Source organism: Primulina eburnea, chromosome 7 (genome assembly GCF_022965805.1).
Source record: "Primulina eburnea isolate SZY01 chromosome 7, ASM2296580v1, whole genome shotgun sequence".
Taxonomy (NCBI): domain Eukaryota; kingdom Viridiplantae; phylum Streptophyta; class Magnoliopsida; order Lamiales; family Gesneriaceae; genus Primulina; species Primulina eburnea.
In genome coordinates, this window is record NC_133107.1 from 39,536,278 (window position 1) to 39,608,366 (window position 72,089).

The following is a 72,089-nucleotide window of genomic DNA, read 5'->3' on the forward strand; positions in this document are numbered from 1 at the left end:
ATAATATCAAAACGTAGTAAAACTTACGTCCAGTTGTAGCCTACGTCGATAGGAACACGATACCGTACTCGGATTCAAAATCAGACGGACGGATTTCTCGTAAATTGAATTCTAAAATCAAGAAGTAAAACTTCCCCTCAATTCTCGATTTCTGCTGATTAAAGTTTGTATGCATATATATATATATATATATATATTTACATATATATATATATAAATATATATATATATATATATACATAACTCGTGCATATCATAAACGTGGCATGTTTTGGTTCTGCATGACTCGTGCTCGGGCGGTAAGAAAGTACCGCTCGAGCGCGGCACTTTCTGTCCGGATTCCTATCTTATTTTTCATTGGCGCTCGGGCGGTAATATTCTACCGCTCGGGCGCCATACTTTCTGTCCGAGCCCTTCTTTATTGAACATTGGCGCTCGGGCGGTTAAAAACTACCGCTCGAGCGCCAATAGTTCTGTCCCATTCTTGTATAAGTCATCTACTTGGCCCCGTTCGGTCTCGGCACATTGCATCTAAAATCATATCAGGTCATCATCAATAATTCATCCCAGATTACGTTAATCATCTCAGATTACGGTAACCAAATTCTTGGGCATTACATTTCTCCCCCTCTTAGATCTGAGTTCGTCCTCGAACTCGCAAGTAATCAATTCAGATATAGCAGAAGAAATGTATGTAGAGTTTAAATCAAAAACTCAAATATCTGATTCCCGTCTGGAATACGAATTTCCTAAGTATAATATCATAATACTTCTCTAATCCTTCTGACAGATCTTGCCATGTTGGTTATACAACATCCGTATAAACCAATCCCAGTTCATCACATATCCGTACCATCTGCTGTTATCAAAGACATCTACAGTCTTCAGCTTCGAATACCAATCGTCATCATCCGACGTTAGTTTCTTAAATCTGTCCATTCTGAATTAGCTTCATCTTTTCAATCAGATCTCTGATCATTTCAGATCCAATCTCAATAACCTCAGAGATATCATTTAAATAAAGAGAGGATCCATCTATCTTTCCGTACAATGCTTCGAAATGAGTTATTTCAATACTCGTTCGATAGTTGTTGTACGAAGACCCACAAAATGACAATGAATCCTGCCATTTAGTATTAACATCCAGCACTAAAGCTGTACCAAAGTCTTCCAATATCTGGATAACACATTCTGTTTGCCTGTCAATCTGGGAAACAATCTAAGAGAGAGTTCATGACATATTCTATCACGAATACAACTCAAACAAAATCACCATCTGACATAATCTATTGTGGCATTCTGATCTTTCTGACCACATTTCTGACATCGATCTGTGACATTTGGTCATGTGTGTACGTTATCTTGTACAAACTAATAGATATAGATTGAACAATCCGTCAATCTTAATCATATCATATTACAATCTGTAAAAATGATGGTAATTTTATTACGAAGGCCATAGAAATGTATTCCCATTTCTATTCAGAATTATACAATTCTGTAATAAATATTCTGATTTCTATCTTTCTATCTTTTCTGTTAGCGATTTAGACATATCAGTACAATTTCTGCCAACATTTCAATACATTTCTGTTATAACTGATCTCATCTGTCTATATCACAACTATCTGTTCGAATACAATACAGTCTCAATCATCAGACTGAACACTGAATCCACGACTGTAAGCTTCTGACAATATCTGTCATTTCTGATTCGAACTATTTGATATACACAAATCAGTTAATAACATAAATTAAAGAGGAAATACCTACCTGGTATTCGGCTCTGACTATCAATATCAAGCTTTATTGTACCATTCTGACACATCTGGCATCACAGAATAATCAATCTCATACAATACAGTATTACTTGCCTGATATTCTGATCGACACTCTGTTCTGATTATCGATATTGAGTTCGAAACATTCTAATCAGCGTTTTGAACTGCTAACGTTTCAAAATTAGCTCTGGTTCGGGCGGTACAATATAATCTCCATTGTCTACAATCCGTCTCAACCACATATTCAGAATAACATCAATATTCAATCAAATTCAAAACATGCTAAATTCATAAACTGCAACTTTCTGACACTGATGTCAACCTCAGCTGACTAATTACGGTTTAATCGCGATTCTGTTAACATCAACAAATATATCATTTTCAGATACAAAAATCCCTGAACACAATCTGTCTCAATCAGGATTTACCATTTCAACAGTTTCTGATATCAGTCATGACTAAAATCAATCTCTCTGATTGAAATCAAATCTAAAATCTTATCAGAGAAAACATCAAGAACTTTCTTATCATTGGTAAATCAGCCAATGATAGACTCAATTTCAGTAAATCAATTGAATACATAAGGAGTCATTCTGCTCCTTTCTGTAATAATCGAGTCATAGCTAGTACGAATATCAAAGGAATTCTCAGTCTAGAATTCTTATCGTACTATATTCATCCCTTGGTCATCTCAGGTCTGATTCTTATTATCTTCTGGAATCAATCTATGGTAGCTTCGTACTTGATCAACATATCAATATCAGTAATGTAGTTCTAAAATCAGGGAAGACCAGTACAATACCATCTACCACACAATCTAACTCGATCTCATTCTTACCCTACTGTAGTATACAAAATCTAACAGAAATCACTGATACAAGATCTTTTCTCAAAGGAAAAGAAACAAATACTACAGTAAATAGGGACTCGACAATTAATGCATACATCAATGCAAATCTTTCAGAAATAAAAATGTGTGAAGCACCGGCATCACTCAATACATATGCAGGATAATCAAACAAACCAGTTACCTGCAACATCATCCTCTGGTGCTTCCTGAGCCTGCTCCTCGGTCAAAGCAAATACTCTGGCCTGCTGTCTAGGAGGCTGGCCAACTGTCTGGCTTCCTCCTGGCCTCTGCTGTGACTGAGATGGTGCTGGCTGAAATGAAGGAACGGCAGCTGATCGTCTACGCCACTGTGCCTCTGATCCAGATGGTTCAGCTCCCTGGGATCTTTGGGAACCCCTCTGTGGACATATTCTGGCAAAATGTCCCTGTTGCTTGCATAAGTGGCAGCTACCAAGTACTCCTTGGCATTGTTCAGTGGAATGTCTGCCTCCACAATTTCCGCAATAAACGCCAGTATAACTCTGCTGAGAACCACTGGAGCTAGAAGAACTGCCGCCAGACTTCTTAAACTGCTTTCCTCTAGCCTTCAGAAACTCTTTCCTTCCACCACTGCTACTGCCACTCTCGAATCGGGGAGGTGGTTGCTGTGGTCTCGCCACTGGAGGAACAAATTCAGCTCCTCTCTGCCTTATCAGGCCCGCTTCAGCGCCCTTTGCTCTATTCATGGCATCAGCAAAATTATTCGGTCGCCCTGTGTTCACCAATGTAAAAATATCGGGATTCAAGCCATTGATGAACTGATCAGCAACGGCTTCATCATTATCAGCCACATGTGGAGCAAACTTCAACAAGGTAGAGAACTTGGTCACATATTCTTCAATGTTCAGCTGACCCTGTCTCAAATTGGCAAACTCCGCCCCTGATGCGAACGTGGACGTTCCAAGGAAAGCATGGGATCCTTTGCAGTTGCCGGAGGGACCAATCACGAGGGGTCGACTAAAGAGGTTCAAGGAGGCGCTACAAGGAGTCATGAGCAAGCCGGAAGAGGTCGTGATGCATGGGAGTACGATTGGAGGCCAATGGAATGTCATTCACGCATTGTTGGAGAAACCCGAGGCCACACGGACGCATACACGGACCTGCACACGGGGTCCGTGTCCTTTCCAAGCTGGGATGAGCAAATCCAGTGCCTACACGGACCTGGAGACGGACCCAGGCACGGGGTCCGTGCCCTTTGAAGTTGGCGAATACAGTGCCTACACGGACCCGTACACGGAGGTGAGCACGGGGTCCGTGTCCTTTGATCCAGATTGAAGATTTTTACAGTATGTACACGGACCCAGACACGGAGGTCTGCACGGGGTCCGTGCCTAGCGTTTTCTGCGCGGATTTATTTCCTTTTCTAGAGTTTTTTTATTTTGGGAGACTAGATTTTTGATATCTTTTGATATATTGACTATGTTGGACGAATTTTTACACACAATACATATTTTATTTTGAGTTTATCAAAACTTTGAGAATTTTCTCTCAACTTTTCAAAGCCAAGCTTTGTCAAAATCAAATCAAACTTATCAAAGTTTTCAACTTTGTGGCGTTTGTCGATCGTTGCTTGTGCGGATTGTCGTAGGCAAAGTTCTTCGAAGGTTCGTATAGTTTTCGATTGTTTATCCTCGTGTTTATTTGTTGCTAAACTCTTGCTAGTTTAGAGGTGAATATCACACCATACTTGATTCAAAAGATCGGGAAAAACACACGAATCTTAATATCGTAATTGAATAGAGGGTGCGATTTATTTTTAATCGTGTTTGCTATTTATTCGTGTCAAGATTCATATCATTTGGTATCAGAGCGCCAGGTTTATTGAATTCAAGTACATATCTTGTTTTTAAATTGCAGATCTGTATTACTTCTTCACGTATTTTCAGATCTGTTTATGTTCTATCGTTCTTCGTAATTTTTTTCGTGAATCTGTGATACACGAAATTTTGAGTCCTTGTCTTTCTTTTGAATTTTCGGAATTCAAAGAAAAAAAAAAAAAAAAAAAAAAAAAAAAAAAAAAAAAAAAAAAAAAAAAAGAGTACAAAAATTCCGAAAATTCACCATTATTTCTTTTTGATATATTGATCTATTGTCTTCATAGAGTCATATTCAATTGTCTCACACAGTCAAAAAAAAAAAATATATATATATATATATATATATTTATATTCGAATTGCTTGTCTACACGGTCCAATTGAGTCGGTCGCATTTGTTCACAAGTTTGAACTTTGATTGTTTGATACCCACAATACAAAGCTTGAGCACTTCCAAGAGGGCTTTCAAAATTCGAGTGATACACTTGAGTGAGAGTGACTTTTCTTTGGAGTGAACGGTGAGTATTTGTTGTGAGCATACAAATAAAGAGGTAAAAGACGAGTGAATTTCTTTGGAGTGATCGTGAGCATTTGGGTGAGGATTATTTTATTTCTACTAACCTTTTCTTGCAGGTACAACTTAGAAATTAAATGGAGAGGGAGGTAGGAGATAGTCCGAATTCGGGGGTGTCCAAAGCTCATCTAGATGCGTTGTTTGGGGATTTTAGTAGAGCGATGGCGTCCCAAATGGAGTCGTTGCATGAGAGGTTGGGTAAACTTGAGGTTAGTGGGGGTAAACCTAAGCCTAGGGATTTGGGTAGAGATGATGAGGAGTATGATCTAGGAGGAGGCGATGAGAGTCAAAATGAGAATTGGGGTAAGAATGGTAGAGATAGAGGACTTGGTAGAGGAAGAAGGGAAGCTATGAGGGGTAGATATGAGGAGACTAGGGAAGATGGTCACATGGGTAGTATTAAGATGAAAATCCCTTCATTCCATGGGAAATCTGACCCGGAGGCGTACCTAGAATGGGAAAAGAGGGTAGAGTTCGTATTTGCATGTCACCACTATTCCGAACAAAAGAAGGTGAGGTTGGCGGTGGTTGAATTCTTAGACTATGCTCTCATTTGGTGGGATCAATTAGTGACCACTAAAAGAAAATATAATGAGAGACCTGTTGAATCTTGGGATGAGATGAAGAGTGTAATGAGGAAGAGGTTTGTGCCTAACCATTACTATAGGGAGATGTTTAAGAGGTTACAGACTTTGAGGCAAGGGTTGAAGAGTGTTGAGGACTACTATAAGGAGATGGAAGTACTCATGATTAGGGCAAATATTGAGGAGGATAATGAAGCAACTATGGCTCGTTTTCTTTGTGGTTTGAACAGGGAGATCCAAGATCAAGTGGAGCTTCGGCACTACTTGGAACTAGACGAGATGGTGCAAATGGCCATAAAGGTGGAGCAACAACTCAAGAGGCGAGGAGTTGGCCGCACCAATCAAACCGGAGGTGCATCATCTTCTTGGAGATCAAATGTGGGGAAGCGTGAGGAGAATAAAGTGGTGGCCAAGCCCAAATTTGAGACCAAACAAGAGGCGCCTAAGCAAGGAGTCCAAGGTAAATCTGAAACTCCTTCTAATCGCTCTAGAGATGTTAGATGTTTTAGGTGTCAAGGGATGGGTCATATTTCTAGTGATTGTCCTAATAAGAGGGTGATGATCTTGAATGATTATGGTGAGTATGAATCTCAAAGTGAGGGAGATGGCGAGGGTAGTGAGGATGATATGCCTGAGTTGGAGGATCCCGATGAGGGATATGGGGCGGTTGTAGGAGAAGCGCTAGTGACTAGGCGAATCATGAGTGCCCAAGTCAAGAGTGAGGAGGCTAGCCAAAGGGAGAATTTGTTCCACACTAGATGTTTTGTGAATGGTAGGGTTTGCAATGTCATCATAGATGGGGGTAGTTGCACCAATGTGGCTAGTGTTGAGATGGTTGAGAAATTGGGATTGCCTACAATAAAACATCCTCAACCATATAGGCTTCAATGGTTGAACGATTGTGCGGAAGTGAGGGTTAATAGGCAAGTTCTAGTGTCATTCTCAATTGGGAAGTACAAAGATGAGGTTTTGTGTGACATGGTGCCCATGCATGCTTGTCATATCTTGTTGGGTAGGCCATGGCAATTTGATAGGCGAGTGACTCACGATGGGTTCAAAAATAAGTACTCGTTTGTCTTGAAAAAAGAAACTGTTGTCCTACTTCCATTGTCCCCAAAGCAAGTATTGGAGGACCACTTGAAAAAGAAAAAGAGAGATGAGGCCGAAAAAAAGAGTGAACTAAAAAGTGAGATGGCCTTTGAAAACAAAAATGAAGTGGCTGAAAAAAAGAGTGATCAAAAGAGTGAGATAGCCACAAAAACAAAAAAAGAGCGGAAAGAAAATGAGGGAAAAGAAAAAGAGAGGAAAGAGGCCAAAAAGAATTCTTATATGGCCCAAAAAGGTGAGGTAAAACACTTGTTGCACACACATGAGCCACTTGTGTTAATTCTTTACAAGGAGATCCTCCTTAACACAAGTGATATAGCCGGATCCCTTCCGAGCATTGTTGTTTCACTATTGCAGGAATTTGACGATGTATTTCCGGAGGAGCTACCTCAAGGCTTACCACCATTGAGGGGAATTGAGCACCAAATTGATTTGGTGCCCGGGAGTGCCTTGCCAAACCGTCCAGCTTATAGGAGCAATCCGGAGGAGACTAAGGAGCTACAAAGGCAGGTAAGTGAGTTATTAGATAAAGGTTATGTGCGTGAGTCCATGTCACCTTGTGCGGTGCCTGTTTTGCTAGTCCCTAAGAAAGATGGCTCATGGCGTATGTGTGTCGACTGTAGGGCAATCAATAACATAACCATTAAGTATAGGCATCCCATACCTAGACTAGATGATATGTTAGATGAATTGCATGGTTCTTGCATTTTTAGCAAAATTGATTTGAGGAGTGGCTACCATCAAATTAGAATGAGGGAAGGTGATGAGTGGAAAACTGCTTTTAAAACTAAGTATGGGTTGTATGAGTGGATGGTTATGCCTTTTGGTTTAACTAATGCACCTAGCACCTTTATGAGGTTAATGAATCATGTCTTGCGTGCACATATAGGTAAATTTGTTGTGGTTTACTTTGATGATATCCTAGTGTATAGCAAGAATCTTGAAGAGCATGTTAAACACTTGAAACTTGTGCTAATCACATTAAGGGCTGAAAATTTGTATGCTAACTTAAAGAAGTGTGATTTTTGTACAAACAAACTTGTGTTTCTTGGTTTCGTTGTGAGTTCACAAGGGATACAAGTGGATGAAGACAAGGTAAGTGCTATTCGAGATTGGCCATCGCCTACTACTGTTGGTCAAGTCCGAAGCTTTCATGGTCTTGCAAGCTTCTATAGGAGGTTTGTCAAGGATTTTAGCACATTGGCGGCACCCATGACGGCGGTGATCAAGAAGAACGTTCCATTCTATTGGGGCGAGGAGCAAGAGAAGTCCTTTAATATCATTAAGCAAAAGTTGATTAATGCTCCTTTACTTGTCTTACCTGATTTTGCTAATACTTTTGAAATTGAATGTGATGCATCAGGTGTAGGTATTGGTGGAGTGTTGATGCAAGGAGGGCGGCCGGTGGCATACTTTAGTGAGAAGCTCAATGGAGCTGCATTGAACTATCCCACGTATGATAAGGAGTTCTACGCACTTGTGAGGACCCTAGAGACGTGGCAGCACTACTTGAGGCCTAAAGAGTTTGTGATTCACACGGATCATGAGTCTCTTAAGCACCTTAAGGGGCAACAAAAGCTGAACAAGAGGCATGCTAAGTGGGTGGCCTTCATAGAGACATTCCCCTACATGATCAAGTATAAGCAAGGTAAGGAAAATGTAGTGGCCGACGCACTATCCCGGAGGTATGTACTTTTCTCTACTTTGGAATCTAAAATATTGGGGTTTGAACTAGTTAAAGAGTTGTATGTGCTAGATGATGATTTTAAGGAAGTGTTTGAAACTTGTATGCATGGTCCACATGATAAATTCTACTTGCATAAAGGTTTCTTGTTTAGAGAGGATAGGTTGTGCATTCCCAAGTCATCAATTCGTGAATTACTTGTTAGGGAGGCACATGGGGGTGGCCTAATGGGACACTTTGGGGTGGCTAAAACTTTAAGTGCCTTGCATGAACATTTTTATTGGCCACACATGAAACGTGATGTTGAACGTATTTGTGAGAAGTGCATAACTTGTAGACAAGCTAAGTCTAGGACACTACCACACGGATTATATACACCACTTCCCGTCCCTAGTGAACCATGGGTTGATATCTCCATGGACTTTGTTTTGGGGTTACCTAGGACAAAGAAGGGGAGGGACTCTATATTTGTTGTTGTGGATAGGTTTTCAAAAATGGCACACTTTATTGCTTGTCACAAGACGGAAGATGCATCTAACATTGCGGACCTATTCTTTAGAGAAGTCGTTAGGCTGCATGGCATGCCTAGGACAATTGTGTCGGACCGTGATGTTAAATTCCTAAGTTATTTCTGGAAAACACTGTGGGCTAAACTTGGCACTAAATTACTGTTTTCTACGACCTGTCATCCTCAGACTGATGGTCAAACTGAGGTAGTTAATAGGACGTTAGGAACTTTATTACGTGCTATTCTCAAGAAGAACTTAAAGAATTGGGAGAATTGCTTGCCATTTGTTGAGTTTGCTTATAATCGTTGTGTGCATTCTACTACTAACTATTCACCATTTGAAATTGTATACGGTTTTAATCCTTTGACTCCGTTGGATTTGATGTCTTTACCTGTGAGTGAAAGGTTAAACATGGATGGCAAAAAGAAGGCTGAATTTGTTAGGGGGTTGCATGAAAAGGCTAAAGCCAACATTGAGAAGAAGAATGAGCAATATGCCAAGCAAGCTAACAAGGGGAAAAAGAAAGTGGTGTTCGAGAAGGGTGATTGGGTGTGGTTACACTTGAGGAAGGAGAGGTTTCCGGAGAAGCGACGCTCAAAGCTACTACCTAGGGGCGATGGACCGTTCCAAGTTCTTGAAAGGATCAATGACAATGCCTACAAACTCGACTTGCCGGGTGAGTATAATGTTAGCTCTACTTTTAATGTTAGTGACTTGTCGTTGTTTGATGTAGGTGACGAGCAAGATTTGAGGACAAATCCTTCTCAAGAAGGGGAGGATGATGCGAACGTGGACGTTCCAAGGAAAGCATGGGATCCTTTGCAGTTGCCGGAGGGACCAATCACGAGGGGTCGACTAAAGAGGTTCAAGGAGGCGCTACAAGGAGTCATGAGCAAGCCGGAAGAGGTCGTGATGCATGGGAGTACGATTGGAGGCCAATGGAATGTCATTCACGCATTGTTGGAGAAACCCGAGGCCACACGGACGCATACACGGACCTGCACACGGGGTCCGTGTCCTTTCCAAGCTGGGATGAGCAAATCCAGTGCCTACACGGACCTGGAGACGGACCCAGGCACGGGGTCCGTGCCCTTTGAAGTTGGCGAATACAGTGCCTACACGGACCCGTACACGGAGGTGAGCACGGGGTCCGTGTCCTTTGATCCAGATTGAAGATTTTTACAGTATGTACACGGACCCAGACACGGAGGTCTGCACGGGGTCCGTGCCTAGCGTTTTCTGCGCGGATTTATTTCCTTTTCTAGAGTTTTATTATTTTGGGAGACTAGATTTTTGATATCTTTTGATATATTGACTATGTTGGACGAATTTTTACACACAATACATATTTTATTTTGAGTTTATCAAAACTTTGAGAATTTTCTCTCAACTTTTCAAAGCCAAGCTTTGTCAAAATCAAATCAAACTTATCAAAGTTTTCAACTTTGTGGCGTTTGTCGATCGTTGCTTGTGCGGATTGTCGTAGGCAAAGTTCTTCGAAGGTTCGTATAGTTTTCGATTGTTTATCCTCGTGTTTATTTGTTGCTAAACTCTTGCTAGTTTAGAGGTGAATATCACACCATACTTGATTCAAAAGATCGGGAAAAACACACGAATCTTAATATCGTAATTGAATAGAGGGTGCGATTTATTTTTAATCGTGTTTGCTATTTATTCGTGTCAAGATTCATATCAGCCCCCTTGTCTTTTCTGTACGATATTGGGAAAAATCTCTGATAAAACTCAGTTTTAAATACATCCCAAGTAATAATCGTACCTCGTTGCTCCAAGGCCCTCTTCATTGTAACCCACCAGCTTTGTGCAACATCAAGCAACTGGTGCCCAATCAATTTAATCCGGCGCTCATCACTGTACTCCAGTGAATCAAACAGCAACTCAATACGACCTAACCAACTCTCACACTCGACTGATGTCTCAGTACCTTTCAGAGTGGGTGGTTTGAATGACTGAAACCTCTTCAGCAAGGTTTCCATTGGAGTCGGTGTTACATCCATTGGAGGATTCGATGTACTACCCTGTTCTGGTATTCTTCTGGGAGGCATATCTGAAACTCAAAAGGATTAGTAATCCAATCCAACACATCTGTTTCAATTCAGTCTCCCTCCCGATCATCTTACTGCTGATCGAGAATCAGTTCAGATTCGTTCCCAATAATACATATTACAAAATCAAATCAGATAAGTCAAGTAACATGTATTATATAACGCAGCAAGACATGCTAGCATTCAAAAGCAGGAAAGAAAACCTCAATCTACCCCGCTCACTAGCCTCTTCTATCTCAATCTAAAGAACTCTAGGTTCTAGTACCTATGGCTCTGATACCACCTGTTGTGGGGACCCGGACGCTAATCAAGTTCTTAATCATCATTGGGACTAATTAATCAATTATAAAACAGGTCTAAATTTTTTTTCTTTTAATATACAAAGCGGAAACCTAATGTAATTAAATTCAAATTACATATTAAACATAAACATACACATCCTGTATTATCTACAAGGATTCAACTAGGTTCAACTACATATCAGTGCTGAATCCTAAGTTGCTTCGAAGCCCGGATCTCCACGCTATCTAGTCCAGCCTCTTTCTTTTCTTGACCCTGAACCTGCCCCACCTGTTGTCATGCACACATACAAAACAAGACAACAGCCGGATAACTCCGGTGAGATATAAATATCCCAGGATAAACAATGTAAACATGCAATCATATAAAAAACATATATAAAAGCATGTAAGCAATAATCATAACATGTATCAAATCAGAACATGAAGCAATATCAAGAATAACTCTTATTCTAAACATGTACCATCATCCGGAACATAATCAACATCCAATAATATAAATCAATATCAAGCAATGAATCACACTCAGACTCAAACTCAACTCAAACAACGCGTCGTCTCAGACTCGACTCAACTCTAACCTAGGGATCCCGATGTCTGGGCGAAACAGCCACAGAATTGACGACTCAGTCAAGATTTAAGCGAATCAGCCAAGAGCTAGGCGAAACAGCCGATAGCTAGACGACTCAGTCAATAAGTAAGCGAATCAGCCAATAGCTAGGCGAAACAGCCGATAGCTAGACGACTCAGTCAATAATTAAGCGAATCAGCCAATAGCTAGGCGAAACAGCCGATAGCTAGACGAATCAGTCGGTGACTAGGCGACTCAGCCAATGACTCAACAAATCAGTAAACAATACATGCAGTGGCTATGAATCAATAGACTAAAAACATCAATCTCAACAATTACAAATATCAATGTAATAAACTAAGTATGTGATTTAGGGAGACTCGAGTCAAACCACACTCGAGTTGTGCAATCCCAACACAACATTAATTTATACCTTTCTTTCTGATACTCTGACTCTGTCGAAGTCTCGAACCTCAAGCCTGTCAATAACTCAATCTGACAATACGATATCGAGGGTACAATATCAATACACCAACCAAACAATACTGGATATAATCAGAATTCTACCAAATTCTGTTTCAATATGATAACATCATATTTCCAACATATCCAGCACTACATACCAGTCTGATATCAATTCTAACATCTCATAATCAATAACAACTCAATTCTGATATCAATTCAACTCCAAAATTCATAACAAGTCAATAATCAGTCCGTTTCTTAATCTGACTTCGATTCTATGATGTCTAACATGTCAAGAACATCATATATGACGTGTATTCAATTTCAACAACATTATAATTTCAAATCATATCAAAACGTAGTAAAACTTACGTCCAGTTGTAGCCTACGTCGATAGGAACACGATACCGTACTAGGATTCAAAATCAGACGGACGGATTTCTCGTAAATTGAATTCTAAAATCAAGAAGTAAAACTTCCCCTCAATTCTCGATTTCTGCAGATTAACATTTGTATGCATATATATATATATATATATATATATATATATATATATAGATATATATATATAGATATATATATATATAGATATATATATATATATATATATATATATACATAACTCGTGCATATCATAAACGTGGCATGTTTTGGTTCTGCATGACTCGCGCTCGGGCGGTAAGAAAGTACCGGTCGAGCGCGGCACTTTCTGTCCGGATTCCTATCTTATTTTTCATTGGCGCTCGGACGGTAATATTCTACCGCTCGGGCGCCATACTTTCTGTCCGAGCCCTTCTTTATTGAACATTGGCGCTCGGGCGGTTAAAAACTACCGCTCGGGCGCCAATAGTTCTGTCCCATTCTTGTATAAGTCATCTACTTGGCCCCGTTCGGTCTCGGCACATTGCATTTAAAATCATATCAGGTCATCATCAATAATTCATCCCAGATTACATTAATCATCTCAGATTACGGTAACCAAATTCTTGGGCATTACATTTCGGGTCTGAATCTGACAATCTTGTGGAAACAATCTACAGTGGCCCTGTACTTGGTTAACATATTTATGCCAACTATACAATCAAAATCGGCTAACCCAAGTACTATACAATCTAGATCAATCTCATGCCCCTCAAACTGAAGCATAGAGTGTCTAACAGTAGTCACAGATATCAAACCACTTCCCAACGGAGAAGCTATAGACACTACCGTAGACAAAGACTCAACAGGCAATGAATGTCTCAATGCAAAATGTTCAGATATAAATGTATGTGATGCACCTGTGTCTATCAACACATATGCAGGATAACCGCAAAGAAAACAGTTACCTGCTATCACGTCATCGGGCGCATCCTGAGCTTGCTCCTCTGTCAAGGCAAATACCCTAGCCTGCTGTCGGGGAGGTTGACTCACTGTCTGACTACCTCCTGGTCTCTGCTGGGTCTGGGCCGATGGTGGCTGGAAAGAGTGTACAGAGGATGCCTGTCTCTCCATCTGTGGCACTGGTGCTGATGACCCTGTACTCTGGTATCGTTGTGCACCTCTCAGGGGACAAACTCTGGCGAAGTGTCCCTGTTACCTACAGATGTTGCAGCGTCCCATAACTCCTTGACACTGCTCCGTGGCATGTCGCCCTCCGCATGAACTACAATACACGCCACTATAATCTGAACCCTGACCTCTCTGTCGAGATCCACTCGAACTCGATGAACTGCTCCCAGATCGCTTAAACTGCTTGCCCTTAGCTTTCAAAAATTCCTTCTTGTCACTACTACTAGATCCACTATCGAAGCGAGGAGGAGGTGGTGGAAACTGAACGGTGGTAGGCTGTGTCGGTCTCTGCCCCTGAACACCGTAAGAAGCGCCTCGCTGCCTGATCAGGCCAGCCTCTGCTCCCTTAGCTCTGTTCAGTGCCTCTGAAAAAGTATTAGGTCGTCCCGTGTTCACCAAAGTAAAGACATCTGGATTCAACCCATTGATAAACTGATCGGCCACTGCCTCGTCGTTCCCTGCCACATGCGGTACAAATCGTAGCAATGCAGAAAATTTAGCAACATACTCCTCGATGTTCCACTGTCCCTGCCTCAGATTCGCAAATTCAGCCCCTTTATCTTTTCGGTAGGAGACGGGAAAGAAGCGCTGATAGAACTCATCCTTGAAGACTTTCCACGTAATGTCAATGCCTCGGTGCTCCAAGGCTCTCTTCGCAGTCAACCACCAGCTTTTTGCAACCTCTTGCAGCTGATGCCCTATCAATTTCACACGTCGCTCATCAGTATATTCCAAAGACTCAAACATCATCTCGATATCATCAAGCCAGCTCTCGCACTCTACTGCACTCTCTGTGCCCTTCAGCGTAGGAGGATGGAAAGACTGAAACCTCTTCAGTAAAGTCTCCATCGGCGTAGCGGTGACATCCATCTGTGCACCTGATGTACTACCCTGCTCTGGCTATGGTTTACGTCTAGGCGGCATAAATCTGATTATCAAACTGATTAGTACACAATCAATATCATCTGTCTCAGCCCTCCTCTGATCATTACCTCTGATCGAGAATCGGTTCTGATTCAGGCTTGACAAGTATATGCTGTAAATCAACTCAGATAATGCAACAACATATAATAAGAAAAGCAATAAATCATGCTAACATCTCAAAAGCAAGGAAGATATCTCGATCTACCTCGCTCATTCTATTCTATCTCAGTCTACAGAACCTACAGCTCTGATACCACCTGTTGTGGGGACCCGGGCTCTAACTCAATTCTTTTGGGATTTATTGGATCTTTGCTGGAAAATGTGGGTCAAAATTTTGCTTTTAACATTAATTCAAATGTATAATTAAATCATAACATGTCTTTATATTAATTAAACAACATCATGTACATACATGTCTGTTTAGTACAATCATAAGCTAGTGTTTAAATACCAACTACAAACATAAGTAGTCCAAGTCTAATAAGAAAACACTAGAAATCTTCAACGCCCGAGATCTCCACGCTATCATCAATCTCTCATCTAGCTCGAGACCCAGATCCTGCCCCACCTGTTGCCATGCACACATACAGACACGACAACAGCCGGATAACTCCGGTGAGAATAAATCCCAGTATAAAACATGGATGCATGCAATGTAATTAAATCAAGTACAAAAGCATGGCATATATCAATTAACATGAATTATAATCTAAGACATGTAAAAGAATACAAATCTGTATTCAAACTCTGATTCTTGACTCGATTCATTTCTATTCTAGGGATCCCGGTGTGAATAAGACGGTCTGTCACCTACCCAACCACTCGGGGTGACGGTACGTCTTATTCCTAGACTTCGGTCAACTTTGTATCGAGGGTCTACACATAGAGAAACTCTACTACTATGCGTCGATACAACGGAACGTCTAGTTTTGGCCAATCTGCCAATATCTCCTATCTCAAGACTCGAATATAAATCAATAAACAATACATTACGTAATCAAATGTAATAACAATCTAGTATGTGATTTAGTGAAACTCGTATCAAATCTGAATCGAGTTGTGCAATCCCGTGACCACATGAATTATACCTTTCGTCGCACAATGTCTGTCGAGATCTTGAAGTCGGAATGTCGAGTCTGACAATAACAACTCTGAAAGGCAATGTAGACATACAATATCAATTCCCAACTCAATTCAACACATATACAATTCAATAATCAATATCGATACAATTTTGACAGTATAACGGCGTAGCCTCGTGATACCGATAATTCAAACTCAACATAACAATATCATAATCAATCCCAATAACTCATAATCTCATCTAAACATCAACATTCATTTTGAAATCGGCATAATTTTCACATAACATAAGCTGGAAAATCGAAACAGCATCATACGACGTCTGAAAATCGATCCGTTCACGTTTCTACGATGCTTATAATCTCAAGAACACACATTATACATCATATCACAATTTCCTCAACACACCTTTTTCAAACCATGCTGAAAGTTAACAATACTCACATCCTTTTGAAGCTCTTGAGGAGAGGAATACAAATCTATGCTTGAATCACAATTTGGATTGGTAATTCTTGCACTAGGTGATTTCTAAGCTATGAAGAAGCTTGAGGGTATGAACTTGTTCTCGTTTCTTGCTGCCAGAAATTGAAGAAATGAAGACTCAGCTCAATTCATATATATATACACGCCATGTGTCATCATAAGAAAAGGAGGTGGATCTCTCGCATGCAGCACCGCGGGTGCGGTAGTTCAGGAGCGCGGGTGCGCTATGTTCAAGGCGAGTTCATCCAAAAGTGCAGCATCTAGACCGCGGGTGCGGTCCCTGCATGACCGCGGGTGCGGTCTCACCACCGCGGGAGCGGTCTTGCTTGCACCGCGGGTGCGGTCTTGCTTCGGATAAATTCACCAACTTTCTGTCTAAACACCGCGGGTGCGGTGCTTCCTAGCACGGCAGGTGCGGTGTGGCTTCGGCCAGGCTCATTCAAAATTCCATAATCCATGAAATCTTTGATATTTTCCTCTTACGACATGTATTCTCATATCCTCCGAGTATCATGTTAATGAAACTAATAATCTCGAGCCTTACACGCGACACCTCCAGTGAGTTTGGCGCACATGCACGAGTTGAAACGCGCATATGCGCGAGGTGTTGTATTGCCGAGACCCGTAGGTCTCGCGCATATGCGCGAGTGATATCGCGCACATGCGCGAGACGTGTAATACAAAGAATTATATCACTTGTCCTTGCCATGCAATATAAGGGTAGGTGTCTTATTTCCTTGCCATTTTCAGCATCAGATAACCGAGCATAGTCCAGGAAAGGTGCAAGCTTTTTTCATAGATTTGAATTAGACCTATGCAAGATTTAGCCATCCTAATTTAAATCCGAGACAAGATTTGGACTCCTCTTGACAAGGGCTTCGAAAGGATGTAAGTATGATTCATTTTCAGCATGGTTCGAAATATATATGCTGGAGAAATTGTAATATGATTCATATTATGTGTTCTTGATATCAAGAGCATAGTATATTCGCAACCGGATCAAAGAAATATTATCGTATGCATTTGTTATGAATTTTAGAATATCTTGATTGAGAATACGCAAATTTCAAGTATTATCATATGCTTATGATGATGTTGTGAGTTGAGAATTATGGATTGGTGATATGTGTTGGGAGAATGATGAATTGAACTCTCTATTATGTTCTTAAGAGTATAGACATCGTAGTACCGTAAACGGATCGAGAAAATGATACCCTACGTGATTGTTATGAATTTTAGCATGTTTAGAACTAAATTATGTAGATTTTGGGTAGTATCACATGAATATGATGATGATTATGAGTTGAGACTTATGAATTATTGATATATGTTGAGAGTTGGATTAATCGGTATCGAGAATTCACGCCGATATGCCGTTGAATAGTACTGAGATTGATTGTTGAGTACAATGTGTGGATTGCGATTAGAGATTGATAGAATAAGTATAAACATTTCCATTTCAGATTGATATTGGTATGATTCGTCTTCGAGACTCCGACTAAGACACAGATTAGAAAGGTATAATTCATGTTTTGTTTGGGGAAGCACAACTCAAATGAGATTCAATTTGAGTTTTCCAACAAAATCACATACTAGATTTATTGTTTATCTCTTTGATATAATTTGGATTTGTTATCGATTTATATTCAAGTCTCTTTATATAATCATGCTTTGTCTATTATATAGATTGGTTTCAGAGACTATGGAACCCATTATTATTGCTTTTATGCATGATTAATGATTTTATGTTAGCATGTATACATGTTTTATACTGGGATTTGTTCTCACCGGAGTTTCCGGCTGTTGTTATGTCTGTATGTGTGCATAACAACAGGTGGGGCAGGATCTGGTTCACGACAGAGATGAGTTCGAGATAGCGGGGTGACTACGGGTGCAGAAGATGACTAGTGACTCTTATTGGACTTGGACTACTTGTCTTTTGTATTTTGTATTAAACACTAGTTGGATTGATGTATTAGAACAAGACATGTTTGTATGATTGTAAAATAAGTAAAGACCTTATGCTTATTTATATACATTAGAATTAATGTTAAAAAGTGAAAATTTGACCTACATTTTCTCACAGATCCAATTAATCCCAGATCGAATCAATTTAGAGCCCGGGTCCCCACAACAGGTGGTATCAGAGCATTAGGTTCTATAGACTGAGATAGAATAGAATGAGCGGGGTAGATCGAGTCATCTTCCTTGCTTTTGATGTGCTAGCATGATTTATTGCTTTCTCTATTATGTGTTGTACTGTATCTAAGTTGATTTACAGCATATAATTGCCAAGACTGAATCATAACCGATTCTGGATCAGAGGTATATGATCAGAGGAGGGCTGAGACAGCTTGTATAGACTGTGTATTAACCTGTTTGATAAACAGATATGCCGCCTAGAAGGATACCGCAACCAGCTGCAGGACAAGTGCCAGAACAGGGGAGTACGTCAGGTACTCAGATGGACGTAACCGCTACCCCGATGGAGACTCTGTTGAAGCGGTTTCAGTCGTTTCGACCCCCAACTTTGAAAGGCACTGAGAATGCAGCGGATTGCGAAAGCTGGCTGGATGATATAGAAATGTTATTTGAATCACTTGCCTATTCAGATGAACGTAGAGTAAAGCTGATTGGGCATCAATTGCAAGAAGTGGCCAAGAGTTGGTGGCTAACGGCGAAACGAGCCTTAGAACATCGAGGTATTGATATTACTTGGAAAGTTTTTAAAGATGAATTTTATCAACGTTTCTTTCCAGTATCATACCGAAAAGACAAAGGGGCAGAGTTCGCCAACTTGAGATAGGGGCAATGGAACCTAGAGGAGTATGTTGCCAAGTTTTTCTTCCTTGCTTCGAGTTGCACCACATGTAGCAGGGAATGACGAGGCGGTCGCCGATCAATTCATAAATGGTTTGAATCCGGATATCTTCACCTTAGTGAACACGGGGTGACCCAACACTTTTTCTTAGGCGCTAAACCGAGCAAAGGGAGCAGAGGCTGGCTTGATTAGGCAGCGAGGAGCTTCCTATAGTGTTCAGGGTCAGAGACCGACGCCACCGCCCGCCGCACAGTTTCCACCACCTCCTCCTCGATTTGATAGTGGAAGCAGTAGTGGCAAGAAGGATTCGTTGAAAGCTAAGGGTAAGCAGTTTAAGAGAGCAGGGAGCAGTTCGTCGAGCTCTAGTGGGTCAAGATAGAGAGGTCCTGGCCAGAGTTTAGATTATGCAGGTGCGTATTGCAGTTCTTGTGGAGGTAGGCATGCCACGGAGCAGTGTCAGGGAGTCATGGGCCATTGTAACTACTGTAGACAGCCGGGACACTTCGCCAGAGTTTGTCCCCAAAAAGGTGCCCAGAGATTTCAGAGTGCAGGGTCATCAGCTTCAATAGCTCAGCCTGAGAGGCAAGCTTCGTCTGTCCATTCCTTCCAGCCCACACCTACACAGTCCTAGCCTAGAGCCAGAGGTGGCCAGACAGTGAGCCAACCTCCCAGACAACAGGCTCAGGTGTTTGCATTGACAGAGGAGCAGGCACAGGATGCGCCAGACGACGTGATTGCAGGTAACTGTTTTTTTTACGGTTATCCTGCATATGTGTTGATAGATACAGTTGCATCACATACATTTATATCAGAACATTTTGCATTGTTGCATTCCTTGCCTGTCGAGTCAATGTCAACTGTAGTATCTATTTCTTCTCCGTTGGGAAGTGGTCTTATATCTGTGACTTCAGTTGGACACTGTATACTACAGTTTGAGGGACATGAGCTTGATTTAGATTTTGTTGTACTTGGTCTATCTGATTTTGATTGTATTGTCGGGATTGACATGTTGACTAAGTACAGAGCTACCGTAGATTGTTTTCACAAGATTGTCTGATTCAGGCCTGAAATGACAGAAGAATGGAAATTCTACGGTAAGGGTTCCAGATCTTGGATTCCCTTAGTATCTGCTTTGACTATGATTAGATTGTTACAGAAAGGAGCAGAGGGGTTCCTTATTTATTCTGTAGACCTACAGAGATCGAGCCCGGCATTGGCAGATTTGCCAGTGGTACGGGAGTTTGCAGATGTATTTCCTGATGAGATTCCAGGATTACCTCCAGCCCGAGAGGTAGATTTTAGTATTGATCTTATTCCAGGTACCGTTCCTATTTCGAGAGCTCCGTATAGGATGGCTCCGATAGAGCTGAAAGAAATGAAAGCACAGTTAGAAGATCTTCTAGCCAAGGGATATATCAGACCCAGTGTATCTCCTTGGGGCGCTCCAGTGTTATTTGTGCGAAAGAAAGACGGTTCTATGAGATTGTGTATAGATTACAGGCAACTGAACAAGGCAACGATAAAGAACAAATATCCTTTGCCTAGAATCGATGACTTATTTGATCAGTTGCAGGAATCTTCTATCTATTCCAAGATTGATTTGCGATCGAGATATCACCAACTCAGAGTTCGAGATGTTGATATACCAAAGACAGCATTCCAGACCAGGTATGGACACTACGAGTTTGTTGTCATGCCTTTTGGGTTAACGAATGCTCCAGCGGTGTTTATGAGTTTGATGAACCGCATCTTTCAGAGGTACTTGGATGAGTTTGTGATTGTTTTTATTGATGATATTTTGGTGTACTCTAAGAATCTGAATGAGCATGCCAATCATTTGAGAATTGTGTTGCAAACACTGAGAAATGAAAGATTATATGCTAAGCTGTCAAAATGTTAGTTTTGGCTGAGACAGGTTGTCTTCTTGGGTCATATCAAATCTGGAGACGGTATTTCTGTGGATCCGAGTAAAGTTGAAGCTGTTATCAGTTGGCCGAGACCGATTTCTGTGCCAAAGATACGCAGTTTCATGGGTCTAGCAGGGCACTATAGAAGATTCATCAAATTTTTCTCCAGCATTGCGAAACCGATTACCCAGTTGACACAGAAGAATGCGCCAATTCTGTGGTCTGAAGATTGTGAGTCTAGCTTCTTAGAATTGAAGAAGAGGCTGACCAGTGCACCTGTCTTCATGATTCCTTCGGGCACGGGTGATTTCGTTGTATATTGTGATGCATCTCACAGAGGGTTGGGGTATGTTCTTATGCAGTGCGGTTATGTGATTGCTTACGCCTCGAGACAGCTGAAGACTCACGAGACTCGATACCCAATTCATGATCTTGAATTGGCGGCTATCGTATTTGCATTAAAGATTTGGCGTCATTATCTTTATGGCGAGAAATTTGAAATCTACTCGGATCATAAAAGCCTGAAGTACTTATTTTCTCAGTCAGAATTAAACAAGAGACAGCGCAGATGGCTTGATTTGTTAAAAGACTTTGATTGCGAAATCAAATACTATCCAGGGAAGTCAAATGCAGCAGCAGACGCCTTGAGTCGAAAGGTTTGTGCGTTATCCTTGTCAACGATAGGGGTTTCGAATTTAGTTTAAGATTGCTGTTTGTCTGGATTAGCATTTGATACAGGTAGTAGACCATTACTACTTTCTGCAATTCAAGTTGAGCCAAATTTGATTATGAGAATTAAAGAAGCACAAAGAACGGATCAGAATGTTAAGAGATCAATTCAGATAGTCAGATCAGGGCATGTGTTAGAATATCAGGTATGTGATCATGTGCTATACGTGAATAACCGTCTTGTAGTGCCAGATGTTTCAGATTTGAAACAACAGATATTGTCAGAAGCGCACTGTAGTCGGCTTAGCATTCATCCTGGAGGCCGTAAAATGTACAACGATCTGAAGACACAATTCTGGTGGAAACAGATGAAGACAGATATTGCAGAATTTGTGTCTAAGTGCTTAAACTGCCAACAGGTGAAGGCTGAGAGAAAGAAGCCCGGAGGTTTACTACAGAGTTTGTCTATTCCAGAATGGAAATGGGATCACATTTCCATGGACTTCGTGACGAAGTTACCTCGATCATCTCGGGGCTGTGATGCGATTTGGGTCATCATTGATCGACTAACCAAATCAGCGTGTTTTATTCCATACAGAATGACATATCGACACGATCAGATGGCTGAGATCTAGGTCCGAGAGGTTGTCAGATTGCATGGTGTGCCGAAGTCTATCGTATCAGATCGTGATCCACGATTCACTTCGCACTTTTGGCACAGTTTGCAGCAGGCCTTAGGTATGACATTATACCTGAGTACTGCTTATCATCCCCAGACAGACGGACACTCAGAGCGGACTATCCAGACTTTAGAGGACATGATGAGAGCTGTAGTGCTAGATTTTGGCACTAGTTGGCATGATTCACTACCGTTGTGTGAATTCTCGTACAACAACAGCTATCAGACGAGTATCGAGATGGCACCGTTTGAAGCTTTGTATGGCAAGAAGTGCAGATCTCCGTTGTACTGGGATGATATATCTGAGGTACCAGAACTTGGGCCTGATATGATACGTGAAATGACTGAGAAGGTGAAGGTAATTCAGAAGAGAATGAAGATGACACAGGATAGGCAAGCCAAATGCGCCAATATTAGACGTAGGCCGTTGGTATTTGAGCAAGGAGACAGAGTGTTTCTAAAGATTTCTCCTTTCAGAGGCGTTGTCAGATTTGGCAAGCGTGGAAAGTTGTCTCCTAGATACATCGGTTCTTACGAGATTCTTGAGAAGATTGGCGATCGAGCATATCGACTTGCTCTTCCTCCTTCTTTATCTGGGATACATGACTTTTTTCATGTATCGATGTTACGTAGATATATGCCAGATATTTCTCATGTCATTCACCCTGACAAAGCCGAGCTTGATCAGACATTGAGTTATGTTGAACAACCGATACAGATTCTTGATCGAAAGAAAAGAAGCTCAGAACGAAGACTATTCCACCAGTGAAAGTCCAGTGGAGTCATCATGGCATCGAAGAAGCGACTTGGAAGACAGAAGTGGATATGAGACAGAAACATCCCGAGTTATTTACATGATGTAAGTAATTCTTCAGTCTTGATTATATTACTTTTCATGTATGATTTGATAAAGTGCCTGGAATTTCGAGGACGAAATCATTTCTTAGAGGGGGAGAAATGTAAGGATCGAGATTATTAGTCTTCATTGACGTGAGACTCGGAAGATATGAGTATGCATGACATGCAACGGGAGGTATTAAGTGAGATGAGATGAGAAAATATTCAAAATAGGACAGAACAGATGGCGCACATGCGCGAAGATATGCGCGCATATGCACGAGTATTACAGTAGCATCGGCGCACATGTGCGACACGTCCAGAAACATTAGCGCACATGCGCGAGATAAGGCGCGCATCTGCACGACACCTCCAGTGAGTTTGGCGCACATGCGCGAGTTGAAACGCACATATGCGCGAGGTGTTGTATTGCCGAGACCCGTAGGTCTCGCGCATATGCGCGAGTGATGTCGCGCACATGCGCGAGACGTGTAATACAAAGAATTATAACACTTGTCCTTGCCATGCAATATAAGGGTAGGTGTCTTCTTTCCTTACCATTTTCAGAATCAGATAACCGATCATAGTCCAGGAAAGGTGCGAGCTTTTTTCATAGATTTGAATTAGACCTATGCAAGATTTAGCCATCCAAATTTAAATCCAAGACAAGATTTGGACTCCTCTTGACAAGGGCTTCGAAAGGATGTCAGTATGATTCATTTTCAGCATGGTTCGAAATATATATGCTGGAGAAATTGTAATATGATTCATATTATGTGTTCTTGATATGAAGAGCATAGTATATTCGCAACCGGATCAAAGAAATAGTATCGTATGCATTTGTTATGAATTTTAGCATATCTTGATTGAGAATATGCAAATTTCAAGTATTATCATATGCTTATGATGATGTTGTGAGTTGAGAATTATGGATTGGTGATATGTGTTGGGAGAATGATGAATTGAACTCTCTATTATGTTCTTAAGAGTATAGACATCGTAGTACTGTAAACGGATCGAGAAAATGATATCCTACGTGATTGTTATGAATTTTAGCATGTTTAGAACTAAATTATGCAGATTATGGGTAGTATCACATGACTATGATGATGATTATAAGTTGAGACTTATGAATTATTGATATATGTTGAGAGTTGGATTAATCGGTATCTAGAATTCACGTCGATATGCCGTTGAATTTTACTGAGATTGATTGTTGAGTACAATGTGTGGATTTCGATTAGAGATTGATAGAATATGTATCAACATTTCCATTTCAGATTGATATTGGTAAGATTCGTCTTCGAGACTCCGACTACGAAACAGATTGTGCAAGAAAGGTATAATTCATGTTTTGTTTGGGGAAGACACAACTCAAATGAGATTCAATTTGAGTTTCCCAACAAAATCACATACTAGATTTATTGAAATGTAAGGGCCAAGATCTTGATTTGTTAATATGAGATTTTGATTATATTAACTTGAGATTATTGAAATTGAATTAATGTGATAATAGCCTGGCCATTTCGAGATCAGATTGAACTAAGCATATAAATTGCACAACTTTTGGACAGAGAGTCTAGCGCCCGAGCGGTAGTTTTTGACCGACCGAGCTCCAGTGTTCATCCAATATTTGTTTCGGGCAGAAGATGTGGTGCACGGGCGGTAGTTTGTGATCGCCCGAGCGCCAAGGGTGCACTTTGAAAAAGCTTGGGCAGAGAGGGCCGCGCCCGAGCGGTATATTATCACCGCCCGAGCGCCGACTGAAAGTTATGGAAACGAGCCACGTTTCTGGTGCATGCAATTGGATATACATATATACGTTTTCTCCTTCAGAAGTCATGAAACGAAGAGAGAAAATCGAGAATCTTTCAGAAAAAAATCCTTACGCCTTTATATTTCGATCCGTCCGTCCGATTTTGAATCTGACCGCAGTACTGTGTTCCTATCGATGCAGGCTTCAACTGGACGTAAGTTTTGTTACGTTTTGCTAAGATTTGAAATTATGCTATGTCCAGAATCAGATACGATTCATATATAGTGTTCTTGACATGTTAGACAGCGTAGAATCGAAGTCAGATTAAGAAACGGACTGAATATGGAGTTGTTATGAATTTCAGAATGAAATTGACTAGAATCGATATCAGATTTGTACAGTAGTTGATTGTACATTGTTGGAATTAGTAGATACTGGTTTGGTATCACAGGTATCGCAAGATTGTACTGTTGTACCGTCAGAATTTGATAAAACAGAGATATTGTGAATTGATTAAGAATAGTGATACAAAATATTGGTAGTGTCATTGCCAGATTGAACAGTGACAGACTTTGAATCAAGACTTCGATTGTATCAGAGCGACAACAAGAAAGGTATAAATAAATGTTGATTCGGGATTGCACAACTCGAGTTAGGTTTGACTTGAGTTTCCCTAAATCACATACTTTATTTTATTGCATTGATAATTGCAGATTATCAGATTGATATGTTTAGTCTATTGACTTAGTGCAGAGTCAGAGTTTGAGTCTGGGGCAGATCAGCCTAGCTAAGGCAGAACCGCCGAGTCTTTGTCAGAACCGCTGAGACTCTAGACTTACTGTGGGGACCGGGCTCTAACTCATTTCTTTGGGATTAAATGGATCCTTATTATAAAAAGTGGGTCAAATTTTTGCTTTTAACATTACATCAAATGTTAATAAAACAAAACACAACATATACTTCTATTTTATTTCACCGAATGTAAATACAAGTCTTTTTACTATACATTCGTAAAAACTAGTGTTTAAAACAAACTACTATCTACAAGTAGTACAAAGCTAGTAAAAACCACTAGTCCTCTGCTGCGCCCGAAGTCACCACGCTACCACGATCTCATCTCTGTCTCGACCCAGATCCTGCCCCACCTGTTGTTATGTACACATACAGACATAACAACAGCCGGAAACTCCGGTGAGAACAAATCCCAGTATAAACATGTATACATGCATATAATCAATCTAAAACATGAAACATGCTACTATGAATGACATCCATATAAACATGCAATGTGAATCAAACCATGTCTGGACTCGACTCGACTATAACTCTAGGGATCCCGGTGTGAATAAGACGATCTATCACCTACCCTCCCAATCGGGGTGACTGTACGTCTTATTCCTAGACTTCGGCCTGATCTGTATCCACATCTACAATAGGAGACTGATCTTCCCCTAAGCTGTGATATCACCGAACGTCTAGAAGTTTGACTGTTCTGTCAAGACTCCCTATCTTAAATGCAATGAATAACAATCTGTAAACAAAGCATAATCATCTCAAAAGATTTGAATACAAGTCTATAAACAAATCACAATTATATTACAAGATAAAAAATAAATCTAGTATGTGATTTTGGTTGGGAAACTCAAATTGGATCTAATTTGAGTCATGTCTCCCCAAACAAAACATGCATTATACCTTCTTGTCGTTGGAAGAAATCGAAGTCTCAAGTCGGTATCAAATCTGTCAATCCAAATCTGAAATGACGATGTTGATATATCTTCTATCAATTTCTAATTCAGATTATCACATATACAATTCAGTAATCGGTTCTGATATAATTTGACAGCATAACGGCGGATTCTCGATATGCCGATCGATCCAATCTCAACATATATCAATATCTCTTAATCTCTAATTCATAATCAATATGATCTATCCGCCACTATCTCAAAATCTGCATAATTTAGTTCAAACCTTACTGAAATTCATAACAATCACGTATGGCATCATTTTCTCGATCCGTTTACATTACTATGATGTCTATTCTCTCCAGAACATATAATTACAAGTATATCAGCATTTCCCCAACATCAATATCTTAGTTCATGCAGGAATATAAAGAAACTTACATCATTTTTGAAGCTAGTAATGAGAGGAATCCAAATCTTAACTTGGAATTAAAATCGGATGGCTAAATCTTGCACAAAATAGTTTCTAAGCTATGAAGAACTTGAAGCTATTCCAAGGAACTCTCGGTTCTGTCTTTTGCTGGAATGAAGAAATGAAGACTCAGCTCAAAGTCTATATATATATGTGCCATGTGTCAACTCAAAAAGAGATGGTGGGTTTTTCGCATGCAGCACCGCGGGTGCGGTCACTCTTGCACTGTGGGTGCGCTCATGTTTCGGCATGGCTTTTACTTTCAAAAATGACGACCGCGGGTGCGGTCTTGTTCTTACCGCGGGTGCGGTCACACCACCGCGGGTGCATTCTTCTCGCACCGCGGGTGCGGTCTTGCTTCGAATAAAATTTTCCAACTTTCTGTCCATGCACCGCGGGTGTGGTCTGGGTGGCACCGCGGGTGCGGTGTGGCTTCGGCCTTTCTTGTAAAAATTCCTAATTGTATGACCGCGGGTGCACTCCTGTTCTGGGCGCGGGTGCGGTCTTGTAAAACCCTAATTTCTCATGTCTTTTCTCCTCTCCTTGCACGTCATGCATTCTCATATCTTCCGAGTCTCATATTAATGAATACTAATAAATCTCGGACCTTACATTTCTCCCCCTCTAAGAAATGATTTCGCCCTCGAAATCACAGGCAATCTATTAAACATACATGACAAGTAATATAATCAGGACTGAAGATTTACTTACATTATGTAAATAACTCGGGATGTTTCTGTCGCATATCTGCTTCTATTTCCCAAGTCGCTTCTTCTATGCCATGTCGACTCCATTGGACTTTCACTAGAGGAATAATTTTTGTCCTGAGCTTCTTTTTTTTCCGATCAAGAATTTGTATCGGTTGCTCCACATAGCTCAAGGTTTGATCAAGCTCCGCTTCGTCAGGGTGAATGACATGAGAAATATCTGTCATATATCTACGCAACATCGACACATGGAAAACGTCATGTATCCCGGATAAAGAAGGAGGAAGAGCAAGTCTGAAAGCTCGATCGCCAATCTTTTCAAGAATTTCGTATGGACCAATGTATCGAGGAGACAACTTCCCACGCTTACCAAATCTGACAACGCCTCTAAATGGGGAAATCTTTAAAAATACTCTGTCTCCTTGCTCGAACACCAACGGCCTACGTCTAACATTGGCGTATTTGGCTTGCCTATCTTGTGCTGCCTTCATTCTTTTCTGAATAATCTTCACTTTTTCAGTCATGTCACAAATCATATCCGGCCCAAGTTCTGGTACCTCTGAGATGTCATCCCAGTGCAGCGGAGATCTGCACTTCTTGCCATATAAAGCTTCAAACGGTGCCATCTCAATACTTGTTTGATAGCTAATATTATAAGAGAATTCACAAAGAGGTAGAGAATCTTGCCAACTAGTGCCAAAATCCAGCACTACGGCTCTCAACATATCCTCCAAAGTCTGGATAGTTCGCTCTGACTGTCCGTCTGTCTGAGGATGATAAGCAGTACTCAGGTGTAATGTCGTACCTAAAGCCTGCTGTAAACTGTGCCAGAAGTGTGAAATGAATCGTGGATCACGATCTGATACGATAGACTTCGGCACACCATGTAATCTGACTACCTCTCGAACATATATCTCCGCCATCTGATCATGTCGATACGTCATTCTGTACGGAATAAAGCAAGCTGATTTGGTTAGTCTGTCAGTAATGACCCAAATCGCATCACAGCCTCTAGATGATCGAGGTAATTTCGTCACGAAATCCATGGAAATGTGGTCCCATTTCCATTCTAGAATGGCTAAACTCTGAAGTAACCCTCCGGGCTTCTTCCTTTCCTCTTTCACCTGTTGGCAGTTCAAGCACTTAGACACAAATTCTACAATATCTGACTTCATCTGTTTTCCACCAGAACTGTGTCTTCAAGTCATTGTAGATCTTCCGGCCACCAGGATGAATGCTAAACCGACTACAGTGTGCTTCTGATAGAATCTGATGTCTCAAGTCTGAAACATCTGGCACTACAAGACGGTTATTCACATACAGCACATGATCACGTACCTGATATTCTGACAAATGCCCTGATCTGACCATCTGAATTGATCTCTGCACATTCTGATCCATTCTTTGTGCTTCTTTAACCCTCAAGATCAAATCCGGTTCAACTTGAATGGTAGCAAGTCGTAGTGGCCTACTATCTGTATCAAATTCTAATCCAGACAAACATCAATTTTCAACTAACCTTGTAACACCTATCGTCGATAAGGATAGGGAACAAACCTTTCGACTCAAGGCATCTGCTGGTGCATTCGACTTTCCTGGATAATATTTGATTTCACAATCAAAGTCTTTCAGTAGATCAAGCCATCTATGCTGCCGCATATTCAATTCTGATTGAGAAAATAAATACTTCAGGCTTTTGTGATCGGAGTAAATCTCAAATTTCTCGCCATAGAGATAGTGACGCCAGATCTTTAATGCAAATACGATAGCCGCCAATTCAACATCATGAATGGGGTATCGAACCTCATGTGGCTTCAGTTGTCTCGAGGCGTATGCGACCACATGACCTCGCTGCATAAGAACACATCCCAACCCTCGGTGAGAGGCATCACAATATACAACGAAATCACCCATACCTGAAGGTATCGTCAGTACTGGAGCACTGGTCAGCTTCTTCTTTAATTCCACAAAGCTAGACTCACAATCCTCAGACCACACGAATGGCGCATTCTTTTGTGTCAACTGGGTAATTGGTTTTGCAATTCTGGAGAAATCTTTAATAAATCGTCGATAGTATCCTGCCAGACCCATGAAACTGCATATCTCTGGCACAGAAGTCGGTCTCGGCCAATTGATCACAGCTTCCACTTTACTTGGATCTACAGCAATACCATCTCCAGATATGATATGTCCCAAAAAGACAACTCGATTCAACAAAAACTCACATTTTGACAATTTAGCATACAGTCTTTCATTTCATAAGGTCTGTAGTACAATTCTTAGATGCTCTGCATGCTCATTCATGTTCTTAGAATACACCAGAATGTCATCGATAAAGACAATGACAAAATCATCCAAATACCTCTGAAAGATTCGGTTCATCAAGCTCATAAACACTGCTGGAGCATTTGTTAAACCAAACGACATGACAATAAATTCGTAATGTCCATACCTGGTTTGAAATGCTGTTTTCGGTATGTCTACATCTCGAACTCTGAGTTGATGATATCCGGATCGCAAATCAATCTTAGAATAAACCGATGATCCCTGTAATTGATCAAATAAATCGTCGATGCACGGCAATGGATATTTATTTTTCACTGTCGCTTTGTTCAATTGCCGATAGTCTATACACAATCGCATCGATCCATCTTTCTTTCGCACAAAGAGCACTGGTGCGCCCCAAGGAGATACACTAGGTCGGATATATCCCTTGGCTAGAAGATCTTCCAATTGTGCTTTCAGTTCTTTCAGTTCAACAGGCGCCATCCTATACGGAGCTCGAGATATAGGAACAGTACCTAGCATAAGATCTATGCTAAAATCTACCTCTCGAGCTGGAGGTAACCCTGGTATTTCATCTGGGAACACATCTGCAAACTCCCGTACTATTGGCATGTCTGCCAATGCCGGGCTCGATTTCTGTACATCTACAACATACACAAGGAACCCATCTGCTCCTTTCTGCAACAACCTATTCATAGTCAAAACTGAAATCAAGGGAATCCGAGATCTGGAACCCCTACCGTAGAATTTCCACTCTTCTGCCATTTCTGGTCTGAATCTGATAATCTTGTGGAAACAATCCACGGTGGCTCTGTACTTCGTTAACATGTCAATCCCAACAATGCAATCAAAATCAGCTAGCCCAAGTACTATGCAATCTAGATCAATTTCATGACCCTCAAACTGTAAAATGCAATTTCTAACCGTAGTTACAGATATCAAACCACTACCCAACGGAGAAGTAATAGACACTACATCCAACAAAGACTCAACAGGCAAGGAATGCAATAACGCGAATCGTTTTGAGATGAATGATGCAATGCACCTGTATCTATCAATATATAAGCAGGATAACAGCAAAGAGAACAGTTACCTGCGATGACATCGTCTGGTGCATCTTGGGCTTGTTCTTCCGTCAATGCAAACACTTGAGCCTGTTGTCGAGGGGGTTGGCTCACAGTCTGGCTACCTCTGGCTCTGGGCTGCGTATGTGCCGGTGGTGGCTGGAAGGAATGGACCGATGATGCATGCCTTTCAAGCATAGGTACTGAACCAGATGCTCTTCCACTTTGAATTTGCTGTACACCTTTCTGTGGACAGACTTTGGCAAAGTGACCTGGTTGCCTACAAATATTACATCAGCCCGTAACTCCCTGGCACTGTTCAGTCGCATGTCTACCTCCACAAGAATTACAGTAGACACATGTATACCTTGTACTCTGATCAAAACCAATCTGTCTTGATCCACTGGAGCTCGACGAACTGCTCCCTGCTCTTTTAAACTGCTTCCCTTTCGCTTTCAGCCGATCTTTGCGCCCGCTGCTACTACCGCCGCTATCGATTCTAGGAGGGGGTTGTACAGGAGGTAATGGCGGTCTTGGACTCGGGGCAACATACGGAACACTCCGTTGCCTAAGAAATCCTGCTTCTGCTCCTTTGGCACGGTTGATGCATCAGCGAAGTTGTTGGGTCTCCCAGTATTTACCAATGTAAAGATATCGGGATTTAAGCCGTTTATAAACTGATCTGCAACGGCCTCATCACTATTTGAAACATGAGGTGCAAAGCGAAGCAAGGAAGAAAATTTAGCGACGTACTCTTCAATGTTCAATTGCCCTTGCCTCAGGTTTGCAAACTCAGCACCTTTATCTTTACGGTAGGATATAGGAAAGAATCGCTGATAAAACTCTGTCTTGAACACTTTCCTGGTAATCTCTGTGCCACGCTGTTCTAATGCTCTTTTAATATTCAACCACCAATTCTTAGCCACGTCTTGCAGTTGATGGCCAATTAGTTTCACTCTTTTATCATCACTGTATTCTAGAGACTCGAATAACATCTCAATATCCTCCAACCAGCTTTCACATTCGATTGCGTTTTTTGTACCCTTTGAGGTAGGTGGTCTGAAAGACTGGATCCCCGGATGTGCTACCTTGTTCTGGTGCTGTGGGTCGCAAAGGCACGAATGCTCTTCTAGGAGGCATGTATCTGATATTCAGCAAATTAGTATATCATCTATACAAACTGTTTCAGCCCTCCTCTGATAATTTACCTCTGATCCAGAATCGGTTCTGATTCAGTCATTACATGCTGTAATCACATCAGATAACACACAACATGTAATAAGGAAAACAATAAATCATGCTAGCACATCATAAGACAATGAAGATGACTCGATCTACCCCGCTCATTCTATCTTATCTCAATCTAAAGGACCTATCGCTCGGATACCACCTGTTGTGGCGACCCGGGCTCTAACTCATTTCTTTGAGATTAAATGGATCCTTATTATAAAAAGTTGGTCAAATTTTTGCTTTTAACATTACATCAAATGTTAATAAAACAAAACACAACATATACTTCTATTTTATTTCACCGAATGTAAATACAAGTCTTGTTACTATACATTCGTACAAACTAGTGTTTAAAACAAACTACTATTTACAAGTAGTACAAAGCTAGTAAAAACCACTAGTCCTCTTCTGCGCCCGAAGTCACCATGCTACCACGATCTCATCTTTGTCTCGACCCAGATCCTGCCCACCTGTTGTTATGCACACTTACAGACATAACAACAGCCGGAAACTCCGGTGAGAACAAATCCCAGTATAAACATGTATACATGCATATAATCAATCTAAAACATGAAACATGCTACTATGAATGACATCCATATAAACATGCAATGCAAATCAAACCATGTCTGGACTCGACTCGACTATAACTCTAGGGATCCCGGTGTGAATAAGACGATCTATCACCTACCCTCCCAATCGAGGTGACTGTACGTCTTATTCCTAGACTTCGGCCTGATCTGTATCCACATCTACAATAGGAGACTGATTGTGGGGACCCGGGCTCTAACTCAATTCTTTTGGGATTTAATTGGATCTTTGTTCGAAAATGTGGGTCAAAAATTTGCTTTTAACATTAATTCTAATGTATAGATAAAGCATAACATATCGTTAACTGAAATAAACAACATAATGTACATACATATCTGTCTAGTACAATCATACACTAGTGTTCGAATCTCAAATACAAACATAAGTAGTACAAGTTTCATAAGGAAACACTAGTAATCTGCAATGCCCGAGATCTCCACGCTATCATCATCTCTCATCTAGCTCGCGACCCCGATCCTGCCCCACCTGTTGCCATGCACACATACAGACACGACAACAGCCGGATAACTCCGGTGAGAACATATCCCAGTATAAAACATGGATGCATGCAATGTCATAATCATGTACAATGCATAACATAAATCAAGTAACATGAATATACATCTAAACATGTAGTAGAATACAAATCTGTATTCTACAATTCACATCTTGACTCGACTCTTTTCTAATCTAGGGATCCCGGTGTGAATAAGACGGTCTGTTACCTACCCAACCACTCGGGGCAACGGTACGTCTTATTCCTAGACTTTGGTCAACTCTGTATCGAGGGTCTACACATATAGCAAATCTGCTCCTATGCGACGATACACCGAAACGTCTAGTTTTGGCAAGTCTGCCAATCTCTCCTATCTCAGGACTCGAATATAAATCAATAAACAAGGCATTACATAATCAATGTAATAACAATCTAGTATGTGATTTAGGGAAACTCGTATCAATTCTGACTCGAGTTGTGCAATCCCGTGACCACATGAATTATACCTTTCTGGTCGCACTGTCTGTCGAGATCTCGAATAAAATGTCAAACCTGTCACCTCCAATCTGAAATGGCAATGTGTAGACACACAATATCAATTCTCAACTCAATTCAGCTCATATACAATTCAATAATCAATCTCAATACAACTTTGACGGCGTAACGGCGTGATTCTCGGTACCGGTCAACTCAATCTCAACAAAACAATAGCCACAACTCATCATCTTCATAATATACTTATCAAAACACAATATAACATGCTCAACTCTTCCAATCAATATCGATATACATGCTGAAAATTCAATGTATAGCATATGGTATCTGAAAATCAATCCGGTAACGTTTCTACGATGCTCATACTATCAAGAACACATATTCGAACTCAAATCTGAATTTCTCTAACACATGAATTTCGAACCATGCTGAAACTGTACAATACTTACATCCTTAGATAGCTCTTGTTGCAAGGACTCCAAATCCGGTTTCGGAATTAAAATCGAACGAACAAATCGTGCACAAACTAATTTCTAAAGGATGAAAACTTGAAGCTATTCCATGGGGATTCTCGGTTCTTGCTCTGGAACACTTTCTGAAATGAAGACTCAGCAGCTTGTCATATATATATACGTGCCATGTGTCAACACGAAATTCAAAGGTGGCAATCTCGCATGCACACCGCGGGTGCGGCAACTCAAGAGTGCGGGTGCGCTGAGCTCACGGCAAATTCATTTTAAAGTGTGACACTCAGACCGCGGGTGCGGTCCTTACATGACCGCGGGTGCGGTCTCACACCGCGGGTGCGGTCACGCTAACACCGCGGGTGCGGTGTCTGTTCGCAAAATACCACAAATTTCTGTCACCTACACCGCGGGGCGGTAATCTAAGCACCGCGGGGGCGGTGTGGCTTCGGCCATGCCTTCAAAATTCTCATTTTTCATGTCATGCATAATCTTCTTCAATTCTCACATCGATGACACGGATAATTCTCGAGCCTTACATTTCTCCCCCTCTTAGACAATAGTTCGTCCTCGAACTTATAAACCAGTAATCACACTAGTATACGCAAAACAGTAAAATCAAAGCGGGAATAAAAACTCACATCATAAGAATAGCTCGGGATGCCTCTGTCTCATCTCAGACTCCGTCTCCCAAGTTGCTTCCTCGATGCCATGGCGACTCCATTGAACCTTCACAAGCGGAATGGTCTTGGTTCTAAGCTTCTTTTCCTTCCGATCCAGAATCTGTATCGGTTGCTCGACGTAGCTCAAAGTTTGATCTAACTCGGCTTCGTCAGGCTGAATGACATGAGACTCATCTGGCATATATTTGCGAAGCATCGATACATGAAAAACGTCATGTATATCAGATAATGAAGGAGGAAGAGCAAGTCTGTAAGCTCGATCGCCAATCTTCTCAAGGATCTCGTACCGACCGACGTATCTAGGAGACAACTTTCCTCGCTTGCCAAATCTGACAACGCCTCTGAAAGGTGAAATCTTCAAAAATACTTTGTCTCCCTGTTCGAATACTAACGGTCTACGTCTAATATTGGCGTATTTCGCTTGCCTATCCTGTGCCGTTTTCATTCGTTTCTGAATGATCTTCACTTTTTCTGTCATCTCACGAATCATATCAGGCCCCAATTCTGGTACCTCAGAAATATCATCCCAGTACAACGGAGATCTACACTTCTTTCCGTATAAAGCTTCGAACGGTGCCATCTCTATGCTCGTCTGATAGCTGTTGTTGTATGAAAACTCACACAACGGCACTGAATCCTGCCAACTAGTACCAAAATCTAGTACTACAGCTCTCAGCATGTCCTCTAAAGTCTGGATAGTCCGCTCTGACTGTCCGTCGGTCTGGGGATGATAAGCAGTGCTCAGGTGTAAAGTCGTACCTAAAGCCTGCTGCAAGCTATGCCAAAAGTGAGAAGTGAATCGTGGATCACGATCTGATACGATCGACTTCGGCACACCGTGCAATCTGACGACCTCTCTGACATACAACTCGGCCATCTGATCGTGTCTATAGGTCATTCTGTACGGAATAAAGCACGCTGATTTGGTCAGTCTGTCTATCACAACCCAAATCGCGTCATAGCCCCGCGAAGATCGAGGTAACTTCGTCACGAAGTCCATGGAAATGTGGTCCCATTTCCATTCAGGAATGGACAAACTCTGAAGTAATCCTCCGGGCTTCTTCCTCTCTGCTTTCACCCGCTGGCAATTCAGGCACTTAGACACAAATTCTGCGATATCGGTCTTCATTTGCTTCCACCAGAATTGTGTCTTCAAGTCATTGTACATCTTCCTGCCTCCAGGATGAATGCTGAACCGACTACAATGTGCCTCCGACATGATCTGTCGTCTCAAATCTGAAACATCTGGCACCACTAGACGGTTATGCACATACAGAACAGAATCTCTAACCTGATATTCTGATATATGACCAGCTCTGACCATATCAATCGATCTCTGCACACTCGGATCAGTTCTTTGTGCTTCTTTGATCCTCGAAATCAAGTCTGGCTCAATCTGAATCGCAGCAAGTCGCAACGGTCTACTCTCTGTATTAAATGTCAATCCAGACAAGCAACAATCTTCTACTAAACTCGATACACCTACAGTCGACAAGGAAAGAGCACATACCTTTCGACTCAAGGCGTCTGCCGCTGCATTCGACTTCCCTGGATGGTACTTGATCTCGCAATCAAAATCTTTCAGCAGATCAAGCCATCGTCGCTGCCTCATATTCAACTCTGACTGAGAAAAGAGATACTTCAAGCTCTTATGATCGGAATAGATCTCAAATTTCTCGCCATATAGGTAATGACGCCAGATCTTAAGTGCAAACACAATCGCCGCCAATTCAAGATCATGAATCGGATAACGAGTCTCGTGTGGCTTCAGCTGTCTAGAGGCGTATGCTATCACGTGCCCTCGCTGCATAAGAACACATCCAAGCCCTCTGTGAGATGCATCACAATATACAACGAACTCACCTGTACCTGATGGAATCGTCAAGACAGGCGCACTAGTCAGCCTCTTCTTCAGCTCAACAAAACTGCTCTCACACTCTTCTGACCACACAAATGGCATGTTCTTCTGTGTCAACTGGGTAATCGGCTTCGCTATACTGGAGAAGTCTCGAATAAAACGTCGATAATACCCGGCTAGACCCATGAAACTGCGTATCTCTGGCACAGAAGTCGGTCTCGGCCAACTGATCACAGCCTCAACTTTACTCGGATCTACCGCAATACCATCTCCAGATATAATATGCCCCAAGAAGACAACCTGTCGCAACCAGAATTCACACTTGGACAGTTTGGCATACAACTGCTCCTGTCGCAAAGTCTTCAGCACAATTCTCAGATGATCTGCATGCTCAGTCAAACTCTTCGAATACACCAAAATGTCGTCAATAAACACAATCACAAAATCATCTAAATATCTCTGAAAAATGCGGTTCATCAAACTCATAAACACCGCTGGTGCATTCGTCAAACCGAAAGGCATAACAACAAACTCGTAATGTCCATACCTGGTTCGGAATGCAGTCTTCGGAATATCAACGTCTCTAACTCTGAGCTGATGATACCCTGATCTCAAATCAATCTTCCAATATACCGAAGATCCCTGTAACTGATCAAACAGATCGTCGATGCGCGGCAACGGATATTTGTTCTTCACTGTTGCTTTGTTCAACTGCCTATAATCAATACACAGTCGCATCGAACCATCTTTCTTTCGGACGAATAAGACCGGAGCACCCCAAGGCGATACACTGGGTCTAATATATCCCTTGGATAGAAGATCTTCTAGCTGTGCTTTCAACTCTTTCAATTCAACAGGAGCCATCCTATACGGAGCTCTCGAGATAGGAATACTGCCTGGCATAAGATCTATGCTAAAATCAACCCCTCGAATCGGAGGTAATCCTGGAATCTCATCAGGAAAAACATCTGCAAACTCGCAAACCACTGGCAAATCTGCCAATGCTGGGCTCGTCTTCAGTAGATCTACTGAATATACAAGAAAGCCCTCTGCTCCTCTCTGAAGCAATCTACTCATAGTCAGAGCAGATACTAAGGGAATCCGAGATCTGGAACCCTTGCCGTAAAATTTCCACTCGTCTGTCATTTCGGGTCTGAATCTGACAATCTTGTGGAAACAATCTACCGTGGCCCTGTACTTGGTCAACATATCTATGCCAACTATACAATCAAAATCAGCTAAACCAAGTACTACACAATCAAGATCGATCTCATGCCCCTCAAACTGAAGCATACAGTGTCTAACAGTAGTCACAGATATCAAGCCACTTCTCAACGGAGAAGCTATAGACACTACTGTCGACAACGACTCAACAGGCAATGAATGTCTCAATGCAAAATGTTCAGAGATAAATGTATGCGATGCCCCTGTGTCTATCAACACATATGCAGGATAACCACAAAGGAAACAATTACCTGCAATGACGTCATCTGGCGCCTCCTGCGCCTGCTCCTCTGTCAAGGCAAAGACACATGCCTGCTGTCGAGGAGGCTGACTCACCGTCTGACTACCTCCTGGCCTCTGCTGTGTTTGTGTGGAGGGTGGCTGAAAAGAGTGTACAGAAGATGCCTGTCTCTCCATCTGTGGCGCTGCAGCAGACGATCCTGCACTCTGGAATCGCTGAGAACTCCTCTGTGGGCACACTCTGGCGAAATGCCCCTGCTGTCTGCAGATGTTGCAGCGTCCCAGAACTCCTTGACACTGCTCCATCGCATGTCGCCCTCCGCATGAACCACAGTATGCACCACTATACTCTGACCCCTGACCTCTCTGTCGAGATCCACTCGAACTCGATGAACTACTCCCAGATTTCTTAAACTGCTTGCCCTTAGCCTTCAAAAATTCCTTCTTGCCACTACCACTAGATCCGCTATCGAAACGAGGAGGAGGTGGTGGAAACTGTACGGTAGTAGGCTGTGGCGGTCTCGGCCCCTGAACACCGTAGGAAGCTCCTCGCTGCCTGATCAAGCCAGCCTCGGCTCCCTTCGCTCGGTTCAGTGCCTCTGAAAAAGTACTAGGCCGGCCCGTGTTCACCAAAGTAAAGACATCGGGATTCAGCCCGTTGATGAACTGATCGGCCACTGCCTCGTCGTTTCCGGCCACATGCGGTGCAAATCGTAGCAATGCAGAAAATTTAGCAACATACTCCTCGATGTTCCACTGTCCCTGCTTCAGATTCGCAAATTCAGCTCCCTTATCTTTCCGGTAGGAGACGGGAAAGAAGCGCTGATAGAACTCGTCTTTGAAGACTTTCCACGTGATATCAATGCCTCGGTACTCCAAGGCTCTCTTCGTCGTCAACCACCAGCTCTTGGCAACCTCTTGCATCTGATGCCCTATCAGCTTCACACGTCGTTCGTCAGTGTAAGCCAAGGACTCAAACAGCATCTCGATATCATCCAGCCAGCTCTCGCATTCTACTGCACTCTCTGTGCCTTTCAGGGTAGGCGGATGAAAAGACTGGAATCTCTTCAATAAGGTCTCCATCGGCGTAGCGATAACATCCATCTGTGCACCGGACGTGCTACCCTGCTCTGGCTGTGGTACTCGTCTAGGCGGCATTAATCTGATCATAAAACTGATTAGTACTCAACCAATATCATCTGTCTCAGCCCTCCTCGGATCATATACCTCTGATCGAGAATCGGTTCTGATTCAGGCTTGAAATGCTGTAAATCAATTCAGATAATACAACACATACAATAATAGGGAAAGCAATAAAGCATGCTAGCATCTCAAAAGCAAGGAAGATGACTCGATCTACCCCGCTCATTCTACTCTATCTCAGTCTACAGAACCTACTGCTCTGATACCACCTGTTGTGGGGACCCGGGCTCTAACTCAATTCTTTTGGGATTTAATTGGATCTTTGTTCGAAAATGTGGGTCAAAAATTTGCTTTTAACATTAATTCTAATGTATAGATAAAGCATAACATATCGTTAACTGAAATAAACAACATAATGTACATACATATCTGTCTAGAACAATCATACACTAGTGTTCGAATCTCAAATACAAACATAAGTAGTACAAGTTTCATAAGGAAACACTAGTAATCTGCAATGCCCGAGATCTCCACGCTATCATCATCTCTCATCTAGCTCGCGACCCCGATCCTGCCCCACCTGTTGCCATGCACACATACAGACACGACAACAGCCGGATAACTCCGGTGAGAACATATCCCAGTATAAAACATGGATGCATGCAATGTCATAATCATGTACAATGCATAACATAAATCAAGTAACATGAATATACATCTAAACATGTAGTAGAATACAAATCTGTATTCTACAATTCACATCTTGACTCGACTCTTTTCTAATCTAGGGATCCCGGTGTGAATAAGACGGTCTGTTACCTACCCAACCACTCGGGGCAACGGTACGTCTTATTCCTAGACTTCGGTCAACTCTGTATCGAGGGTCTACACATATAGCAAATCTGCTCCTATGCGACGATACACCGAAACGTCTAGTTTTGGCAAGTCTGCCAATCTCTCCTATCTCAGGACTCGAATATAAATCAATAAACAAGGCATTACATAATCAATGTAATAACAATCTAGTATGTGATTTAGGGAAACTCGTATCAATTCTGACTCGAGTTGTGCAATCCCGTGACCACATGAATTATACCTTTCTGGTCGCACTGTCTGTCGAGATCTCGAATAAAATGTCAAACCTGTCACCTCCAATCTGAAATGGCAATGTGTAGACACACAATATCAATTCTCAACTCAATTCAGCTCATATACAATTCAATAATCAATCTCAATACAACTTTGACGGCGTAACGGCGTGATTCTCGGTACCGGTCAACTCAATCTCAACAAAACAATAGCCACAACTCATCATCTTCATAATATACTTATCAAAACACAATATAACATGCTCAACTCTTCCAATCAATATCGATATACATGCTGAAAATTCAATGTATAGCATATGGTATCTGAAAATCAATCCGGTAACGTTTCTACGATGCTCATACTATCAAGAACACATATTCGAACTCAAATCTGAATTTCTCTAACACATGAATTTCGAACCATGCTGAAACTGTACAATACTTACATCCTTAGATAGCTCTTGTTGCAAGGACTCCAAATCCGGTTTCGGAATTAAAATCGAACGAACAAATCGTGCACAAACTAATTTCTAAAGGATGAAAACTTGAAGCTATTCCATGGGGATTCTCGGTTCTTGCTCTGGAACACTTTCTGAAATGAAGACTCAGCAGCTTGTCATATATATATACGTGCCATGTGTCAACACGAAATTCAAAGGTGGCAATCTCGCATGCACACCGCGGGTGCGGCAACTCAAGAGTGCGGGTGCGCTGAGCTCACGGCAAATTCATTTTAAAGTGTGACACTCAGACCGCGGGTGCGGTCCTTACATGACCGCGGGTGCGGTCTCACACCGCGGGTGCGGTCACGCTAACACCGCGGGTGCGGTGTCTGTTCGCAAAATACCACAAATTTCTGTCACCTACACCGCGGGGCGGTAATCTAAGCACCGCGGGGGCGGTGTGGCTTCGGCCATGCCTTCAAAATTCTCATTTTTCATGTCATGCATAATCTTCTTCAATTCTCACATCGATGACACGGATAATTCTCGAGCCTTACACTGATCTTCCCCTAAGCTGTGATATCACCGAACGTCTAGAAGTTTGACTGTTCTGTCAAGACTCCCTATCCTAAATGCAATGAATAACAATCTGTAAACAAAGCATAATCATCTCAAAAGATTTGAATACAAGTCTATAAACAAATCACAATTATATTACAAGATAAACAATAAATCTAGTATGTGATTTTGGTTGGGAAACTCAAATTGGATCTAATTTGAGTCATGTCTCCCCAAACAAAACATGCTGTATACTTTGTTGTCGTTGGAAGAAATCGAAGTCTCAAGTCGGTACCAAATCTGTCAATCCAAATCTGAAATGACAATGTTGATATATCTTCTATCAATTTCTAATTCAGATTATCACATATACAATTCAGTAATCGATTCTGATATAATTTGACAACATGACCACGGGTGCGGTCTTGTTCTTACCGCGGGTGCGGTCACACCACCACGGGTGCAGTCTTCTCGCACCACGGGTGCGGTCTTGCTTCGAATAAAATTTGCCAACTTTCAGTCCATGCACCGCGGGTGCGGTCTGGGTGGCACCACTGGTGCGGTGTGGCTTCGGCCTTTCTAGTAAAAATTCCTAATTGTATGACCGCGGGTGCACTCCTGTTCTGGGCGGGGGTGCGGTCTTGTAAAAACCTAATTTCTCATGTCTTTTCTCCTCTCCTTGCACGTCATGCATTCTCACATCTTCCGAGTCTCATATTAATGAATACTAATAAATCTCGGACCTTACACTTACGGTGTATCGATGAGCTTAGATGTAGATCGACGTCTATTGTTGACATTCGATACAGCATACCAAAGTCTAAATTAGATTGGGATCCCTAGATTGGAAATAAGTTGAGATAAGATAACAAGACATTGTTTTAAATACAGATTCGTATTAACTCATGTAGTCAGATTGGATACATGTTTTTAATGATTATTTATGCTTTTATATATGTTTTATATGATTGCATTGATACATTGTTTATACTGGGATATTTATATCTCACCGGAGTTATCCGGCTGTTGTCTTGTCTGTATGTGCGCATGGCAACAGGTGTGACAGGTTAAGGGTCACAGAGATGAAGAAAGATCGAGTTAGAGTGGAGACTACGGACTTGGACTAGAGATTGGGTTTAAACACTTGATAGTTAGTTGTTAAACCTGAGATGTGTATGATTGTATATTATATCAGATTTATACTTTTATACTGTTATGTATAGGAGTTTGATTCCATTATCTTCCGCATTTTAAAAAAAAAATTAGACCTTGTTTATTATAATTGATTAATTAGTCCCAATGATGATTAAGAACTTGATTAACGTCCGGGTCCCCACAGTTTATCTCTTTGATATGATTTGGATTTGTTATAGATTTATATTCAAGTCTCTTAATATAATCATGCTTTGTCTATAGATTTATATTCAAGCATTGAGATAGGAGAGTCATTGGCAGATTTGTCAAAACTAGACGTTCGGTGTATCGACGCATAGGAGCAGACTTCCTCCGATTGTAGACATTCGATACAGACACAACCAAAGTCTAGGAATAAGACGTACAGTTACCCCGATTGGGAGGGTAGGTAACAGACAGTGACGTCTTATTCACACCGGGATCCCTAGAGTAGAGTCGAGTTGAGTCAAGACATGACTTGATTTGCATTGCATGCTTATATAGATTGGTTTCATAGACTATGGAACCCATTATTATTGCTTTTATGCATGATTCATGATTTTATGTTAGCATGTATACATGTTTTATACTGGGATTTGTTCTCACCGGAGTTTCCGGCTGTTGTTATGTCTGTATGTGTGCATAACAACAGGTGGGGCAGGATCTAGGTCACGACAGAGATGAGTTCGAGATAGCGGGGTGACTACGGGCGCAGAAGATGACTAGTGACTCTTATTGGACTTGGACTACTTGTATTTTGTATTTTGTATTAAACACTAGTTGGATTGATGTATTAGAACAAGACATGTTTGTATGTTTGTAAAATAAGTAAAGACCTTATGCTTATTTATATACATTAGAATTAATGTTAAAAAGCAAAAATTTGACCCACATTTTCTCACAGATCCAATTAATCCCGGATCGAATCGATTTAGAGCCCGGGTCCCCACAATTTCCATGTATCACGAACCCTTCAAGACATGAAATCTTGCTTGCGAGTTCTCCTCGATTGGTCATGATTCCATGCAATGGTTCCGTGAACATCCTTCCAATGCTTTGAACGCCATGCCCGGCCAGATTCATATCATTATGGTTGTTCACCATTAGTCCTTATGATCCGGGACAACATTTTGAATCTATGTGCTAGCATTACACTTTGATTTGTTTACCCACACTCATGGGGTCATCAGGTGGCAAGGTTGGGTGTTTTGTCGAAATATATATGAGTCAATGCATTGTAGTCGAGAATTCACAGCTTACCTTTGGGTATGGATATCCTATGTGATCTCATGTGTATGTAGTTTGAAATCTCTGATCAGATTATGGTGGTAATTAAGAAAAGGATTTCTTAGATTACACCATCGATGCAAGTACGACATGACATATAGTATCGATTCATTGACAACTCCCGATATACCAATGGTCGTCGAATCGGTCGGGATATATGAGTTGAAGGTACCGTACTGTAGGCTAACTATAATTAAATGGTTCTTGCAGACACTATCATTTGATACCTAGGGAATCATGTAAGCGATGCTGCTAGGCATTTAACATGATTGGTTGGGTACTATCAGACTTGATTTCTGACGTTCTTGTTATCAAGGAGTTGATAATGAGCAATTGGGGTATGCTCGTATCAGGACATGTTTAGTCCGAATTACATGGAGATGTGAAGCCACGGTTAGTTGTATCAATGAACCATTGTGGGCCACAAAAGTACTAGCTTTCTAGATCCCGTTGAGAAGTAAAATAGTTCAATGTGTTGAACGACTTATAAAGGAGTTTATAAGCAAAAGGAAAAAAAGAAGTATGACTTCTATAAAGAGAATGTAATTTTTAATTTGAGGAAGTGTTCCTAAATTAAGAGTTGGCCAAATGATAATGTATTTGAAAATTGTGACTTTCATAAACATTATTATGGACTAAATTAAATTATTTCAAGTCTTGAATTAACTAAACACTAGTGGACCTAGTAGAGTCCAAATAATTAAATTAATTCAAATGTTGGATTAATTAAACAACATTGGGCCTTGTAGAGCCCAATTAGAAATAATTATTAAACTAGTGGGCTTGAGTAAAATCAAGTAAAGTTTAATTGGTCTCAAATTTGTTTGAGACATTTAAACTAAAGTCCATGAGCTTTGTAAATGTTACAAGCCCACATAAATTGTATGCTTGGGAGGTGAAGGGTCGGAGACAACTTTTTCATAAAATAATGCATGGCATGCTCATGCACTTTAACACTTTTTCAAGCACCAATAAAGTTCCTCCTTCTCTCCCCCCATCCCCTTTGGCCGAAATTTGGTGTTCATTTTCTCCCCAATTTTTCTTCTTCAATTGTTGAGGAAAGAAAACACTTCTCAAAGAAAATTATTTTTATTTTTCTAGTTCAAAATAAGAGGGGTTCTAGCTAGTTGATGGTGGGTATAATTTTTTAAGAAAAGAGGCTTGTACATTGTCATCCATCTAGAGCTAAGGTGTTTACACCTTAGTTGGAGCCATAACATCAATCCTTGTGATTGATAGGTAATTTCTATAAACACCCTATGAATGTCATTTCGTGTTTTTGTATTTGATACACACTAGTACATGAGGTGCTCGATTTTTTGCTTTGAAAAACAATTTTAAAACTTCCGTTGCGCTTTCGGGCACCTTAATTGATCCCCTTTCAGATTACAATATACTTTTCGTTGTTGTGTGCTATGTTTATGTACTTGTTATTACGGTACATGTGTGTTGAGTTTTTAGACTCACTAGGTGTGAATGAAGCAGGTGAGCACGTCGATGAGGGGACTAGAGGTGCCGAATTCTGAGTAGGCAGGACTGGATGTCGCGCATGACCTGAGGGCCACATTTCTTCCGCACATTATGATTGAATGAGATTAGTGAGGACACGAGCATTTTATACATTGGTTTTGTGTAAGGCTCGAGAATTATCAGTTGTCATTGATGTTAGATTTGAAGAGGTGAGAATGCATGACATAAAAATGAGAATTTTTAAAGAATGGCCGAAGCCATACCGCACCTGCGCCTCGGACAAGACCGCACCCACGGTGTATTATTCAGAATTATGAAGTTTGGTCGTAGCATCACCGCACCCGCAGTCTTGCAGAGACCGCACCCGCGGTCGACGATTTCTGGAAAATGAAATGCTGCCGAAACATGAGCGCACCCGCGCTAAGAAACTTACCGCACCCGCGGTGCTGCATGCTAGAATGCCACCTTCGATTTTAATGTTGACACATGGCGGGTATATATATATATTTTGTGCTGAGTCTTCATTCTTCTACTTCATCAGACTGAACCGAGAGATTCTTTCATTGTCTTCAAGTTTCTTCAAGGCAATATTGTGCAAGATTTAACCATCCAAAGTTTGATTCAAGTATAGATTCTTGTTCCTTGCATCATAGGCTTCAAAAGGGTATACTTTTATTACCTTGCAGCATGTTTCGAAATATGCATGTTGAAAGAAATTCAGATTTGAGCTTTAGATTATGTTCTTGACATGTTGAAATTGATAGATTCACTACCGGATCGAATTACGAATGTCGTATGCTATTATTTTGGTATTCCAGCATGTATATCGAATTGGATGGGAAGAATTGAGCATGTTATATTGGGTTTTGATGAGAGATTATTGTTTGAGTTATCGGTATCGCGAGACTACGCCGTTATGCCGTCGAATTGTATCAAAACCAAGTATTGATTTGTATATGAGTTGATTGAGATGTATTTTGATAGAATGTGTCTACACATTGCCATTTCAGATTGGTATTGGCTACATTGAACTCAAGACTTAGACTACGACACCGGCTATTCGACAAGAAAGGTATAATTCATGTGGTCACGGGATTGCACAACTCGATTCAGACTTGATACGAGTTTTCCCTAAATCACATACTAGATTGTTATTACATTTGATTATGTAATGTCTTATTTATTGATTTATATTCGAGTCCTGAGATAGGAGATATTGGCAGATTGGCCAAAACTAGACGTTTCGGTGTATCGACGCATAGGAGCAGATTTACTCTATGTGTAGACCCTCGATACAGAGTTGACCGAAGTCTAGGAATAAGACGTACCGTCACCCCGAGTGGTTGGGTAGGTGACAGACCGTCTTATTCATACCGGGATCCCTAGATTAGAGAATCGAGTCAAAAACTAGACGTTGAATACAGATTTGTATTCCTTTACATGTTGGAGATGTTATATTCATGTGCATTGATATGCTATGCATTGGTGTAATGCCCAGAGCAATGATTGACATGTACGAATTCATAGATATGTTGTGAAGATTGTACATAACCATAAGAAATAAGAAATGATATCATATATGATTTTCAGTATGATTATGACTTGTTAGGACAGAAGTACTGTATTGGATTATGATTGAGAATATGATAGTGTTGATATCTATTGAGAATTAGGTTGACCGATATCGAGAATATTGGAGTATTTATATTTCGGTGAGACCGGAAGGACCGAACCGAGATCGGAACGTACGATCAGAGTTCGCATCGTCCGTTCGGAGTTCGGAGCGTCCGAGCCAGGTGGCTGGACACATGGATGGCATGCAATAGTTCGGATCGACCGATTGTAGTTCGGATCATCCGAGACAGTTGGCTAGAGACGTGGAAGACATGCAGGATTCGGAACGTACGAAGTAAGTTCGGAGCGTCCGAAGGGTGTCTGATCGGAGCGTCCGAAGTGGATCGGATCTTCCGATCATTGTCTATAAATAGAGGCGAGGTTTCGTTAGATTTGAAAGCATTAGAAACATTTCTTAGAAGTGTTAAGAATCATTCCTATTGCAGATTCATCTTCACGACTGTAACAGCAATTCTACGACGGAAGGTATACTACATGCTTTGTTTTGGGGAATCACGACTCAAATGAGATCACATTTGAGTTTCCCAACTAAAATCACATACGAGTTTTATTGTTTATATCTTGATATAGGTATTATTATAGATTTGTTTATATGCAAATCTCGTTATGCTTTGTTTACAGATCATGTTACATTGCATTAGATGTTTATTAGAACTTGTATTCAATTACTATTATGCTTTGTTTACAGATCATGTTACATTGCATTAGATGATTATGCTTGTTTACAGATTTTGTATTCATGCATTAAGATAGGACAGTCTGTAGATCAGGCAGACTTCTAGACGTTCGGTTCTATCCCAGCTTAGGGGAAGATCACCCCCCTATTGTAGACGTGGATACAGATCAGGCCGAAGTCTAGGAATAAGACGTACCGTCACCCCGATTGGGAGGGTAGGTGATAGATCGTCTTATTCACACCGGGATCCCTAGAGTTTTAGTCGAGTCGCATCTAGACATGATTAGGCTCGCATTTCATGATTTTATATGAATGACATTCATATCAGCATGTTTCATGTTTTATAGTATTTATATGCATGTTCACATGTTTATACTGGGATTTGTTCTCACCGGTTTTCCGGCTGTTGTTATGTCTGTATGTGTGCATAACAACAGGTGGGGCAGGATCTGGGTCAAGACAGAGATGATCGTGTTAGCGTGGAGATCTCGGGCGTAGCAGATGGACCAGTAGATTATGTATTGTCTTTTATTACTGGTTAGGGAGAACATACAGAATAATACATGTATTTGATGTTTGTATGTTGTATTTAAATAAAGAACTCATGCTGGTTTGTTTACATTAGATTTAATGTAAAAAGCAAAAATTTGACCCACGTTTTTAATAACAATCCATTTAATCCCAAGAAAAAGAATTAGAGCCCGGGTCCCCACAACAGGTGGTATCAGAGCCGATAGTTCCGTTAGACTGAAATAGGATAGAATGAGCGGGGTAGATCGAGTCTTCTTCCTTGCTTGATGATGTGCTAGCATGATTATTGCTTTCTTATTACATGTTGTTTGGTATTTGATTAATTTCAGCATGTGATTGACTGAATCAGAACCGAGTCTAGATCAGAGGTAACTGACTAGATGATGGCTGAGACAGTTGTATATCTTGTTTACTAATCAGTTGGATTATTAGATATGCCTCCTAGAAGAGCAGCCGTACCTCTACGACCAGCAGCGCCAGAGCAGGGGAGTACATCCGGAGATTCTATGGATGTTACGGCGACCCCTATGGAGACGTTGCTGAAGCGATTCCAATCCTTTCGACCTCCCACTTTAAAAGGTACCGAGAATGCCATCGAGTGCGAAAGTTGGCTTGAAGATATTGAGATGCTATTCGATTCGTTGGAGTACAGTGATGAGAAGAGGATCAAGCTAATTGGCCATCAATTGCAAGATATATCAAAGAATTGGTGGTTGAACATTAGGAGAGCTTTAGAGCAGCGGGGTACCGAAATTTCTTGGAAGGTATTCAAGACCGAGTTTTATCAGCGATTCTTCCCTGTATCCTACCGTAAAGATAAAGGCGCTGAATTCGCAAACCTGAGGCAAGGACCATTGAACATTGAGGAGTACGTTGCTAAATTCTCTTCTTTGCTTCGTTTTGCACCCCATGTTTCAGGAAATGACGAGGCCATGGCGGATCAGTTTATAAATGGCCTGAATCCAGATATCTTTACGTTAGTCAATACTGGGAGACCCGATAACTTCTCGGATGCATTGAATCGTGCCAAAGGAGCTGAAGCAGGATTGCTTAGACAACGGAGTGCTCCGTATGTTGCACCGAGTCCGAGACCGCCACTACCTCCATCCCAAGTTCCTCCTCCTCGATTCGAAAGTGGTGGTAGTGGTAGTGGACGCAAAGAACAGCTGAAGGCGAAGGGGAAACAGTTTAAAAGACCAGGGAGCAGTTCATCGAGCTCTAGCGGATCAAAACAGAGTGGTTTTGATCAAAGTTCAAGGTTTATCGGTGGTTATTGCAGTTCCTGTGGAGGAAAGCATGCGACTGAACAGTGTCAAGGGGTGACAGGGAGATGCAACTATTGCAGGCAACCAGGGCATTTTGCCAAAGTCTGTCCACAGAGAGGTGTACAGCAAGGCCAGAGTGGAAGAGCATCCGGTTCAGTACCTCAGTTTGAGCGGCAGGCATCGTCGGTTCACTCTTTTCAGCCTCCACCAGCACCGACTCCACCCAGAGGCCGAGGTAGTCAGACTGTGACTCAACCTCCGAGGCAACAGGCCCAAGTGTTTGCGTTGACAGAGGAGCAAGCACAAGATGCACCAGATGATGTTATAGCAGGTAACTGTCTCCTTTATGGTTATCCTGCTTATATCTTGATAGATACAGGTGCATCGCATACATTCATCTCAGAACGATTTGCATTGTTGCATTCATTGCCTGTTGAGTCGTTGTTAGACGTTGTGTCTATTAATTCTCCGTTGGGAAGTGGATTAATATCTGTAACTACGGTTAGACATTGCATTCTACAGTTTGAGGGGCATGAGATTGACCTAGATTGTATAGTGTTGGGTCTAGCTGATTTTGATTGTATAGTCGGTATTGACATGCTAACGAAGTACAGAGCCACCGTGGATTGTTTCCACAAGATTGTCAGATTCAGACCCTGAGATGACAGACGAGTGGAAATTCTACGGGAAGGGTTCCAGATCTCGGATTCCCTTGATTTCGGCTCTTACTATGAACAGACTATTACAGAAAGGAGCGGATGGTTTCTTTGTTTATGCTGTAGATATGCAGAAGTCGAGCCCGGCATTGGCAGATCTGCCAGTAGTACGGGAATTTCCAGATATTTTTCCAGATGAGATCCCAGGATTACCTCCGGTTCGTGAGATAGATTTCAGCATTGAACTTGCGCCAGGTACCGTACCTATTTCGAGAGCTCCATATAGGATGGCACCCATCGAACTCAAAGAATTGAAAGCACAATTAGAAGATCTTCTAGCCAAGGGATATATCAGACCTAGTGTATCTCCTTGGGGCGCTCCGGTGCTGTTCGTGCGAAAGAAAGATGGGTCGATGCGGTTGTGTATCGATTACCGGCAGTTGAACAAGGCAACGATCAAGAATAAATATCCTTTGCCTAGGATCGATGACCTATTTGATCAGTTGCAGGGATCCTCGGTCTATTCTAAGATTGATTTACGTTCTGGTTATCATCAGCTCAGAGTTCGAGATATAGACATACCAAAGACAGCGTTTCGAACCAGGTATGGACATTACGAATTTATTGTCATGCCTTTTGGTTTAACAAATGCTCCTGCGGTATTTATGGGCTTGATGAACCAAGTGTTTCAGAGATATCTAGATGAATTTGTGATTGTCTTCATTGATGACATTTTGGTGTATTCGAAGAACAGAAATGAGCATGCAGAGCATCTCAGAATTGTGTTGCAGACGTTGAGAAACGAGCGACTGTATGCTAAATTGTCAAAGTGTGAGTTTTGGTTGAATAGAGTTGTCTTCTTAGGACATATCATTTCTGGAGATGGTATTTCTGTTGATCCAAGTAAAGTGGAAGCTGTGATCAGTTGGTCGAGACCAACTTCTGTACCAGAAATACGCAGTTTCATGGGCTTAGCCGGATATTACAGAAGATTTATAAAAGATTTCTCCAGTATTGCAAAACCAATAACTCAATTAACACAAAAGAATGCACCATTTGTTTGGTCAGAGGAGTGTGAGTCTAGCTTTGTTGAATTGAAGAAAAGGCTGACCAGTGCTCCAGTATTGACGATACCTTCAGGTACAGGTGATTTTGTTGTATATTGTGATGCTTCTCATAGAGGTTTGGGATGTGTTCTTATGCAGCGAGGTCATGTGATCGCATACGCCTCGAGACAATTGAAGCCACATGAAGTTCGATACCCCATTCATGATCTTGAATTGGCGGCTATCGTGTTTGCATTAAAGATTTGGCGTCATTATCTCTATGGCGAGAAATTTGAGATCTTTTCCGATCACAAGAGCTTAAAGTACCTATTTTCTCAATCAGAATTGAATATGAGGCAACGTAGATGGCTAGATCTTCTGAAAGACTTTGACTGTGAAATCAAATATTATCCAGGAAAGTCAAATGCAGCAGCAGATGCCTTAAGTCGTAAGGTATGTTCATTGTCCTTATCGACGATAGGTGTTAACAAGTTAGTTGAAAATTGCTGTACATCTGGATTAGAATTTGATACAGATAGTAAGCCACTACGACTCTTTACGATCCAAGTTGAGCCCAATTTGATTATGAGGATTAAGGAAGCACAAAGAACTGATCAGAATGTGCAAAGATCAATCCAAATGGTCAGATCAGGGCATGTAACAGAATATCAGGTACGAGATCATGTGTTGTACGTGAATAACCGTCTAGTTGTGCCAGATGTTGCAGATTTGAGGCAGCAGATTCTGACGGAGGCACATTGTAGTCGGTTCAGCATCCATCCTGGTGGCAGAAAGATGTACAATGACTTGAAGACACAGTTCTGGTGGAAGCAAATGAAGTCAGACATTGCCGAATTTGTGTCTAAATGCTTGAACTGCCAACAGGTGAAGGCCGAGAGGAAGAAGCCGGGGGGTTTACTTCAGAGTTTATCCATTCCAGAATGGAAATGGGACCACATTTCCATGGATTTCGTGACGAAGTTACCACGATCATCCAAAGGCTGTGATGCGATTTGGGTCATTATTGACAGATTGACCAAATCCGCATGTTTCATCCCTTATAGAATGACGTATAGACAGGATCAGATGGCGGAGATTTATATTCGTGAGGTAGTCAGATTGCATGGAGTGCCGAAGTCTATCGTATCAGATCGTGATCCACGATTCACTTCACACTTCTGGCACAGTTTACAGCAGGCGTTAGGTACGACCTTACACCTTAGCACTGCTTACCATCCTCAGACAGACGGACAGTCAGAACGGACTATCCAGACATTAGAGGATATGTTGAGAGCCGTCGTACTAGATTTTGGCATTAGTTGGCAAGATTCCCTACCTCTTTGCGAATTCTCGTACAATAATAGCTATCAGACGAGCATTGAGATGGCACCGTTTGAAGCTTTGTATGGCAAGAAGTGCAGATCTCCACTATATTGGGACGACGTTTCAGAGGTACCAGAACTTGGGCCAGATATGATTCGTGACATGACTGAGAAGGTAAAGATCATTCAGAAACGAATGAAGACAGCACAAGATCGACAAGCAAAGTACGCCAATATCAGACGTAGACCGTTAGTATTTGAGGCGGGAGATAGAGTGTTTTTAAAGATTTCTCCATTCAGAGGCGTTGTTCGATTTGGCAAACGCGGAAAACTCTCTCCTCGATACATTGGTCCTTACGAGATTCTTGAAAAGATTGGCGATCGAGCTTATCGACTTGCTCTTCCTCCTTCCTTATCCGGAATACATGACGTATTTCATGTATCAATGTTACGCAGATATATGCCAGATGTTTCTCATGTTATTCAACCGAACGAAGCTGAACTTGATCACACCTTGAGCTATATAGAACGACCGATACAGATTCTTGATCGAAAGGACAAACAGCTCAGAACGAAGACCATTCCACTTGTGAAAGTTCAGTGGAGTCGACATGGCATTGAGGAAGCGACGTGGGAAACGGAAGAAAACATGAGGCAGAAACACCCCGAGTTATTTATATGATATGAGTATGTATTCAGTTTAGATTATCAAACTGTTTTAGATACTTTGTATGGTTACTTCAGTTCGAGGACGAACTTCTGTCTTAGAGGGGGAGAAATGTAATGCCCAGAGCAATGATTGACATGTACGAATTCATAGATATGTTGTGAAGATTGTACATAACCATAAGAAATAAGAAATGATATCATATATGATTTTCAGTATGATTATGACTTGTTAGGACAGAAGTACTGTATTGGATTATGATGGAGAATATGATAGTGTTGATATCTATTGAGAATTAGGATTGACCGATATCGAGAATATTGGAGTATTTATATTTCGGTGAGACCGGAAGGACCGAACCGAGATCGGAACGTACGATCAGAGTTCGCATCGTCCGTTCGGAGTTCGGAGCGTCCGAGCCAGGTGGCTGGACACATGGATGGCATGCAATAGTTCGGATCGACCGATTGTAGTTCGGATCATCCGAGACAGTTGGCTAGAGACGTGGAAGACATGCAGGATTCGGAACGTACGAAGTAAGTTCGGAGCGTCCGAAGGGTGTCTGATCGGAGCGTCCGAAGTGGATCGGATCTTCCGATCATTGTCTATAAATAGAGGCGAGGTTTCGTTAGATTTGAAAGCATTAGAAACATTTCTTAGAAGTGTTAAGAATCATTCCTATTGCAGATTCATCTTCACGACTGTAACAGCAATTCTACGACGGAAGGTATACTACATGCTTTGTTTTGGGGAATCACGACTCAAATGAGATCACATTTGAGTTTCCCAACTAAAATCACATACGAGTTTTATTGTTTATATCTTGATATAGGTATTATTATAGATTTGTTTATATGCAAATCTCGTTATGCTTTGTTTACAGATCATGTTACATTGCATTAGATGTTTATTAGAACTTGTATTCAATTACTATTATGCTTTGTTTACAGATCATGTTACATTGCATTAGATGATTATGCTTGTTTACAGATTTTGTATTCATGCATTAAGATAGGACAGTCTGTAGATCAGGCAGACTTCTAGACGTTCGGTTCTATCCCAGCTTAGGGGAAGATCACCCCCCTATTGTAGACGTGGATACAGATCAGGCCGAAGTCTAGGAATAAGACGTACCGTCACCCCGATTGGGAGGGTAGGTGATAGATCGTCTTATTCACACCGGGATCCCTAGAGTTTTAGTCGAGTCGCATCTAGACATGATTAGGCTCGCATTTCATGATTTTATATGAATGACATTCATATCAGCATGTTTCATGTTTTATAGTATTTATATGCATGTTCACATGTTTATACTGGGATTTGTTCTCACCGGTTTTCCGGCTGTTGTTATGTCTGTATGTGTGCATAACAACAGGTGGGGCAGGATCTGGGTCAAGACAGAGATGATCGTGTTAGCGTGGAGATCTCGGGCGTAGCAGATGGACCAGTAGATTATGTATTGTCTTTTATTACTGGTTAGGGAGAACATACAGAATAATACATGTATTTGATGTTTGTATGTTGTATTTAAATAAAGAACTCATGCTGGTTTGTTTACATTAGATTTAATGTAAAAAGCAAAAATTTGACCCACGTTTTTAATAACAATCCATTTAATCCCAAGAAAAAGAATTAGAGCCCGGGTCCCCACAATTGGTGTATGATTTATTACATTGCATGCATACATGTTTTATACTGGGATTTGTTCTCACCGGAGATATCCGGCTGTTTTCGTGTCTGTATGTGTGCATGGCAACAGGTGGGGCAGGATCTGGGTCTCGAGCTAGATGAGAGATTGACGATAGCGTGGAGATCTCGGGCGTTGAAGATTTCTAGTGTTTTCCTATTAGACTTGTACTACTTATATTGGTAATCGGGATTTGAACACTAGTGTATGATTGTACTAAACAGACTTGTATGTACCTGATGTTGTTAAATTATTATAAAGACATGTTATGCTTTAATTATACATTTGAATTAATGTTAAAAGCAAAATTTTGACCCACATTTTCGAGCAAAGATCCAATAAATCCCAAAAGAATTGAGTTAGAGCCCGGGTCCCCACAACAGGTGGTATCAGAGCCGTAGGTTCTGTAGACTGAGATAGAATAGAATGAGCGGGGTAGATCGAGTCATCTTCCTTGCTTTTGATGTGCTAGCATGATTTATTGCTTTCCCTATTATATGTTGTTGCATTATCTGAATTGATTTACAGCATGTCAAGCCTGAATCAGAACCGATTCTCGATCAGAGGTATATGATCAGAGGAGGGCTGAGACAGATGGTATTGATTGTATACTAATTAGTTTGATAATCAGATTTATGCCGCCTAAACGTATACCACAGCCGGAGCAGGGTAGCACATCAGGTGTACAGATGGATGTCACCGCTACGCCGATGGAGACCTTACTAAAGAGGTTTCAGTCTTTCCATCCTCCTACGCTGAAGGGCACAGATAGTGCAGTAGAGTGCGAGAGCTAGCTTGATGATATCGAAATGTTGTTTGAGTCTTTGGTATATACTGATGAGCGACGTGTGAAATTGGTAGGGCATCAGCTGCAAGAGGTTGCAAAGAGCTGGTGGTTGACTGCGAAGAGAGCCTTGGAGCACCGAGGCATTGACATTACGTGGAAAGTTTTTAAGGATGAGTTCTATCAGCGCTTCTTTCCCGTCTCTTACCGAAAAGATAAAGGGGCTGAATTTGCGAATCTGAGACAGGGACAGTGGAACATCGAGGAGTATGTTGCTAAATTTTCTACATTGCTACGATTTGCACCTCATGTGGCAGGGAACGACGAGGCAGTGGCCGATCAGTTCATCAACGGGTTAAACCCAGATGTCTTTACCTTGGTGAACACCGGGAGACCCAATACTTTTTCAGAGGCACTGAACAGAGCAAAAGGAGCAGAGGCTGGCTTGATCAGGCAGCAAGGAGCTTCTTACAGTGTTCAGGGGCAGAGACAGCCACAGCCTACTTCCGTACAGTTTCCACCACCTCCTCCTCGATTTGATGGTGGATCTAGTAGTAGTGGCAAGAAGGAATTTCTGAAGGCTAAGGGCAAGCAGTTTAAGAAATCCGGGAGTAGTTCATCGAGCTCAAGTGGATCTCGACAGAGAGGTCAGGGTTCAGATTATAGTGGCGCGTATTGTAGTTTGTGCGGAGGGCGACATGCCACGGAGCAGTGTCAAGGAGTTATGGGACGCTGCAACATCTGTAGGCAATCGGGACACTTCGCCAGAGTTTGTCCCCAGAGAGGTGCACAACGATTTCAGAGTACCAGGTCATCAGCACCAGTGCCACAGATGGAGAGACAGGCATCCTCTGTACACTCCTTCCAGCCACCATCTACACAGACCAAGCAGAGACCAGGAGGTAGTCACACAGTGATTCAACCTCCCAGACAGCAGGCTAGGGTCTTTGCACTGACAAAAGAGCAGGCGCAGGAGGCACCAGACGATGTCATTGCAGGTAACTGTTTCCTTTACGGTTATCCTGCATATGTGTTGATAGACACAGGTGCATCCCATACATTTATATCTGAACATTTTGCATTGAGACATTCATTGCCTGTTGAGTCTTTGTCGACAGTAGTGTCTATAGCTTCTCCGTTGGGAAGTGGTTTGATATCTGTGACTACAGTTAGACATTGTATGCTTCAGTTTGAGGGGCATGAGATTGATCTAGATTGTGTAGTACTTGGTTTAGCTGATTTTGATTGTATAGTTGGCATAGATATGTTAACCAAGTACAGGGCCACTGTAGATTGTTTCCACTAGATTGTCAGATTCAGACCCGAAATGACAGATGAGTGGAAATTCTACGGAAAGGGTTCCAGATCTCGGATTCCCTTAGTATCTGCTCTGACTATGAGTAGATTGCTTTAGAGAGGAGCAGAGGGCTTTCTCGTATATTCAGTAGATCTACTGAAGTCGAGCCCAGCATTGGCAGATCTTCCAGTAGTTTGCGAGTTTGCAGATGTATTTCCAGATGAGATACCGGGGTTACCTCCAGCTCGAGAGGTAGATTTCAGCATAGATCTTTTGCCCGGTTCTGTTCCTATTTCGAGAGCTCCATATAGGATGGCACCGATAGAGCTGAAAGAGTTGAAAGCACAGTTGGAAGATCTTCTGTCCAAGGGATATATCAGACCCAGTGTATCTCCTTGGGGTGCTCCGGTTCTATTTGTTCGGAAGAAAGATGGTTCGATGCGGTTATGTATTGATTACAGACAGTTGAACAAGGCAACAGTGAAGAACAAGTACCCTTTGCCTCGCATCGACGATTTGTTTGATCAGTTACAGGGGTCTTCGGTTTACTCGAAGATTGATTTGAGATCAGGGTATCATCAGCTCAAAGTTAGAGACGTTGATATTCCGAAGACTGCATTCCGAACCAGGTACGGACATTATGAGTTTGTTGTTATGCCTTTCGGTTTTACGAATGCACCAGCGGTATTTATGATTTTGATGAACCGCATCTTTCAGAGATATTTAGATGATTTTGTGATTGTGTTCATTGATGATATTTTGGTATATTCGAAGAGTCTGACTGAGCATGCATATCATCTGAGGATGGTATTGCAGACTTTGAGAAAGAGCAGTTATACGCCAAATTGTCCAAGTGCGAATTCTGGATGAAACAGGTTGTCTTCTTGGGTCACATTATATCTGGAGATGGTATTGCGGTAGATCCGAGTAAAGTTGAGGCTGTGATCAGTTGGCTGAGACCGACTTCTGTGCCGGAAATACGCAGTTTCATGGGTCTAGCCAGGTATTATCGTCGTTTTATCCGAGATTTCTCCAGTATAGCGAAGCCTATCACCCAGTTGACACAAAAGAACATGCCATTTGTATGGTCTGAAGATTGTGAAGCCAGTTTTGTAGAATTGAAGAAGAGGCTGACTAGTGCGCCTGTCCTGACGATTCCTTCAGGTACAGGATAGTTTGTTGTATATTGTGACGCATCTCACAGAGGGCTAGGATGTGTTCTTATGCAGCGGGGGCACGTGATAGCGTACGCCTCTAGACAGCTGAAGCCGCACAAAACTCGTTATCCGATTCATGATCTTGAATTGGCGGCGATTGTCTTTGCCTTGAAGATCTGGCGTCATTATTTGTATGGCGAGAAATTTGAAATTTATTCCGATCATAAGAGCTTGAAGTACCTCTTTTCTCAGTCAGACTTGAACATGAGGCAGCGGCTATGGCTTGATCTGCTGAAGGATTTTGATTGCGAGATCAAGTACTATCCAGGGAAATCGAATGCAGCGGCAGACGCCTTGAGTCGAAAGGTATGTGCTCTTTCCTTGTCGACAGTAGGTGTATCAAATTTAGTAGAAGATTGTTGCTTGTCTGGGTGTTGAAATTTGATACAGAGAGTAGATCGTTGCGACTTGCTGCGATTCAGATTGAGCCAGATTTGATTTTGAGAGTCAAAGAGGCGCAGAGAACTGATCCGAGCGTTCAGAAATCGATTGATATGGTCAGAACTGGTCATATATCAGAGTATCAGGTTAGAGATTCTGTTCTGTATGTGAATAACCGTCTAGTAGTGCCAGATGCTCCCGATTTGAGAAGACAGATCATGGCAAAAGCACACTGTAGTCGATTTAGCATTCATCCTGGTGGCAGGAAGATGTACCACGATTTGAAGACGCAATTCTGGTGGAAGCAGATGAAGACAGATATTGCAGAATTTGTGTCTAAGTGCTTGAATTGCCAGCAGGTGAAGGCAGAAAGAAAGAAACCCGGAGGTTTACTTCAAAGTTTGTCTATTCCTGAATGGAAATGGGATCACATTTCAATGGATTTCGTGACGAAGTTACTCGATCTTCGCGGGGCTGTGACGCGATTTGGGTTGTGATAGACAGACTGACCAAATCAGCGTGCTTTATTCCGTACAGAATGACCTATCGACACAATCAGATGGCAGAGTTGTAAGTTAGAGAGGTCGTCAGATTGCACGGTGTGCCGAAGTCGATCGTATCAGATCGTGATTCCACGATTTACTTCTCATTTTTGGCACAGTTTGCAGCAGGCTTTGGGTACGACTTTACAACTGAGCACTGCTTATCATCCTCAGACAGACAAACAGTCAGAGAGGACTATCCAGACTTTAGAGGGACATGCTGAGAGCTGTAGTACTAGATTTTGGTACTGGCTGGCAAGATTCATTGCCGTTGTGTGAATTTTCATATAACAACAGCTATCAGACTAGCATTGAGATGGCACCGTTCGAAGCTTTATACGGAAAGAAGTGCAGATCTCCGGATGATATCTCTGAGGTACCAGAGTTGGGGCCTGATATGATTCGGGAAATGATCGAAAAGTGAAGATCATTCAGAAGCATTTGGTCAATCTGGTCTATAATGACCCAAATCGCATCAGAGCTCGGGGATGATCGAGGTAACGTCGTCACGAAAGCCATGAAATGTGATCCATTTTCCATTCTGGAATAGAAAACATCTGAGTAAACCTCCGGGTTTTTTCTTCAGCCTTACCTGTGGGAATTTTAAGCACTTAGGGACACAAATTCAGCGATATCTGAATTCATTCTGGTTTCCACCAGGAATTGGGTCTTCAATCATTGTACATTTTACGGCTCAGGATAAATGCTGAACCGCTTACCAGTGCGCTTCTGAACCCCCCCATTAAATCTGTGTTTCACTTCTGAAAACATTGGCAATACAAGAAGGTTATCCCATTACAGTCAAAATCATGTACTGATATTCGGATATATGTCCTGATCTGACCATTTGTTAATCGATTTATGCACAGTTGGCTTTCAATTTTCTGTGCTTCTTTCTTTGATCCTCATACTCAAGTCTGGCGCAACTTGGATCGAAGAAAGTAGCAATGGTCTATACCTGTATCAAATGCTAATCCAGGACAAACAGCAATCTTCAAACTAAAATTCGAAAAAACACCTATCGTCGACAAGGATAAAAGCAAAAACCTTTCGACTCAAGGCGTCTGCTGCTGCATTGGGATTCCTGGATATATTTGATTTGCATCAAAGTCCTTCACAAATCGAGCCATCTACGTGTCTCATGTTTCAAAACTTCAGATGGAGACAACAAGGATTTTCGGATCTGTGATCGGAGTAATTTCAAATCTACGCCATATAGATAAATGACGCCAACCAATCTCTTAAGCAAAACCGATATCCGCCAATTCAAGATCTGAATGGGGTATCGGTCTCATCGTGGCTTCAGCTATCAGAGGCAATGCGATTACCTTGACCTCGCTGCATAAGAACAACACCCCAGCCCTCCGTGAGATGCATTAACAATATTACAATGAACTCACCCGTACCTGAAGGAATATCACGGACAGGTGAAGGTCAGCTCTTCTTCACCTCTCGAAAGCAACGAAAGCAAAAGATCAGCAATCTTCAGACCCACACGAAATGCATATTATTCTGTGTTAAATGGGTGATCGGCTTCGCCAATACTGGAGAAAGAAATCTTTGATGAATCTTCTATAATACCCGGCTAGACCCATTAAACTGCGTATCTGGACGGAAGTCGGTCTCGGCAAAGTGATTACAGCTCACTTTATAAGATCCACAGAAAAATAACATCTTCCAGATATAATCTGACCCAAAGAAGACAACCTGTCTCAACCAAAACTCACACTTGGACAGTTGTTTTGTAGAATATAATCTTTCCATTCTCCCAGTGTTGCAACACCCAATTCTTAGATAATTGGCATGCTCCTTCCAAATCTGTGATAGACCAACTATCAATCACATATATAAAAACAATCAAAAACGCATCCCAGTACTCTGGAAGATGCGGTTTATCAAAAACTATAAATACTGCTGGAGCATTTGTTTAAAAACCAAAAGGCATGACAACAACTCGTACTGTACATACTGGTCGGACATGGCGTCTTCGGATATCAACATCTCATAACTCTGAGTTGATGATATTTACGATCGCAAATCAATTTGGAATAGATGGGAAGTTCCCTGCAAACTGATCAAATATCGTCGATTTCTAGCAAACGGATATTGTTCTTTAATCGTTTGCCTTGTTCAGTTGCCTGTAATCATACACAATCTAATAGAACCGTCTTTCGTTCGCACAAATAGCATGGATCGCCCAAGAGGATACACTAGGTCGGAATAAATCCTTGGCTTAGAAATCTTTTCTAACTGTGCTTTAATTCTTTAGCTCTATCGGTGCCATCTTGTGGAGCTCTCGGAAAAGGAAACTGTACCTGGATCAGATCTATGCTTAAATCAAACCTTCTCGGGTGGAGGTAACCATTTTTGGAATTCTCGTCAGGAAATACATCGCCAAACTCCCGTCCTACTGGCAAATCTGCCAATGCCGGGCTCGAGTTCTATAGATCTACAGAATAAATAGGAACCCTTCTGTCCTTTCTGCAACAATCTACTCATCGTCAGAGAGCAGGATACTAAGGGAATCAAGTCTGGAACCCTTTACCATAGATTTCCACCCTCTGTCATCTCAGGGAATTTGACAATCTGTGGAAAACAATTCTACGGGCTTCGCTTCCGTTACTTATAAACATGGTTCAATTCCGACAATGCAATCAAAAATCCGATAAACCAAGTACCAACCAGTCCAAATCAAAGTTTCATGCCCCTTCAAATGTAGTGTATACAGTGTCTAAACTGAATAGTCACGATAAGATATAAAGGACCACTTCCCAAAACGGAGAAGAAGAAGAAATAGATACTACAGTGACATTGACTCGACAGGGCAAGGAATGGCACAATGCAAAACGTTCTGATATCAATGTATGTGATGCACCGTATCTACAATTACATATGCAGGATAACCGCACAAAGAAAGAAAACAAGTTACCTGCATACACGTCATTATTGGGCATCTTGTGCTGCTCCTTGTCCAAGCAAAACCTGGCTTGTTGTTGGGAGGTTGGGCTCATGTTCTGGCCAAACCTCTGGCTTCTATTGCTTGGGACTGTGTAGGAGTGGGCTGGAAGGGAAATGGACAGACGAAGCTTGCCTCTCGGGCTGGGTACTGAAGATGATGACCATGCACTATGAAAATCTATGGGCACTTTTTAGGGGACAAACTCTGGCGAAGGTGCCCTGGGCTGTCTGCATAGTTACATCGGCCCATCCACTCCCTGGCACTGTTCAGTGGCAGACTCCAACCACACGAACTGCAATTAAAACACCACTGTACTCTGAGCTCTGACTCTGACCTCTCTGTCGGGATTCATGAGCTCGACGAACTGCTCCCTGCGTCTTAATGTTACCCTTAGCCTTAAAAAAACCTTATGCCACTACTGCTTCCACCTATCCTACGAGGAGGAGAGGGTTGTAATGGGGGCGACGATGGCGTCGAGTCGGTCTCTGACCCTGAAACACTATAGGAAGCTCCTCGGGTCGATCAAAAACCAGCCTCTGCTCCCAAGTGAAAAAATATCCGGATTCAAACCGTTTATGAATTGATCAGCAACGGCCTCATTCAGTCCTGTAATGTGGTGCAATCGAAGCACGACGAGGGAATTTGCCACATACTCCTCTATGTTCATGCCCTGTCTCAAATTAGCAAACTCTTACCCTTCGGTCTTTGAGGTTTAATGATACTGGAAGAAACGTTGGTAAACTTCATCTTTAACACTTTCCATGTAATATCAATTACCTTGTGTTCTAGGCTCGTTTTGCGTTATTGCCACCAACTCTGGCCACCTCGTGAATTGCTGCCCCAACTGCTTACTCGACGTTCATCTGAATAGGCAGTGCTCAAAGAGAATTTCTATATATCCAGCCAGTTTCGCAATCCGCTGCATTGTCAGGCCTTTCAAAGTGGGGGTCGAAACGACTGAAACCGCTTCAACAGAGTCTCCATCGGGGGTCGGTAAGGTAGCGGTTACGTCCATCTGAGTACCTGACGTGACTCCCCTGTTCTGGCACTTGTCAGAGCCGGTGTTGCGTATCCTTCTAGCGGCATTTATGCGTTATCAAACAATTATACAACAGTTAATAGCTGTCTAGCCTCCTCTGATCATATACCTCTGATCCAGAACGGTTCTGATCAGTCTGACCAATTATTATGCTTAAATCAATCATATATATACCAAAACATAAATAGGAAAAACAATAAAATAATTGCTTCGCACATCAAAAAAGCAGGAAGATGACTCGATCTCCCGCTCATCTTATTCTATCTCAGTCAACACGACCTATGGCTTGATACGCACATGTTGGTGTGGGGACGCGAACTTCTAAATCGATTTCTGTCTGGGGGATTAAGGATTGTGAGAAAATGGGGTCAAATTTTCGCTTTTCAACTTAATTCTAATGTATAGAAAATACGCATTAAGCGAGTTCTATGTTTATTTCTCAACATACAATAGTCTCATTCTGGTACTTACATCACTCCAAACTAGTGTAAAGTTTAATACAAAAACATAAGTACAAATAATACAAGTCTAGAAGCCATAGGTCATCTTTGCGGCCGTAGTCACCCGCATCTCGAAACTCATCTCTGTCGTGACCCAGATCCTGGCCCCACCTGTTGTTATGCCACATCAGACACACAACAGCGGACCTTCCCCCCCGGTGAGAACAAATACAGTATAAAACATGGATTACATGCATATGCATAATAAAATCATATAAAGGCCAATCGCATGCATGTAACATAAAACCGAACGTTCCCATAGTCTATGAAAACAATCTATAAAAACATGCAATGGCAAATCAATCATGGTTCTTGACTCCACTCGATCTACTTAGGGATCCCGGGGTGAATAAGACGGGTCACTGTCTGTTAACCTACCCTACAATCGATGGTAACTGTACGTCTTACTCTCTAGACTCGGTCGTGTCTGTATCGAATGTTACATCGGAGGAAGTTGCTCCTATGCGTCGAACACGAACGGTCTAGTGTGAAAATATGTCAATGACTTCTCTATTTTTCCATGTTGAATATAAATTTAGACAAAGGCATTGATCATATCAAGAGATTGGAATATAATCTATAAAACAAATCCCCAAATATATCAGAATACATAAACACTAACATCTAGTATGTGATTTGTTGAGAAACTCCAATCAAAATCTGATTCGAGTCTGTCTTCCCTATAATCAATAGTTATACTTCGTCGCACAATATGTCGTAGTCGAAGGTCTATCCGATGTCCAAATTGGTCAATCTCTGATCTGAAATATCCATGTCGTACACATTTTATCCATCTATAACTTACAAGACATCTATATACAAATCTATAATCAGTCTGATACGGGAGTTTGACGGCCATCAAGAAACGGCGTGTTCTCGATGATTTACCACTTAATTTCAATCTAAATGTATTTCAACACATTAAAAGCTTCAATTCAATATCCAATGCCATAAAAACCATTCACTCTGAAAATGCTGCATGACTCAATCAATACATGCTGAAATACACAACAATCACAAACGATATCCGGTCATCAACGTTACCGATTCTAGACATCTATGATCTCAAGAAAACATCTATTAAACCCATATCAGAGTCTGACAACAGTTTAACTTCAAAACATCCCTGACAAGATATAAAAAGTATACCCTTTGAACCCTTGTCGAGAGGGAACAGAATTCGTCTGGATTTTTTAAGTTTGATTGTGTAATTCTCAAAACTCAACAACTTAAAACATTAAGGAGTTAAGCGTATCTCCACTCTCTTCGTTTCTCAGTGATGGAAGGGGTTGTGTGAAAGTGAAGACTCAGCACAATTTAAGTATAATTATACCCATGCATGTGTCAGGCTCTTCAAGAGAATGGTGGATTCGTCGATGCATCACCGCGGAGGTGCGCTCCGTCTAGACCGCGGTTGTGCGCTCAAGCTTCGGCATTCCCCATTTTTCATTTCTAAATTCAGAAGACCGCGGCGTGACGGTCATGTTGGCAGTGCGGGATCGATATGCTTCGAATAAAATTCACCTACACCCTACTGGACAATCGACCGCGGGTGCGGTGTGTGTGGCTCGAATAAAAACTCTCATTTTTGTCCAGCACCGCTAGGGTGCGGTGGCTCCTGGATGCGGGTGTGCGGTTCAGGTTTCGGCCTCACCTCCACAAATTCACACATTTTATGATCGCGGAGTGCACCCCCTCTAAGCGTGGGTGCGGTCATTTCCATGTCCCACTCACAATCTCATTGTTCATATTTATAATCTAGGACAATTACATAGGTTGTGTACTGATGCATCCTGGCATGAGTTGTGGATATGTTCTCGTCATTGAAAACGGAATGAGTCTAGTTCCTGTATATACTCTGACGTGGGCTGCTATCGTTTTTGCTCTCAAGATATGAAGACATATTTTGTTTGGTGAGAATGGTAAATCTAAATTACGATCACAAAAAGCTTAGTAGTTGTCCTCTAGTCAGATTGAACTATGAGGACAGAGGCGTTGGCTGGAATCTTTTAAGATCTGATTGTGAAATCCGTATCATCGGGAAAAGTGAATGTCATTGGCCGATGCTTTGAGCATAGGTGTTGATGTTAATTTACATCGATGCATGTTGTAAGTACGAGAGGATATTTGCATTCTGGGTTGGATTTTCAAGTCCAAGGTACAGATGTTGTGTTATCTCAGATTTCTTTTGGAGCTAAGTTGATTTAGATTGTTAAAAGTCAGCTCAGAAGGAAAATGTTATCGAGTCTGAAAATCTTCTGAGTTAGAGTTTTAGGACCACCATCTGGTTCACAATTCCACTCAGATGCTTCTCTTAGTTTAATGGTAGATGGGTTGTCCAAAGATTCCCTGAAGTGCGTACTAAACCAACATCTTAAAGAAGCTAATTGTACTCGATATAGTATCCACCTAGGAGCAGGTACACTGTATCATATGCCACACGGCCTCAGTTTTGGTCGAAGAAGACTTGAAAAAAATGATGTGTGTGGCTGGAGTTTGTGGCTCTTGTATGATCTGTCAGGAAGTCAAACTGAAACGAATGAGACTAGGAGGATTATTGCAGAACTTGAGGTTCCTCAGTGGAACTAGGAGCCTGACTATGGATTTGTCCACAAATTACCATTACTTATTGCCATGTTGTCGATAGCTTATCGACATCTTGCACACTTTATTATATTGACCGTATTCGTACAAGAAGGTGGCTCATCGGTATATTGAAATGTCGTGTCAGACTTCATCGAGTTCATTGTTGCAATAGTTTCAGATCGTGACCCTCGATTTAATTCCGAAGGTCGGACTAGTTTAAAAAAAAAAATGGTACAAGATTGCAACTGAGTACTGAGTTTACACTTCCTACAGTGGAGTCAGGACAAAGCATACGATTCAAAACACTCAGGAATCTGTTCGGCGTGTCATGGATTTTAAAGACAGTTGGCAAGAAGTTTTACCATTAGTTGAGTTCTCTTATAACAACAGTTTTCAGGTGACTATTGGTAATGGCTGTTCATTGAGGACTTTGTTATGGACGACGATGTAGATCGCCTCGTTGTTGGGGATGATGTCCCCCGGTGAAGGAAAAGCCAATGGCTGAGCTGAAATTTTATTCGGAAATGATGAGCCAAGTTCCATGGATTCGTGAAAAGATGAAAGCATCTCAAGATCGGAAGCTAGTTATGCTTAAAAACGTAGTCGACCTCTAGAATGTCAAAGTCGGAGATTTGTGTTTCTGAGTGGATATCTCGTTTAGAGTGTTGTTCCGTTTGGTATGAGAGGTAAGTTGTCACCTCGTTTCGTTAGCCCATCAAGTTGTTGAGCGTATTGATACTTTGCGCTGATTCGTTGATTTTGCCCCAGTCTTTGGTCTGCATCAATGATGGTTTTCATGTTTCTATGTTGCGTAAGTATGAGCCTGATCCTCTTTGTGATGCAGCTTGATAGTTGAAACTTGATCATTCTCTAGGTTATACTGAGTATACATATTTGTGTCATGGATATGAAGATAACGTTTTACGTAATAATTTATACCACTTGTTTTGAGTTCCGTGGTCGAGGATCGAGGCAGGTGGTAGAAGAATCAACGTGAAACAGAGAGAAGATGAGAGCATCTTTTATCATATATGTTTGATTCTTCGTATTGTATAGTTGTTTTTGTATCGTGTGAGGTAAGATGTATGTCTGTAAACGAAAATTTCGAGACGATTTTGTTTTAAAGGGAAGGAGAGTGTAAGGCATGTAATAATTATCCGGACCCAATTGGCATGAGTTAGAATAATTATTGAGTTGTAAATTAAAAATAATTGATTTAGCAAATAATTTTAGAACATGTGTTAAAAATATGTATTTTGAATATCTGAGAATTCAAAGAATAAAAAGATTTAAAATCAAATAAGACACGAGAGAGCAAATAATAAAAGACAAACCGGGGAGCAATGAACCGGAGTTACATTTTTGAAAACCATTTAATAATAAAAAAATAGTATATATGTTGTATATGTATAGTACACACATACCTTCATAACCCCATTTATAAGTAAATAAGAGGAAAAGAATAAACGAAGGAAACCACAATTCCCATCATTGTTGGTAGCAGCTGAGTAAAGTCACCAATCTCTTCGTCAAACAAGTCGAAAAAAACTCATAATTCTTTTGATAGGGATGTCTCTCTTTCAAATCCTTAGCTTCGATGCAAGAAATAAAACATAATTTTTGAGCAAGGATTCGGCTAGACGAGTAACTTTTCCGGCGGCTCTATTGTTTGCGCAAATTCTACCGGATTTTTGGTGAGTTGTTTTTGTGTTGCTTGGTGAATTTTAGAGCTTGAATTGTAAACTTCTCTCACAACAAACCTTTGTAGTGCTTTCGTAGCTGTATATAGCACTAAAAAAGGGATTTAGACTTAGGACATGATTGATATTTGATTTTACCAAACCGTCTCCAAAACCGAATTCTGATTTGAGTGTGTAGAATATTTATGTAATTCAAGATAAGACCTTAGGCAATAGGACTTTTTATAATTTTAATTCAATGAAAGTTTTCGATCTACAATTTATTCTTCAAAATGGACAAGAATTTTAAATTTCTATCAAAAATGATAGAGTTTGCGGTTGGATGAAACTTGCTCAGTGGATGGAAAAATTGTCGAGAAACATATTTTTTTTCTCTTCTTCTGATATATAAGTTCAAGTAATGTGGGTTAAAATTTTGGGAATTGAATATGGTTTCAACTGGAAAAACTTAGGGATACTGCGTTTCTTTCATTTCCATTGGCGGATATGATTGAGTAATATTGCGCGATATCTGATTAGTCTCTTTGTGTCAATTGGGACATTGGAATATATGTAGTTTTCATGATCGGCATTTTTTTTTTTGGTTTTAGGCCGAGGATCGTGAAGTAAGAGTCGATCTGGATTTTCAAAGTTGGTATAGGTAGTTAAGGCTCAGAAACATACGACGCCTAAAAATATATCATGTTTAATTGCCATTTTTTAAGTACAATTGATCGTATCTATGACTTGTTGACTATTTTAGTTGTAACTGATTTGTTGTGATAATGTTATTATTGTGGACACATTATTGGCCATTTAGCCATTAGGGCATCTTATTATGACATCATTGATCCCTATTGTTCTTGTTAGCCCGTTGATTGATATCCATTGTTATCTAACCCACTGTTGTTATCTCGGGATTATGTGTGGCTATGGCATATACAACATGGGACCGTATATGTGATTGAACAATCTCGTGGGTTAATGCCAGCCTTTGAGGCTGTGAGATCTGGGATTAATTTCCATCTAGTTGGTCTGTGGTTGCCATCTGTGTATGTTATCAGATATGCAGGTGGTCGCAATCAGGGGTTTGTTAGTAAGACATAAAATAAGGAATAACCTCGCATACTTGGCAGGGCGGGGTTGTTAGCTGACATGACAGAGTTGTCGCTTCCCTGTGTGGTGTTCGCGAGCATTATTCCAGTTGTATCGTAACGTTTATTGGTTCTGTTATTCCCGATTTATGTTTGCATATGCATTAGATATATATTTTTTTTATCATGATGTAGACTTATTATGTTATGTAGCTATGTGAACCTTGTTTTGGAACGTCTCCTAATTTAAAATGTGGAAGATTTTTTTTCATTAAAGCTCACATTTTCGAAGAATGAACATTTTAAATATTTTTACATGAATGCAACCACTACTGGAAAATATACTGTTCTAAAAATATCGTTAAATATTGACTTGTTTTAAAAAATTAGCGAAGTTTTAAAATGGCCACACTCATCAAACCAATAAGCGTACTTAAACATAAATCGAAGGGGTAAAAATCTAGCAATCATCACGTGTCAAAAATGTGGGGACTCGGGCTCTAACTCAATTCTTTTGGAATTTATTGGTATTTGCTCCGAAAATCATGTGGGTCAAAAATTTGCTGTTTTTAAATTAATTCAAACGGTTAATAAAGCATAATGTACTTACGATGAATTTTAACAACACAGAGTACAACAAGTCTGGTTAGTACAATATACACTTAGTGTTTTCAATCCCGTATAGCAATATAAGTAGTACAAGGTTATAGGGAACACTAGAAATTCTTCACGCCCAGATCTCCACGTGATCGTCAATCTCTTTCTGAGCTCGAGACCCCAGATCTGCCCACACTGTGCCATGCACACATACAGACACGACAACAACGCCGGATAACTGGTGAGACAAATCCCATTATAAAACATGTATGCATGCAAGTAATAAATCAACACAATGCATAGCATATACAATGCACATGAATAACACATTACAACATGTAAAGGAATACAAATCTGTATCCAACGTCTAGTTTTTGACCGATTTCTAATCTAGGGATCCGGTTGTGAATAAGACTGTCTGTCAACTACCCAACCACATCGGGGATTGGTGACGGTTAAGCTTATCCTAGACTTCGGGTCACGCTCTGTATCGGGGTCTACACATAGAGTCAAATTGCTCCTATGCGTCGATACACCGAACGTCTAGTTTTGGCCCAATCTGCCAAAATCTCTATCTCAGACTCGAATATAAATCAATAAATAAGACATTACATAATCAAATGTAATAACAATCTAGTATGTGATTAGGGAAACTGTATCAAGTCTGAATCGAGTTGTGCAATCCGTGACCACATGAATTATACCTTTTTGTCGAATAGCCGGTGTCGTAGTCTAAGTCTTGAGTTCAATGTCGCCAATCCCAATTGAAATGGCAATGTGTAGACACATTCTATCAAAATACATCTCAATCATGTGGGGACCAGGGCTCTAACTCAATCTTTTGGGATTTAATTGGATCTTTGTTCAAAAAATGGGTTAAAAATTTGTTAACATTAATTCAAATGTATAATTTAAAGCAGAAAGTCTTAACTGAAATAAACAACATAATGTACATACAGTCTGTCTAGTCCAACCATACATAGTGTTTAGATTACCAACTACAAACATAAGTAGTACAAAGTCTTCATAGAAAAACTAGGACTCTTCAACGCCCGAGATCTCCACGCTTATCAACAATCTCTCATCTGCCTCGTGACCCAGATCCTGCCCACCTGTCGCCATGCACACATAACAGACACGACAACAGCCGGATAACTCGGTGAGAACATATCCCGTATTAAACATGGATGCATGCAATGTAATAATCCTATACAAAAGCATAGCTATATCAAGTAATATGAATGTTAAATCTACAACAGGGTAAAAGAACAAGTCTGTCTAACATATAGTTCTTGACTCGATTCGTTTCTAATCTAGGGATACCGGTGTGAATAAGACGGTCTGTCACCTACCCAAAACCACTGGGGTGATGGTACGTCTTATTCCTAGACTTCGGGTCAACTCTGTATCGAGGGTCTACACATAGAGAAACTCTACTACTATGCGTCGATACCCCGGAACGTCTAGTTTTGGCCAATCTGCCAAATCTCCTATCTCAGGACTCGAATATAATCAATAAATAATACATTACATTAATCAAATGTAAAACAATATAGTATGTGATTTAGGGAAAAAACTCGTATCAAATCTGAATCGAGTTGTGCAATCCGTGACCAATGAATTATACCTTTCTTGTCGCACTGGTCTGTGTCGAGATCTTGAAGTCGAATGTCACTCTGTCAAGATAATCTGAACAGACCATATACAAATGTTCTATTCAAAACACAACTCAAGCAAGGTCTTGGAATAATCATAATCAGTCTCGGTACAAGTGACGGCTAAACGGCCGCGTATTCTTCGATACCGTAATTCACAACAAATTATACTCACTCACCATCACATCATAATCTCATAACACCTCAATACACAAGCTGAAATCTATACAACCTATAACATAATACATGCTGAAAGTTCGAATAATAGCATACGGTTTCCGAAAATCAATCCGGTAACGAATATACCAAGCTCAAGATATCAAGAAACACATATTCTAACTCAAATCTGAATTCCCCAACACATATATTTCGAAACATGGTGCAAGTGAATAAAAAAGTATTACCCTTATGGCTTGTGATACCAGGAGCAAGAATCTTCACCTCGATTCCAAATCAGATGGGTAAATCTCTCACAATTCAAGTGTGCTATGAAGAAAAGCTTGAAAGATTCCATGAGAGAGGTCTCGGTTCTTGTTCTGAATGCAGGGAATGAAGACACCTAT